We start from the raw sequence: 60,948 nt of genomic DNA, 5'->3' as shown, positions 1-60,948 counted from the left end.
TAGGTCTGTCACTTATTTTTAGGAGCAAGTCATCTAGCCAGAACCAGAAGGGCCTTAGACAGCATCAACCAATCCCATCATGCAGTTGGGGAAACTGAGACCCAGAGAGGGAAAGCAATATGTTCAAGACTACACAGGGAGTAAATGTATTTTCTGCTCTCAAACCAGCTGAGGAATCCCAATGTTTTTCTAGGGAAAGGGGCTGAATTCAAAAATTCTAGAGCAGTCGATTCGTTGCTGTTTAAGCACTAAGCCTGCATAGAGTAAATATTCCTGGAGGTCTCACTTCAGATCTTGCTGACATTTTAAGTCCTTGATATCCCATCTACCAGAATGCAGGCAGGAGGAAACAGGGAACACCGAGGGAAGTTCCATCAATTCTTTGGTGCTTTTTAAAGCCCCTCCTCTGGCTGGGCTGAGGATACGGTGCTTGCCTCTTCCAGCACTTTGGAGTTGAAAGAAGAGGGGGCTGCCTCACAGGTTCACAAGCACCTCGCTCCCATTTCTCAGCCCAGACTTGCTTATGTCACTGTCGCCCAGCGGGGGAAGCGGAGGGGAAGTCTTGCCCGCCCCTGAAATGCCAGGCGCCTTGCGATTGGCTACAAAGACTCCGGCCCGGCCGCGGATTGGTCATCGCTGAGGGCTTGAAAGGTGGATGAGAGCAGACGACACCTCAGACGGACCGTGGCCCGGGATCAGACAGTGTCTGCGGCGAGCCGAGACGCGCCCCCAGCCCATCATGGCCCGGCTCTTCCGGGCATCCTGCCTTCTCTCCCTGCTCCTGGCCGGCTTCGTTCCGCCGAGCCAGGGACAGGAGAAGTCGAAGGTGAGTGAGCCTCGGGGTGGGGGGCCAGGGGAAAGAACACAGCCCGCAGGTGTCACCATCTCTCGGTGAGGGCTTCCCTCAAGAAGGGTGACACCTAGGTGCGAGAGACGCCCTTAACTCCCGTTGCCTCCCTCTTTGGCGTACTCAGACTGTCGTCAGACTCTTCGCAGTTTTATCTGCTGGAGATCAGGGTGCCCCGGGTGGGCGGAATGAATGAGGGAGGAAGGTTTGTCTCTCCAGAGTTCACACTTTCTTCCCCACCGCTACCTCCGGGCCGCCTTGCTTCATCCAAACCACCGTATGTTTCTGAGACCCTTCCCTTCCAGTGGACCCTGAAGAGGGTGGGGGGGCCCAGAAAATGGCCTGGAGACTCGGAGTCTGGGTGGCTGCAGAGTTCCCAGGGAGAACGGCAGGCAACGTGTGGTGCCCAAATAGCCCAAGCCCGGGTAGGATTCTGGGATACTGGTAAAAGAGGCTGACAGAACGAGCTCTGGGCTCGCAGCAAGAACGCCCAGGGCACTGACTAGACCTCTCATCCTTTGTGGACCTCTGTTTCTCCATCCACTGGAGGTGAGAGCACAGGGCACAAAGAGGCTGATGACTTCAGAGGGGATGCTTGGAGAAGCTGAAAAATCCACACACCGTTCTCTGAAGGGTTTCCTGTTTGGGGCAGCCTCAGTACCCACCAGCCACAGCCCCTATTGGCCTGCTGGCTCCATAGGAGAGGCAGAATTCTCTTGAGCTTGGGTCTACCCTCAGTAGAGCGTGTGGTCCTTAGCTAGAGTGGGGGTGCTGAGGTCAGGAGCAGGGGTGACCCAGCATGTTTAGACCTCTCCTCTTCCCCAGGGTGGGGAGTCAGGAGCCAGGCATAGACCCAAAGAGAGAGATTTCTGTTTCCAGCCTCCCAATACATACACACACCAACACACACACACACACACACCCCTCACCTGCATAAAATCAAGAAGCTTTGAGCTTCTGTGTTTCTCAAATCTTCCATTCTAAGATCTTATGACTCCACAATTCTATTTCCTTAATCCTATCTATTGTTCAGGAAGCCCATTAAAAATGCAAGGTTACTTCTGCTTGTTTCTATCCCCAGTCCTGTTCTCAGCCTAAATTCTAATCGGTCTGCCTCTCCTGGGAGTCAGCCTAGAGACTGAATGGTTATGGGGCCACTTCCTCCTAGCCTCTGGCTTTGTATCCAGTCTTGTTCATAATCTCCAATTCAGAAGGTATTTTCCAGGGCAGGGATGGGTCTGAGTTTTGATATTAGGGTGTGGAACTGAAGTGAGGGCAAACCATGGGTAGGGCAGTATCATGGAGTCAGTCCTATAACCTCAGTTTGGGGAGAAGCAGAGATGGGAAGATGGAGCCCTGTTTCAAGAAGGTGGAGCTAAGAACATGGATCCCATGAATAGCTCATCATAGCCATGTGTTCTCTGTAGAACTCTGGGGAGGAATAGATGGATTCAGAGAAAACAGGATGGGTATGGTCTAGAAAAGCCTTAGGGTGGGGTGTGATCATATCAGATGCAACCAGCTAGGACTTGCTAGCCCATGACAGTCTGGTCCTGCCCCATCTTTCCTCCTAGGTCTTGAGAGGGTTGAAATGTCATAGCGTCTGGTTCTAGGACTCAATCACTACTTATCTTACCCCCAGCTCCAGGGCCAAGGCAGGAGGCCAGGGGCAAGTGGAGAAAAGGATGGACAAAGGGCGACAGCCCCAGAGGGATATTTGCCTCCACCCAATTCAAAGGGAGGGGCTGGGGAACAAAGCCTTTCCTCGCTGTCCCCTCTCCAGTCCATCTTAAGGCTGTCCAGGATCCCTGTCCTTCCCTTACAAAAGGACTTCACAGAGGCTAGAGAGAATAACAGCTGCTGACGTGCATGGGCTCCTAGTAACTGCTGGTTTCTAGGTGACTAAATCAGGCAGATAAAATGAAGGAACCACTGGCTGACAGTCAGAGCTGAACAGCCCTCTAGACAGCCCTGAATCTGACCCCATCTCATAATCAAGGAGCCAGAGCCCCAGAGAAGGGACAGGACTAGTCACATGTAGTCGCATGGGAGGCCCGGCCAGGCCTAGAACTCAGGTCTCCTGCCCCCAGTCCAGCTCTCCCCTCATACCTTCACACTGTTGGGAGTGGTAAGAGGAGTGAGGAGACAGACACAGGACCAGCAGTGCAAGCCAGCCGGGGTCCTGGCAGGGACTCGCCTCCCACTCTCAAGCCATCTGAACTCTCCTGTCTTATGCAATTGTGGGAGAACTGAGGTAACCTCCCCACCCCCATCTCCTCTGACCTCCTGGTTAAGGTGCAGGGTTCTGGGACTCCAGGGACCCACTAGAGGAGGGGCGGGGCCTATAAGGAGGTGGGGCGCATGCTCAGTACTGAGAGCAGGCTGTGGCTCTTTCCCCTACCATGGTCACTCTCTGACCCCTCTCGGTCTGCACCCACAGCATCAGCATTGCAGCCCCAGTAGAAAACAGGAGGCTTTGTCACAGGTCCCTTTTCCTGGACATACTCTGCCCAGTGCATCAGCTTCCTCATACCGGCTGGGGAACATCCAAGTCTTCTTCACAGTAACACAGCAGCGTCAGGGCCCTTTACCCTACCCCTTGATGGGAGAATGGGGGCTGGGTTTCTTTCCAAGAGGCTTTCAAGATGGTTTTAATCTACTAGCAAATTCCCACAGCCATTTTGGGAGACAGGTGGTTTTTCCCTCGCCCGTCAACAGATGAAATCTCAGATTGAAAGTGACTTGCTCAGGGACACACAGCCAGCAAGATTCAAATCTAATGACAGGAGAGTCCCCTTGCCCCACCCCACCCTGAAAATGAGCTTAGAAGCTGAACCTCCCACTGTTTTCAAGCTTCCCTTATTTAGACACCCTCTTGGCTTTTTTTTTTTTCCTCCCTATTTCACAGTTTGTTTTTGGGCCAGGGCGGAGTGGAGAGGCAGGCAGGAGGCCTGCCCTTCTGGCTGCTAGACCCCTGTGACCAGTTAGGGTGTGTTTGTTGTGTCCTGGCTGTTTGTATTTGGAGCTAGAGCTGACCCCAGCTGGGGCCCAAGAGGCCCAGGGGCTGGAGGAATGTCTGAGGCCTGCCTCTGGCACCCACCAGAAGTCACGGGGCATGGAATATTAGACTCACGTGAAGCAGGGAATTCATACCCGAGCCAAGAAGAATGCTTGCAGCAGTCAGGGAATGGCCATGTGGAAGGAGTCCAGCTCCGCCAGCTCAGCAGGCCTACGGAGTCTCCAAGACAGAGTGGCTTTCTTACGCCTGCCCAGGGCTACACCCTACCAGCCCAGACGGCTGTCTTCACTCGGTTGGGCCCAGGTGCACCTCACCTTAACAGCAAGTCTTCCAGGACTGGCCAGAACAGAGTGCGTGAATTTGCTTCTCTTAACTCCAACCACCTGCCTCTGGTCTATAATGCTAGCTTGCATTCAGTTTGTTTATTGTCTTCCTGCCTCTCCTCAGATGTCCAGGCCAGGACTGCCAGCCCATCTGCTAATTGTGGTAGTGATGCAATGATGCTCTCTCAAGAGTAAACCCAGATTTTTGTAGTCTGCATCAAAAAATGGTAGAGATGAGATGAGGCTAGAGTGGGGGGTGGGGTGGGTGTAAATTCAGCATCCCACTTGCTGGCAGTAATCCATTCCCTCTTCTCCCACCGAGAGAGATGCTGTCAAGCCATCGTGGTTCAGAACAGCTGGTCCAGTTCAAGGTTCTCACTTTATAAATGAGGAAACTGAGGCCCAGAGAAGAGAAAGGGCAAGTCCAAGACCACACAGGGAGTTAGAGGCAGAGCTGGTTCCCCAACTCACAGCCCATTGTACACTGACTCTGGAGGTGGACTGTGGAGCAGCAACTGGTCAAAGAGGAAGGCCTTAAGGTCACTGTCACACTGCTCAACGCAGGGAACATTGGATCTATGCCAGGCACTGGGCTTTATCCTGACCATCCCATTTAATCCTCCCAGCAGGCCTGGCTCCATTCCTGGACCCCTCCTACTTCCCTATTTTTTGAACAACAGCCTCAGCTTTCCAGTTCTCCAGATTGGAAACGCCTGAATCACCATTTTCCACACTGTTGTTTCCTCATTTCTGTTCAGCTCTTCCTTCATGACGGTCTACTTCTGGCTCTCATCACTACTTGCCTGCGTTATTCTAACAGCTTCCCAGTCTCCACCATCCCATCCAATAACACCGGCATGGGGGTAGTCTCCCTCACAGCCTGCCTGGTGGCTGTCTAAACTGACAAGTGATGCAGAAATAATGACCATAGTTATTTCTCCAAGTTTCCATAGCACTCTCCAGCTTATTAAATGCTTTTAACATTATTATCTTATACAATGAATTAGGAGACTTCAGTTCTAGTCCAGTTTGAATTCTTGGGCAAGTCAAGACCACGTGGGCAAATGTGTTCCGCCACTCCCTGGTATCTTGAAAATGGTGGTGTCCGAGTTCCCTTCAGGGTCTAACCGCTCCCTGGTACTGGTCTTGTCTTGCAGACGGACTGCCATGCTGGTGTGGGTGGCACCATCTATGAGTACGGGGCCCTCACCATCGATGGGGAGGAATACATCCCCTTTAAGCAGTATGCTGGCAAATACATCCTCTTCGTCAACGTGGCCAGCTACTGAGGCCTGACAGGCCAGTACGTTGGTAAGAGCCACTCCTTCTTCCCTTGCTGTGTTTGGGGCTGTTTCTGCCAGTTGGGCACATTCCAATCACGGGAGCTTTTCTGGTGCAAGGAGAATGGGGGTGATGGTCATCATGAGATTTCAAACCCTGTACCTGAATCCTACTGTGTTCCGTGGTTCTGTGAAAATAATTATATAACCTGAGGTCTGATCCCCTACAAACATGTTCTAGAAGATTCTCAGTTATCCTTCATCCCTGGGTATCTCAATTGCCCTAAAAGAAAAAGGATGGAGGAGGTTAGGTTTGTGCCTGGAACTTCCTTTCATTGGAGTAAGAAACAGTAGCTTCCTCTTGCTGAGAAATTCTCCCCTATCCTCAGCCCATCTGCCTCAGTGCTTCTCTTGGCCCCTGGCCTGAGTCCCCAGAGTTTGTGTGTTAGTGACAGAACCAGGTTTCATGATCCCCGGGATTCCCTACTTCTTTCTCCTTAGCTGGGTCAGAGTCAAAAGCCAGGGGACAGGCAAGCCAAAGGCATCTGACAGCACCCACCAGAAAATGCTTTGGGGGTGTGGGAAGGAGGCAAGGGCAATCTAACATAGAATGTTCTGCCTGACAGTCATGGGCAAATTCCTGGAAGTGGAATGACAGTGAACTGGACGGCCCAGTGGGTAGTGAGTGCTCTGTCTTGAATGTTTCCATGACGTAGCCCTTGGAATAGAGCAGAGTGCGTTTGGACAAGAGGTGGACTGAGCGTAGATGCTGCACAAGAGGCCCGGAGGCACTGAGAGGAGTGAGAGCTGGGCCAGCATCTCCCCTGGGCCCCTAAATACCCAAAGTATAGGAGGGGTGTAAGGGCTCCATCTCACCCCAGGGAAGTCATCTGCCTTCTGCCCAGGGATGGATGATTCTCACTCCAGGAAACTCAGTCCTGAGAGTCCTGAAGGAGCCCACAGCCTACAGGCCCAGGTGGTGGGTTTAGGCAGTGGGTGACTGATTACTAATTTGAGGAAGCACATTGCTCTCTTCTCCCCCAAACCTCCAACCCATCCAGGTTGGACTCCATAGGACAGGGCTTGAATGCCAGCAATGCCACACTCAATGGATTATCTTGGGCAAGTCCCTTCCCGTCAGGCCTCAGTGATTTCAGCTATACAATGGGATGGGTAGGTGGATGGTACATGGGAGGTGGGACTCCTCACCAGGCTATCCCCGTCTCTGTTCTCTCCCTGTTCCAGAACTGAATGCACTGCAGGAAGAGCTTGAACCATTTGGTCTGGTCATTCTGGGCTTCCCCTGCAACCAATTTGGAAAACAAGAACCAGGAGAGAACTCGGAGATCCTAGCCACCCTCAAGTGAGTGCTGATTCAGTGTCCTGAGAAAGCTCCTCTAGCAAGCCCCTCCCACCCTGTGCCCCAGCCCAGGCTCCAGGCATCTTTTATGCTGGCCTCTACTCATGGTGGGTATTTATCATCCACCAAGAACTACTCTCTCCTTCCAGGAACTCTGTTTAGTGGAACAAGCGGAAGGGGTACCAGGAGAAAGACAGGGTCAGGGATGATGGCTGTCAGCCACGTTGGGGGAAGGGGAGGACAGGTTGAGGGCAGGGGTTAATGAGAAGTTACCAAATTGGAGGAAGACTGTAGACCCACATTATACCTGTGCCCATTTAATAGTCACAGGTTCCCACTGCCCATTATAGCATAAAATCTAGATTCCCAACCCCTCTTCCCCAGTTCTTTCCCCTCTTATGTCTGAGCCCATGTCCCTGGGACCCACACAAAAACATTCCTCTTAGGTATGTTCGACCAGGTGGGGGCTTCATCCCCAATTTCCAATTGTTTGAGAAAGGCGATGTGAACGGGGAGAAAGAGCAGAAGTTCTACACGTTCCTGAAGGTGAGTACACAGCCAAGCCACATTCCTGAAGGTGAGTTCACAGTCAAGCTCCGCAGAGCCTCTCTCCCTGGGTGATGCTGGCTCCGGACGGACGGGGCTGCAGCTGCTCCTGGCCCCAGGAGCCTGTGCCACCCTCCTTTGTTCCTGGGCTCTTGGGGAGTTTCCTGCATCTGATTATTATTCTAACTAGAGGGCTTTGTAGGCCCTAGGGGCTCATCAACTCATTTTACAGATAGGCCCCAGAAGGGACAAGTTAGGGTCTCACAATCTGCTAGAACCAAAGCTGGTGCTGGGATTCAGTTTTCTAACTCCCAACCTGGTGCTCTTTTCTCAATGCCAGGCTATTCTCCTTCCCCTGAGAAGTCCTGGGAAGGAGGAGGGATAAGCGGGTGGGAAGGGCCCCAGGCAGAGTTGACACTTCTCTTGTCTCTGCTCCAGAACTCCTGTCCTCCTACTTCGGAGCTCCTAGGCTCACCTGGCCGCCTTTTCTGGGAACCCATGAAGGTCCATGACATCCGGTGGAACTTTGAGAAATTCCTGGTGGGGCCAGACGGCATCCCCATCATGCGCTGGTACCACCGCACCACGGTCAACTCTGTCAAGATGGATATCCTGACCTACATGCGGCGGCGGGCAGTCATGGAGGTCAAGGGGAAGTAACTGAGGCCCATCCCACCCCCCACCCCCCATGTCCACCACACGGGCTAGGGAGGACTCTGTTCAGGAAGGAACCCATTTCTCCAACTACGCCATACTCCCGTGCTAGACCCTTTACTGTTACACAAGGCCCCAGCCTGAGATGAACGTTTGTGTCTGTACTGTTCTGCACATGGGCGTTTGCACACATGCCTACAGGAGTGTGTACACACGAGTACAGGGCCACATGTGTCAACCTGCACAAGTGTATAGGTGGCAACAGCTGTGTGCCATGCAGAATGCCAGAGAGGAACTTCCCTTTCCTTCCAGTTCTCTGTTCCAGTGATAACCATTCACTTTCAGCTGAGTCCAAACTGAAAAGCCAGCTCTAGATTCAATTGTTCTGCTTTAACCAGGACCTCACCCTACCAGGCTGGCATCTCTCACTGCCTCCAAACACCACCCAGAAGTGCCCAGAAGTTTCTGGGTCCTCCGCACTGCCTGACCCCCTCCTTCTCCACCACACAGACTCCCTCCTTCCTGAGGGCCCTCCCCCGCCCCCCACCCCCCTCAGCGTCCCGAGAGTCGCCAAGGCAGCCGTGAGAGCAGAGGGCCACGTTCTCTGTGTCAGGGGGTGGCATCGCCATGAAGGAGGGGCCCGAAGCCCTTGTGGGCGGACCTCCCTTGAGCCTGTCTGAGGGGCCAGCCTTTAGTGCATTCAGGCTGAGGCCCCCGGCCAGGGATGCCACCCCACTCCCTCGGGGAGTGTGTCCTCTCCCCTCACCCTGACCCGCTGGCATTAGACTCACCCCTGTCTGCCTAGTAAAGACCTTTCTGCAGCAGCTGAGCCGACTGTTGTGCTTCTTCCATGGGGCTGCCCCAGCACGGGGGCAGGAAAGCTGGAGGTGGGAGGAAGGAATGAACGGAGGGCTTTGGGTCCTTGCTTTTTGGTTTCTACCTAGGCCCACTCTGCTTCCTCACTCAGCATTTGAAGTCTATAAAACCAGCTCACATCTGCTGTCACCCCACAGTTCTCTCTAAGGCAGCTAGCACTGAGATGAGGTGTTCCATTTGACAGATGAGGAAACTAAGGCTCACAGAAGGGCCAGGCCTTGCCCAATGTCTCCTGACAAGTGAGGGGCAGGACTGGAATGTGAACTCAGGTAGCCTGACCCCCAGCCCCTGGATGCTCCACCCTCATAGAAGCTCTGAGCAGGATCCCAGGGGATACCTGCCAAGAGTAACGGTGGTGCTCTTGTGGGGGTGGGGGGGGGGGGTGCGTCGGGAGGAAGAGGGCAGAGGGAAGGGGGGCCAGGAAAGCAGCACTCTGGTTGACAAGGAGGAGCACATTAGCCAGGGCATAAAAGAAATCCGGTCACAAAATGCTGATCTCCAACTAGGATTTATGTCCAAGATTCGTGCAAACAGCTGTCCAGGGATCAAGAACCACCCCAGTCCAGGCCTCCACACCACGAGCCTCCAGCTGAGGGCCTGGCGGCTCCAGGCTGGAGCCCCTCGGCCGACGGGGGTCTCAACTGCACCACCTGGAGATTGACATCTGCCAGCAGTGTCCGCAGAAGACGGCAGGTCCAGGCCAGATGACACCTCTCTCCACTCGGGGGCACAGTAGTGGGCTTTTCCCAGTCACTCCAAAGGAGAGGCCCAGATGGACACCTTCTGGATGGAGCCTCTCTAGTCTGCAGACCGTCCAGGTTGGGGCCAGGGCTCAAGCCGGCCATCCATCTCAGCCTCCCGAGTGGCTGCAGCTCTGGCCACACAGAGCCTGTGGCCTCTAGCTTTCCAGTAATCTGAAGTCGGCTGGCTCTGTGAGACGAAGGTGGAGCCAAGGGACTGGTTTCACTGAGGTCCTTCACGGTCATTTTTGGTGGACTCTAAATAAACAAATTTAGGACTTAAAGATGAGGTAGTACAGTAGGTTTCAAAGTCCTGTGGAAACAGATACTGTAAGAGTGGGGGAAAAAACCAGGGTTGTTGGGTGTTAATGAGTGCCAGACCCTGGTCAAAGCACCTTAGGTACATTCGTCATTCAATCCTTGCCCAGACCTAGGAAGCAGGCAGATTATTACCCCTTTATGGGGGAAGGAAGTGGGGCACAGGGGAGTTTTTAAAAACTTGTTCAAGGTCCCAGGTCTAGGAAGTGTTGGCACCCAGTCAGTCTGGTTCCAGATCCCAGAAATGGAGTAGCTCTGGGCGAAGGGACAGTCCTGCCCATTTGACCACCCTCTGCCCTCATCAAAGCGGGCTCCTACAGCTCCACAGCACCCCCAGGGCTCCAGGGGGAAAGACGCGAAGTGACTGACCAGCCCAATGCCTCCTCCTCCCAGCCACGAGAGCCTCCAAACCACACCCTCCCTGAGTTGCCCTGCAGCCCCTGCCCACGCTATTGCAGAGGGGCCCTCGACCACCGGGCATGGCAGGCTCCATTTCTGCACAGCTGCGGCCTTTAGAAAACTCCTCTTTCTGCTGAGATGGACTTGGCTTCCCCATGGCTCCCACTAGTTGCGATTCTGTTCCCAGAAGCCCCCACAGGCAAGGCCCCATAAAAGCCTCGCAGAAAGTGAGTGAGAGACTAAGGGCCCAGAGTCCTTTCGCAACCAGCAAACAGGCCATTTTAAAATGTCCAAGGCCTGCAGGCTATCCTTAGGATAAAGACCAGCCCTCCTGCTGGGGCCTACAAGGCCCTTGAGGTGGGACCTACCAACCTCCCTCACCTCACCTTGCCTGCCTCCCTTCTCCATCTTGTTCCTGGCTCCAGCCAAGCCAGACTTCTGATGATCCTCAAGTCAGCCACAGTTCTTCACTCCCTCCCACCAAGGGCTTTGCACTTGTCTTGGCCTCCCTGGCATCTTACACAGAGCATAGCATTTAGAACATTAAACTATAATCAATGGAAGGAATGGTTTCAACTCCTTCATGGTACAGTCACCACCCCTTTCTTCTCAACACTATTTGAGAAACCTGGGCCTCTTCTCCACTGAGATCAGAAGGTAGCAAGACTGCTCCCAAATTGGGATGATCCTGGCAGATTAAAAAGTTATCTTTTTATAAACCAAGGCCCATTACCAGGGGCCACACTCACCTGGTTCCGTAGGCCTGGCCGTAGGTAAGTCCATCACTTGGGAGCTCTGATTACGTACCCCTCCACAGGGCAGCCGCCAGGTGTATTCTGGCTGCAACAAAATTGGTGCTTAGTAATCAATAACCATAGTAGCAGCTACTGTGCCAGAACAGTACTAAGTTCATATTAATCAACTGTAACTGAATCCTTACAACAACCCAGGTTACCAACCCCATTTTACAGGTTGGCAAACTGAGGCTCAGAGGGGTGGAGTAACTTGTCAAAGGTCATCCAGCTTGGCAAGTGGTCAAGCTTTGATTTGAATCCAAGGCTCACAGTCCCACAGTACACTCCAGGGTTTAAAGATGCATGTAAGGAATGGTCATGGGGGAGAAAAAGGGGGAGAAGCAGATGGGATGGGGGGCAGCTGGCACTGACCAGGTTGAGAGGGGGATGCCTGAGGGGCTGTGACAGGTGCACTGAAGAGAATGAGAAAGGGGTCAGAAACTCTGGAGACAGAATGATAAGAAGAAAAAAAGCAAAAACTTTTTTTAAAAAAAGGAAGAAAAGAGAAAAGGTAAAGAAACTGAGAAGGAAAAGAGAAGAAAAAGCAAAGGGAGAGAATGCATGGTGAAGACCTTATACCTGGTAACACGTGGAGGTCATGAAAAAGGTCAAACTCCTGGCTTGGCTGGCAGGAGAGAGCCCTCCTGCCGGCCCTGCTCCCTTACCCGGCCTTTTCTGTCCCATACCAGGGCCCTTGAGCCACCCTGAGCTGGAAGTCCTGCCCGGGGGATGGCAGGCTGCACAGCAGTCTGTTCCCAAGGGGCCGAGGATGCAGCCTCTGACCCTCGCACTTGACCTTGCCCTTGGCCTGTGTCTGGCCGGCCTGTGTGTGCGTCCTGGAGTGAGGGAGGGGGCACGGACTCACCAGACGGAAGAGGCGTGAGTTGGGAAGTGGGGGCGGGTGCTCCATGGCCGTGGGGGGTGGTGGGTAGCGGATCTGGGACCAGTCCTCAAAGCCGGGGTGCGGCCCAATGGGGGGCATGGGCGGGTAGGCGTAGGGGCAGGCCCCGCAGAGGTGCTCTGGGTGGGGCTCCAGGTGGTAGCGGTCTGCCGAGGTCTGCAAGAAAGGTGGCATCTGGCTCTGGTCTGTGACAGGCTGCATGGGCCACCCCGGTGACATTCATCCCATCTCCCATTCTCCACTTAGGGTCTCGGTTCTCTGAAGACTGGCATGTGGCCAGGGAAGGTTGCACATGGGCCCAGAATATCAACTATGATGACAGCTGGTATGTCCTGAGCACTTGTTCTTTACCATGTACTGTTCTTAATGTTCTAGCTGCATTTTTTGTTTTGCTTGTAAAGCACTTAGCACCACAGCTTAAATAAAGGGACAGAGGACCTGACATGTAGTCGAGCTCATAATTCGTTCTGTCACTTGCCGGGTGTGTGTGTGCTCAGTCACTCAATTGTGTCCGACTTTTTGTGACCCCGTGGACTGTGGCTCTCCAGGCTCCTGTGTCCATGAAATTTTCCAGGCAAGAATACTGGATCAGGTTGCCATTTCTTTCCCCAGGGGATCTTCCCAACCCAGGGATCGAACCCGAGTCTCTTGTGTCTCCTGCATTGGCAGACAGATTCTTCCCCACTGTGCCATCTGGGGCCTCATTAGTTAGCTGGACACCTGAGCAACCAACGCCTCCCCAGTCAGACTGCGGCTCCCCGAAGGAGGTAAAATGCAGTGAGTACTGCCTCCACCCTCAAGCCTCCTCACCTTTGCTTTCCTCTTCTGCTGTCTCAGGGCATCTTTCGCCTTTTCCTCATCTTTGAAGGCTTTTAGCTGAGAGAAAGAGGGAGGGAGAGAAGTCTGTCAGCAGAGGCGCTTCCTGGCCAGGCCTGGATCCGGGCCTAAGCACCCCCAGGGTGGACTGGCCCTGCCTGGCCCAGCAGCGGGAAAGGGCCCTGGGGGGCAGAGCACGGCCCAGGCTGGGCACTGCGGGTGAGGCCTGCTCACCACGGGTGGTCTGAACACAGGTCAGGACGGCTGCGTGAGCCTCACTGCAGCTGTGCTTCAGCATTCACGCCTTTCAGCTTCAGTGTGGGAAAGAGTAGATGGCTTAGAGCTAATTCCTGCTTTTGCTCTTTAAAGGCGTCAAAACTGATTGTGGAAAATCAGGGTTACAAGTGGAGAAGGGAAAGGACTTTCTGAGGGCCATAGAAATGTGTCAGCAGAGCTGGAAGGAGAATTGGTGAGCCTCCTGCCAACCAGTGTCACCAGAGCCCTCCAACCCATGCCCCCTCCCCATGGGCACAGCCAGCTGCCCCCTCCTGGGTCCCGCTCTTCTCACCTGGGCGTGGGACAGGGTGACCTGGGCTTGCAGTTTCTCCACCTGCTTCTTCAGCTCTTCCTTCTCCTCATTCATGCGCTCCCGGTCACTACGCTCCCTCTGGAAGTCCTCCTCAAAGATCTTCACCTAGAGGGGAGGTGGAGGGGAAGGGAGAAGGGGGTGAGGGAGGAGGAACAGTTCTGAGTGGGGGCTCAGACCTACTCAGACCCAGAATCCTGGGCCTCTGATAGGAGTCAGACATCAGAGGTGGTTTTACCCTGTCTTGAAAATGCCTATGGGGAGAGGAATAGGTGTACCTCTGGCCCCAACCCCAACTGCAGACAGAGTAGTTCTGGGTCCCTCGATCTTATATTTTGGGCTTCAACCTAGGGCTCTATTTGAAAAAAGGATCCATGGCTAAAAAACACAAAACTGGTCAACAGCCATCAAAACAGTCCCATCCTTCCATTCTGCCAAGACCCACAGAGAGGTGGAGACCACAGAAACATCTGAGTGGAGGACTGGAGTTCAGGACTCCTGGTGCCAAGAGCAGGGGGCCTACAGAACCCTCCTGAGGCTCTGGGGTGGGGACCGGTGCCCTGGCAGGGAAGGGGCAGGCGGGGCCCTGTCTCTGCAGTTTCACATCCTCACTGCAGATCAGTGAGAAGCTGACCAGGCTCGGGACGATTTAGAAGGACCCGAAGCATGGCAGCAAATAGCACAGAAGCACGTGCGAGAACCAAAGCCTTCTCAACTTTCCTCACTCCTCTGTGTCCCTCAACGAGAAGGTCTGCATTTTATGTGTTTAAGCACCTTTCTAGTATTTAATTTCCCTTAAATAAAGGGACAGAGGACTCCCGCACAAAGCCGTGATCAGGCAGAAGTATCTAGCTAGAGTTTAACAACACAGTTTTGCCTTTACTGTATTTGTTGCTTATAGTTACTTTCTAATTATGACAAATAATAAATGGCTTTCCCATTTGCAGGAGAAATCTAAAGTTCCCTTTTAAATATATTTATTGAATTTATTAAAACATTTGCTTTCATGACACACACGCGACTATACATAAACAGATAACTAATAAGGTTCTATTGTACAGCACAGGGAACTCTGCCCAATACTCCATAATGACCCATATGGGAAAAGACCTAAAAAAGAGTGGATATATGTATACGTATAACTGATTCACTTTTCTGTACAACAGAAATTAACAGAACATAGTAAATCAAATATACTCCAATAACAGTTCATTTTTAAAATATACATTAAAAAATTTTTTGCTTTGAAAATATTAGGGAAATAATAGCAGAGCTGGGGCATAGAAATGCTTAAATCATGACAATGGTAGAGGAATGACCTAGATAGGGATACACTGCTGGCAAGGATAAACCTATACAAGTCAGGAGTCCTGGCCGATGGCCAGTGGACTGCAGATTACAGCTTGCATGACTCAAGGTCCGTCCTAGGCCCTCAGGGATGCTCCAACTCCCACTGGGCACCACCTACCTAACCTGTTCCCCTCAAACTCACCTGCTGTTTCAGCAATTCGTTCTGCGTGAGCAGCTCCTGTTTCCTTAGCAGGCCTCCAGCTCCTTCTGGGCTCCCGAACGCTGTTGGAGAGGACGGGGAGGCCTGAATGCTCAGTGCTTCCTCCAGGGCCTGGAATCAGGAAGAGAGGAGATGGGCCCGTCAGCAGAAGCCCCGGGAAGTCAGGTCCCATTGAAAGGGTCAGGCACCACTGAAAGACCCTGATCATGATAAGGATAATAATAATAAGCACCACTATTTAATAAATGTCATCTTATAGATGAACACTATACACACATCATTTTACTGAATCCTGTCCATAGTCCTATGAAGAAAAATTGTGACCTTCACCCTCATTTCACGGATGTGAAAACTGAGGTTCAGACACCTGAAGGGATTTGTCCAAAGTCAGACAGCTAGTAAGTGTCAAAGCAGGTATTCAAAGCCAGTATGTGCTCTTAACCAGCAGCCTAAACTGTGGTCTTTATGTAGAAGGGAGAAATCTCCCTTTCCCTGAGGATAAGTGGCTCAATTCTTAGCACCCAGATGTAGAAAGAACACGAAGTCCTTTGGAGGAAGAAGCTCAATCTCCTGGACCTGCCCAGAGATTCTCCAGCTTCCGTAACCTATTCCCACCAAGCTAACCCCTCCATCCCCAGGTCTTCTGTAGTTAGATTAGCCTGGATTTTAATTTTTATGTAATTAATATTTTACCTTTCCAACCCTGAAAATGGACTGGAACATCACCAAATAACATTGAGTTTTTTTTGTAAAAGCCCTGTTTTACTACCTTCACAGAATACTTTTCCTTGCATAAATAGTGTGCTCACATTCTCTTGAAAGTTATTCATTAACTGGTTTTCTCCTTCCACGCTGTTAACATGTTGCTTGAGAACTTTGGAACACCTCTCAAGACTGGCCATCCTCATCACAACCTGGACTTTAGTGCCCTGGACAGCAGGGCCTCTGCTGGCCATGTGACAGCACTGCCCACAGTGCCTCCCTGGACCCTGGGGAAACCTTGGCCAACTTGGACTCAGGCCCCTCTTTGTCTCCTTGACTCCCCCCAGCAACAAGAGGAAACTGCAGAGCCAAGAGTAAATTCAAGGGACTTTCCTGGTCCAGCAGCTAAGACTCCAAGCTCCCAATGCAGGGCGCCTGGGTTTGATCCCTAGTCAGGAAACTAGATCCCCTATGCTGCAACTCAGAGTTCTTACGCCACAACTAAAGATCCCACATGCTGCAACTAGGCCGTGGTGCAGACAAAGAAAACTTATGTACATATATTTAAAGCATAAATTCAGACTGCTCGAGGGAAGGCTATGACTGCACCTCCCACTCCATCTGTCCCATTTTTCTGATGAGCAGACTGAGGTCGAGGGACAGGGAGAGCCTTGTGTTAGTCATCCTTACAAGTTTCTGTCCCCAGCTACACCACAGAAACTCGGACAGCAGTGATCCTGCCTGGGTCATCTCTACAACCAGCACCACATATAACATTCTGCCTGGATTTAGAGCCCCAAGTCCCCCAGCTTGGGATAGATCATTCTTTTCCCTGAGAACAAATCCCAAGTCCCCACACTTGGCATCATCAATGCTTACCCAACACCAAAACCAAGCAGAAAGAGTCACTCAAGTAGGGCTGGGGCCCAAGGAATACAAACTCACAACAGAGTCTGCTGTGAGCCGAAAGAGCAGGCAGACAGAACAGGAGGAAAACCTGAGCCTTCGAGAAAGTTTCCTTTCAAAGCCTCTCCATCAGCTCACTCCTTTAACCCCTGCACTAGAAGGTGGGCAGGGCTAGCATGATTCCAGCCAGGGTTCAGATGGCAAAACTGAGACCCGGATAGGTTACAGGGGCTATAACTGGGACTAGAACCATCCCCCAGCCCAACCCACTGCCCCTCACCTTAGCTCAGAGCAGAGGGGTCCCTTTACCTGGGCGCCCCTAGCCCCAGCCCCATCCCCGCCCCGGGCCGCATCTCCCTGGATCCCCCTTCTCAAGGGCAGGAACTCAGGCCAGAGCTCATCCACTCCCTTCAGTGAGTTTTTCCCGAACACATGCTTGGTGCCAGGCGCTGGGGGTATGTGCCCTGGTGAAGACACATACCTCCCAACACTGGATGGGAGGACCGACTGTCAGTAAGTAATCACAAGAAAATGCCAGAAGGGTTTGAAAGAAGCTGCTGTTGCTTTAGCCATAGAACAGGGTAACTCAAAGGAGACTCGGGAAGGCCTTCCTGGGAAGCGGTGTTAGAGCTAAGCCGGGCACTCAGCGTGGGGGGAGCGGGGCAGAGGCAGTAGAAACCCCGGGGCCGCACCCAGGCCTCAGCACCCCTACCCTGACCCAGGAGTCACCCCTCCTGAGCTGAGGGTTGGGGGTACTGGCCATGGGGCAGGCTCTGCAGCAGGGCTCAGGGAAGCCCTGCCCCTCCCCAGACCTTGGCCACACCCACCTTGTTGAGCCGCTGGATTTCCTTTTCCTGGTACTCCCGCTGCCGGGTGAGGGGGCTCAGCTGGTCCTGCAGGTACTTGACCTTCTGGCGCAGCTCCTTGGCCTCTGCGGTCAGGTGCTCCCTGTCGGTCTGCAGGGGCCACGGGGCTGGTGAGCAGGGAGCCTCTGCAGGAGGCCCGGACCCCCTGACCGCCTGCCTCGTCCCCGGGTGACCGCACCTCCCCTGCTAGCTCTCACTCCGCAGCCGCACGATGCTCATGCACAAGGCCCCGTCCAAGGCACCCGTGTGAGAGTAGTAATGTCCACACGGTCCTGTCCTCAAGGACGGGGCGGCTCAACTAAGTGGAAGGCCCCAGGTTCCATCACCACCTCCTCCAACAGCTAGGTGAGCCCTCGGGCATTGTCACAGCCTTCTCTGGTCTAAGCTCATCTATCTGCCATGGATAAGGGGTTCCTAACAGGAGTCACAGATGGGCTTCAGGAGATCTGTGAGCCCCCACACCGAGTGCAAAATTTTGACTGCAATTTATAGAGAGAAAAGTCACAATTTCTACCAATCTCACACAGGGGTCTTTTACAACACACAGAAAGTGATGTCACTGAAAGTCTCCAAAGGACCTCTCAGCTCTTACAGTCTCTAGGTACAGTGGAGAAAAGACCCTCAAAGAGATAAACACAGCATGAGGCGGAAAGGAGTCCTCCACAGAGAAACAAAGTCCTATGAGGTTAAAGTAAGAACACTCCTGCCGAAAAGAAACTGGGGAAAGCTTCAAGGTGGAAGCCCCACTTCCATACGTACTATGGAACAATCCAGGTTCTTTACTGCTAATAGTCACAGCTGGAAAGGCCCTCAGAGAGCATCAAGTCCTAGCCCCTTTACAGGACTATCCAGAGGTGACTTATCCAAGACCACACAGTGAGCTAGAGCTAGACAAGAATCCAGGTCTCCTAATTCTCGTGTCCTCTGTCCCCTTGCAAGCCAAAGGGAGGGTTTAAAATAGAAGAGGGCAGTATGGTACAAGGGCCAGGCATACCCACACGAAACTATTTCTGTGTGTTTATGTGTGCTAAGAGGCCTGGAGAGATACACCCAAATGGAAACAGTGATGACCACTGGGGAGGGCCTGGAACTGGGGGATGGGGTGGTAAGGAGAGATGGTCTGGGGAAACTCCCGACTGTAACTGTTGTGTGAACATGTCAATATTCTACAAACTAGCTGGTGAGATGCTTTCAGCTGGAGATGACAGACAGCAGCCTTGGCTGGATCTTGTGGGAGTTGTTACAGGCTCCCACGTAAGAGGCCCTGGTCTGCACGGCCTCTATGGCTCCGTGTTCCTATCCACGGGGCCACGCTTTGTTCTGAAATTCCACCTTTCCCCCAGCTGACCGGAAAGAGCATCAGGAATTTAGCCCACCCACTGACGGGAGCCAGGGCCAGGCTGACTGCCCCAGCTGTGACTGTGCTCTCACAAGAAAAGACAGGCAGTGTCCCCCGTAATACACATCCCCAGGGACGGGGCGGTCACCAGGGCAGGCTGACTGCTCGGAGAAGGCCCCTGCTGACGGGAGCGAACTCTGAAATGCAAACCATGTTGGAAATGGCCATTTCTAAGTCAGGCAAAAGCAGCCTCTGCCTAGTTCTCACGAAGGTGAACACATGGTGACACAAAATCTCCAGAGAGCCTGGGGGTCAAATGGCCTTTCCTCTTGACGCTGCCCCAGGATCAGGGCCTTGGCTGGTGTCAGTCACACACACGACAGGTCAGAAGCTCCTTCTTCAGGGACCTGTTCCTGCTCCCCCGCCACACCCCCCGAATGAATCTGACCTCCCTTCATGTTCTCTCCCTGTAACCTCCTGTGTTGTACTTAACACACATCTGCTCATTTACTTCTGTCATTAGATGTTCTATGTCTCTTCCCCCAGGGGCCGGGGTGGCCGTTCACTGCTGACCCCGTGTACCCAGCGCTGTGCCTAGTGCATCACTGTTGAACAGTGACCGGACGAAGGACTAAAGGAAGCTCTGTCTAATGCTGGAGCCCCTCCCTGACAACAGCCATCACCACTGTGCAGGTTCCACAGCACCCGCCCCCGTCAAGTGTACTAGAGCTGGCCTGGGGAATCTTTTCACATTTTGTGCTTCCCTGTACAGCTCCCTAGACCATGAGACTTTCAATTAACAAAAAGCTCTCCATGTGAAAAAAGAAAAAAATGAAAAACATGCCTAATCCAACCTCGATTTTCAGGTGGGAAACTGAGGCAGAAGGCAGGAAAGCGCTTTTGCCTCAGGCCACACAGGCCTTGAGTCCCGGAGTCAGAGAGGGAACCGGGTCTCCCGACCCCCACCCCCAGCTCCCAGCTGATGGGGAGGAGAGAGCAGGCCTCCAGAGCTGAGTCTGCGAGACCCAAAGTCACACTTGCCTCCTCCATTTCTATCTTGGACTTGGCCAGGAGCAGCTTGCGGTCAAAGTCGCGCTGCTTCTGCTCCCGCTCAGCCTCCAGGTCAGTCACCTGCTTCTGCAGGTCCGCCAGCTTCTGTCGCAGCTCCGTGATCTGGGTTCAGAGGCAGAGAGAGGGATCGACTGAGGGCTGGGGCGGACACCCACAGTTCAAGGCTGCGGCGAGGGAAGCAGCATGCACAGCGCTGAGGATGCCCTGAGAGCCCCGCAGAGAAGCAGGGGTGAGGCCTGGAGTTCCCATCACCCTCACAATACCTTCTGCTCGTACTGCTGCTTCATGGACCGGAAATGCTGGTCCCATTGCTTGTTCACTTCCAGCAGCTGCAGGGGAGAGACTGGGGTTAGCAGGAGATAAGCAGAGGAGGACCAAAGACAGCCAACGCCACCACCACCAGCTTTGCAGGCACATCGTGCAGCACGTGTGGGTGGTGGGTCCACACGCTGCCTTGATCCCGTGCTTCTCACAACCTTTCCTCCAGTGAGTCACGTTTATCAACCGCCACATTTTACCCTCACCAGGAAAGCAAGACTAACACCAAGACACAGAAACAGTACATAATTCTGGTAAAGAATTATGGGACCCACACCCATGCAGAAGGGCAATTCAGGACTATGTATTAACTTCAAGTTCTCTTTAACCAAATAATTCCACTCTGAAAGATGGTAACCAAAAGAAGCACTTGCACAAGTGTGTAAAAAATATGTGGAATAGTGATCATCTCAACAATGTTTATACTGCAAAAAGACCGAGGCAAACTTGAGCACTGGAAATAGGTTAAGAAAATGACAGAATTAAACAGAAAACGGAGCACTGCACAGCTACTCAGAAAGTTGGGCGCCTGATACATTGCCTCTGCTCTGAGATGACACTAATTACTTGCCATAATTTTGATGTATCGACAATTCTTCAGTGAAGGAAAACAATCCAACATCGTTAAATTAATAAAACAATGGAAAGGGCATCCTTTCCAATTCCAACAACATTAAAATATGATAAAAAGTACTCAGAATTAAAGAATCACAGAGTATGCTTTTATATACAAATATAATAAATACCCTCAAATATACAGCTAATTTTAAGAAAGGAAAAAAGCGATCTGCAATGTGGTATTTTGATATCATTTTTACAAATGTCATACATTAGTAAGTACACAGACAAAATTCAGGAATATGCAAAGAACTGTTATCAACTGTGGTCATTTCCAGGAGGTGAGATGCTACATCTTTTTATAATGAATATTTTTTGTAGTATCTTTGTAATAAAAAAAAATCTTATAGCAATACAGAAAGAAAACCTACATGAATATGCACCTAAACAAAAGACCAATGGAGCCTAACTTTCAAATGTGCTGGAGGACCAGGGAGGGCAGAGAGCTCAGGGATTGAGACAAAGGCCTGAGCTGTGAGGAGAGGAGGGGCTTGGTCAATGGAGAAGATTAGGTTCCCACCTCTGGTCCAGAAACATCAGGGGAGGAATATGCATGAGACACAAGGGAAGAGCCTCAATTTCTGGAGACTCTCGGCTAATTGGAGCAGTGCTACAAGCACGTATGGGGTCTCTCCTTCTGTGACAGACCCTTCCTGAACCAGCTTCATGGTGACAGCTGAACCCCAGGCTCCCCTTTCCCGATGCTGCATTTGCCTCCTATCACAACCTTTCACCACCATTCAGGGTTCGCCACGGGAGACTTTCTAAACTCCCCCCCTCAACAATTATAGGCCATGCCCCGAATGCCATGTCCTCAGAGTGACTCCTATGGGCAGGGGGACTGATCAGGAGACAAGAGCCCAGGGCAAGGCAGCATGTCTTATCCTTGGGCAGGTGGTTCAGTGGTCACCATGACAACTCATCACAGAGACCAGTCAGAGCCCGGGGCCAGGAAGGGCCTTTGCCCTGCTGGTCCCGGAAGCGGGAGAGGATCTTCCCCGGCACCCCCACCGCCTCCAGCCACCTACCTCTGCGCGCTGCTGTTCCAGCAGCCTCACCTTCTTCTCAGCCACACCCAGGGCTCCCACCTCTGGGGTTTTACCTGTCGTCACACCAGCCTGAGGAGGAACACAGAGGGGCCTTCAGCAGGGCCTCAGGCAGCACTCTCTCACCCACTCAGTGCTCCTCCAAGGCCACTCACCCCCGAGACCCAGCCCCCGGTCTCCTGCCTCTCTGCCCTCTCACCCACCAGTCCCAGCCATAACTGAGCCCCTTAGGGCATCCACACAGGCCGTTATTCCCCTTCCCTGATCCTCAGTGGCTCCGAGGCCCTTCTTACCCCTGCCCGCTCCCCACAGACACTTCTTTCCCTGTTCAGGCTCTATCTCTATGGCACTGCCGACTGCCCTCCCCTCCTCCACACATCAGCCAAAAGTCCTCTGAAGACAAGAGTTACCTACTTTTAAAAATATTTTATAAAGTGTTTATTTTTAAAATGTTTTATTAAAAGATATACAAATAAAGACATGTGTGCACGTGTGATCAGTACATGTATTTCCTTGCCCTGGCCTCTGAGAGGGCCTAAAGCAGTGTCACTCAGGTAACAATAAGCACAGATCTTGGTCTCTAAATAGCATTCTCCAACAAAAAGAAACAGGGCTCCTTGGAGAAGTGGTTAATTTCATGTCTGGGGCAGGGAAAATATAAGGTGAGTATGGAGCAACTTGTGATGCTATAGAAAGTAAGGAAGTGTTCAATCATCATCATAAGAAAGGCATGTCAAATGGGCATAGGAGACAACTTGAAAGAACTTCCTATGACCAAAGCAGGAAGAATTTGAACAAGAAAATAAATCACGATGGTGTTGGGTTATAAGCCAAAGGATAAAATATCCTTGAGTCCATATTAATAGAAACAGATGAATAAAAAAATAAATGGGGGAGAAGGGACAAGAAGAATTCCAATTAGTAAACAGAGAAAGAATGAGGGAAATCCAAAATCACCATTAGAAGGCTGTAGTGATAATCACGGCAGTCAAGATCTGCCAGTGTTTACTAAAATAAGTATAAAGAGAAACAGCGCATCTGCAGTCTCAAGCACATCCTCGAAAATAAACACTTATTAATTACAAAAGAAAAATTAGTCCCTTTATTATGAAGAAACCTGACAGACAGACCCTTAGCCAAATGATCAAGATTGGGTGTAAATGGACATACTGACATCACGTACCCTTGACGTGTTACAAGATGTCACTCCTGTGGTCTTCTTGTCTAAATCCACAACATCAGTCTAATTATAAGAAAACACCAGAGGAACCCAAATTGAGGGACATTCTACAAAACAGCTGAAAGCCTTAAGCTCATGAAAGACAAGAACCACTGGAGCTGTCACAGGCAGAGACTAAAGAGACGGTACAACTAGATGCAATGTGGGATCCTGAATTTAATCCTGGTACAGAAAAAGGGCATGAATGAGAAACAGGTGAAATCTGAACCAAGTCTGTAGTTTACTTAATAGTATCGTGGCTATGGTCATTTCCTGGTGTTGATCATTGAACCATGGTTACGTAAGATGTCAAGGCAATCAGGAGATAGGCACTCTCTGCACTATTCTGCTACTCTTCTACACATCCACAGTTATACTAAAACAAAAAGTTTAAAAATTTTTTTAAAATATGAAGCTTTGTGGTGAAACAGCAGAAGGATGTCATCAATTCAGAAATTGAACACCAAAAAAAGGAAAGGAAAGAAACTGATCACCAGTTCTACCTCTAAGGACCTGAATGATGCAGGCCAAGGTCCACACCCTCAGTACAAGACTAAACAGGACAGGCCCCAACCTGACATCATGCAGGCCTGACAGCATTTGTCCTGGAGTCACTGCCCACATTCTTTCCATTCCTTGCCTTCCCACTCCCCCACACCACACATACACACACTCCCCTGTGACTTGGCCAGGTCGGGCTGAATGAACTTGTGAGGCTCAAGCGCCCCTGCAAGCTAAGGTCTGTAAGTATACCACAGAACCCAGAAGTAAGGGGAGAAGGCTAGAGGAGTCCGCCAGGGATGCCAACTCCTTTAAGAAAAGTGAGAGATGGGCCTGCCCCTAGAAGCCTGATGCCTCCTGCAGGGGAGCTGTGCTTAACATTACTGGGGAAGGAGGAAGAGGGGGTGCTCCTGGAGGTGCACCCTTAAGCTCCACAGAGAAGAGTGAGTGACTGTGAATAAAAGTCGCTCAGTCATGTCTGACTCTTTGAGACCCCATGGACTGGACTCCAGGCCAGAATACTGTGTGGGTCCCCTTCTCCAGGGGATCTTCCCAACCCAGGGATCAAACCCAGGTCCCCGGCATTGCAGGTGGATTCTTTACTAGCTGAGTCACCAGGGAAGCCCCTGTCCACAGAGAAGAGAAACCAAGTCTGTCATTAAAAGTGACAATCAATGTTCAGTTTACCACTTGCCAAGTGCTAAACCTACTTCGCAGGCATCACATCACTGAACTGTCCAATCACCCTCTGAGGTAGGAGTTATTATCTCCATCTCACAGAGGAGGAAACTGAGGTCAGAAAGTTCATGTAACCTGTCCAAGGTGGCAGCGCTGACAAGAGGTGGGTTGAGCCTGCATTTAACCCACTTGTAACTGCAAGGCACAGGCTTCACCATCACCTGCAATGCAAGCCTCTTATGGGACCTTCCTCCCGGGCAAGGCAGTAAGAGCATCTGGCCTTTCCAGACACCAGTGATGTCAAGGGCTTTGGAAAAGTGAAGAGGGCTGCCCATATACCGCCGTGAATCCACAGGAGATCAGGAAAATCCATAAGGCACTTCCACAAGAGGGCAGACAAGGCAGGCCCTGATGCGAGATGTAAACAGAAGAATAGAATGGCTCCATGAGCTGCGAATCAGAAGGCAGATCATGAGCATGTCGTCCTGTCACCCCAGGTCTGCCTGACAACAGCAGGTGGATACAGGAATCTGGACAATGTGATGTCACACGGCCTCTCCAAACCTACTGCCATAAACAGCCATGGCAGTCTCATGGAGTAAGAGTCCCCGCCATGCCTCCCTGACATGTAGAGAGGAAGCCAAACCAAATAATGAATTTGCAAATCCTGGGTAAACTCTACCTTGTCACATAGTAATAAGGAATTAAGTTATTAAGATAATTATTGCTATTACACAAGTGTGGGGCTTGTTAAAGACACTAATGGCTGTACAGTCATTAAACCTCATTAAAGAGGAAAAATATGTCAGTAAAAAGCTGGGACTCAGCTCTACAGGAAGACATAGACCAGGCGAGGGGCCAGCCAGCTCCCATGCAGGAACTGGATGCAAGCCAGCACTGGGAGCAGCAGTGAGGAGGAGGCAAGTGGGCCCAGGGCATTTGCAGGCCTTGCTGAGTCCACACCCTCTTCTCTGCATGTCAGAGGCTCCCGGAGCATGACCACAGGAGCTGAACACAGTCCCCTCAGGGGCTCTCTCAAGCTAACATCCTAATTCCACTAGCAGTATTTGAGACATTAAACTGATTCTGGGAGCCACCCTGTAAGAGAGACTGACAAACTGGAACGAGTTAGGGGAGATGCCCAGACAGCACAAATGACTCGCCATCGCCTTTATGAGCAATGATCGAAGGAGCTGCAGCTATTCAGCCTGGAGAAGGTGTGGGGACCCCATAGAGCCATGGTCATAGCCCACAGGCTAAGTGTGTGTTCTAGGGAATGGGACGCTCCCTGTAGCTGGCAGCAGAATATGGGCTGAGAAGTGGAAGCTCCAGGGAGGTGGACTGTCAGAAAAAGCCAAGGAAATGCTGTCTAACAACTGGAACCTTCCAGCAGTGGGACTGGCTCCCTGCCCCGGAGGCTGGGCACTGGCCATCCGGATCTGGGGAAGGAGTTTCTGACCACATACCTGCTGCAGTGTCGCCGCCCCCTTCTTGCCTGCGCCTTCCATCTTTGGTGAGCCTGGCCGCCCAGAGGCACCGTCTTTACTGCTGCTCATCAACAACTTCCTAAGTTCCAGGTTTTCCTCCCTGAGTTGGAGGCAAACAGAAAGGTCATACTGCCAGCCCCGGGTAGAGGAGACAGAGGGTCTCAGACATCTTACTCGTCTGAATTGCAGCTGAGTCCTGGGGAGTAAGGAGAGTCCCTGAGACCTGCCCTCAGGTGGAACCACAAATGACATCCCCACACCACTCTGCACGACCTCTCTGGAATTCTCTGATCTTCACCAACAATCCATCCCCAACTATGGGATGTCTGTATATGTGAGATCTTCAGGATACATCCACACTGCATTAAATAACCATGGATTGGGACGTCCCTGGTGGTCCAGTGGTTAAGATTCCAGGCTTCCACTGGGGGGTGTGGGCTTGATCCCTGGTCAAGGAACTTACGATCCTGCATGCTGCATGGTGCAGCCAAATAAAGAAATAACCCTGGTTCACACTCTCTGAGAAAGTTCCACCCTTTCCAATTATCCTCAGACAACCTGCACGGGTAAGTCTGTTTGGTGCTCATAGGTCCTGGGTGCCTCTCTAGCGCTTCCAAGTGTCCCGTGTTGACTGTGAAAGAGCAGCCTTCAAGGCTCAGAGCCTTCAGTGGGCAATTCACCAGAATTAATCATCTTTCCATTTTTGTTGTATTTATTGCTGGAGGCATCTTCTATTTATTCCAAGTAATGCTGTTTTCCAGTTATCTAGTGCAAGTTTTCTTTATAATAATCTTCAGTAAAAACATGATGCAAATTAAATTCTTAAGTAAATAATAAAGTAGGTGATAAAAAAGATACAAGATAAATGGTGATATGGATTCATGTATGACTGAAATGTGGAAAATATTTCTTCATATTCTGTTTGCCAACTGGGTTCATTATGAAAATAGCCTCAGTTTCCCTCTGCAGGGTGAGGGGTTTGGCACACGTGATCTCAAAGGGCTGAGCTCTGATGGTCAAGACCAGTGTTTCTCTGGGGTGATCCTGGACACGCTTACACTGTAACCACAGAAAACGTGTTTATGGGCCCACTGGAAAATGCAGACACCTAGGTCTCGCCCCAGGCCCACTGAATCAGAATCTCAGCACAGGAGAGAGGGTGGAGAGTGCAAACTTGCAATGCCTTTCCTGACCCTTGGTGATTCTGACAGACAACTAAGTCTGAGACCAGGAGCCAGCCCAGAAGAGCATTCCCTGACGGTTCTGCAGGACAGGATGGTGACCAGCAGAGGGCAGCAAAGTCCAGAACTCCATCTCCAGCAGCCAGCGAGCTGTTGCTAACAGGCAGGTTCCCAAGGAAGGAGTGCACTTCCGTCCAGAACTTCTGAAGCTCTGAAGGCACTTTATACACAAACACTCCACGGTATTAAATGAACCAGAGAGGAAATACTCGAGGAGAAAGACCAAGAGACCTGACATCCAAAGCAGAGCTGGGCACAGGGCCCAGCGCTCTCAACCCAGAAATCAGTGCCACACACCACAGCCCTCCGCTTGCCCACCCGGCTCCTCACGCCTTCTCTGCGGAGCCTGGACTTACCGCAGCCTCTCAGCAGCCTGATCCCGCTGTTCCAGGCCCTTATCCAGCTTGGACTTCAGGGCCTCATTCTCTTTCCGAAGCTGCTCACAGAGCGTCTGCAAGACAGAGAGAGGGAGATGGGGGCAAAATAAGGGAAGGAGTGCACCCCAAATGCAGAATGATGCTGGAGGATGGGGGAGGCGCTATAACCACACCACGTCCCAGCACGATATCCCCATTGCATGGCCTCACCCAATTCCTCTTGGGACAGCAGGAGTCAAGCCAAAGTCCCACTCAGGCTCCTCTCTGCATCAGCTCCCGCAGGAGCCAGCCATGAGGAGGCCTGACCAAGAGTCAGTCACAAGGCCTTCTGGTCCTCCAAGGTCATCCCTCCTCCTCTGTTCCCACAGCCTAAAATGCTCTTCCACACCAGCTGTCCCCTGGCTGACTTCTACTCCTGCTTCCAGTCTTAGCCTAAATGTCAAACCTCCTCCGAGAAGTCCTCCCTGACTCCCACATCTCAGGTAAGCCAGGTCACCTCCATTATCCTTGCCCACAGGTCCCTGCTCTCACCCTCCTGGTACCTGTGACAATTACAGCTCCAGAATCATCAATGTCATTACTTTCTTTGTGTCCACCCACCCCACCCCCTACTAGTCCACAAGCTTCCAGAAGGCTGGGATCCCCTCACCACTCTCTTGTCCCCTGCAGGACCCCCACCTAGCCCAGCATCCAGCACAGCTCAACACTTAATTTCACTGAAGGAATGTACAACCGAATGACTGAAGTGCCAAATGAATGAAGGACCATGAAGACCTGAGTCCTAACAGGCCTAGAGCTTAGGCGATTTGGAGAATGAATGAGGCATCGAAGCGGGGGTGGTCATGAGGTTGTCAGCTGGCAAGTGGGAAGACAGGGTATCTGGTCAAGATGTCACCAATTCCCAGTGTAGCTCAGGATTTCCTCACTTCTGAGGCACAATTCCCTCCCTTACAAAGCAGGGCAACTACTCCTCTCCTGCCTCCCTTACAGGGCTGCTATGAGGACCTACAAGGCCGGGAGAACACAAGGGCCTCATCAGCTGCCAGGCCTTTGATAAGCTTTGAGGATGCATGTCTGAAGTGCTGTGAGGTGGGGGACGTGGAAGATGGGCAGCCAGATTCAGGGCCTCACAGATGGAAGGAAGGGAGTGGCTAACTAGTAACGGAGATGTACCAGGTCAGGACTAAACGACTCAATCTTTCAACAAATATCTAGTGAGCAACTAACCTGTGACCCATACACATTGGGGTGCTCTTCCACTCACTGCCTCAGTGGAGCCTCACGGCTTTCCCAAAGCTACACAGTTCAGCTCACTTTTTAATGCTGGCCAGGGAATTCCCTGGTGGCCCAGTGGTTAGGACTCGGCGCTTCCACTGCCATGGCCCAAGGTTCAATCCCTGGTTGGGGAATTAAAACCCTGCAAGCTGAGGGGTACAGCCAAGCGTAGGCGCTCTCTCTGTCTCTCTTTAGTCCCTAAGTTGTGTCCGACTCTTGCGACCCCATGGACTGTAGCCTGACAGGCTCTTCTGTGCATGGGATTCTCCAGGCAAGAACACTAGAGTGGGCTGCCATTTCTTTCACCAAAACGTAGGCTAGTACAGATAAAAAAATGTGCATAAGATTGCATAGTTCTTAAGAATCACTGCTGGGATTAAACACCATCTGGCAGACCCTAAATGGTGCCTCTTTCTCCTGTGATGAAAGAGCAGAGAAGGGAGGTGGCACTCTGTGAGTCGGGCTGGAGACAGAAACAGTGAGTGATATTCACCGGACCTTTCACCCACTCCCTCCTGTTTCCCAGGCTTGTCGTGATCATATGACCAGTTGTGGCCAATGAAAGCTGAGTGCAAGTGACAAGTGTCACCTCTGGGCTGGCTCATGCACAATTCTCTAGTCTCTTTTTCCCTGTGGCTGCCTCATATTCCAAAGAGCACAAAACAATGGGGGCCTCATTTCTGCCACAAAGCAGAAACAAGCCCCTGCCACACAGAACAGGAGGGGAAATGTTTACAGTATGCAGGGAGATTTCAGAGCTGCTTGTTTCCACAGCAAAATCCAGCCCTCTCTGACACCCTGGAACTCAAGGGTGATCAGACATGAAGGAACAGAAAACCATTATGACTGATTGCAATGTCCAGCAGAGGCCTCATGCCATGCCTGGCCTTAGAAATGCTGAGGGAACCAAGAAACAAATCAATGAAAGAATGACAAGGGACTGGATTAATCTACCTCCACCCACAGGCTGGGAAAATACATAGGATGCCACGGCCCTGGGTGGGGCCTCCAGAGAACAGAACGTCCTGCTTTGGACACTAAGAGAAGGCCAGGACAAGGCCTCGTGTGCTATCCTTTTGGGCAAGAGGCAAATACCCTTGGCACAAAGCAGATGAGAGAGGTCATCACAAAGGTCACTATCTTCCATCAAAGTGGCTAAGAGAGCTCATGTGTGAGACCATTTGTTCATTCATTCATTCATTTACCAAATGCGCATTCCGCACCTATGAAGTGCCAGACACTGGCAGTGGTGGACATGTCAGACAAGGCACCTGCCCCTTTTGTGAGGCCTACATTCTAGCAGGGAGCATAAGGAAAAAAACAAATACAAAGAAACCGCTTAATAAAATTATTACAAACTATGGTAAGAGCCAAGAAGGAAACAAATAGGAACCTGATCGGAAAATAAGGGGTGGGACTTCCTGGAGGCCCAGTGAGTAAGACTCTGTGCTTCCAATGCAGGGGGCATGGGTTCGATAACTGGTCGGGGAACTAAGATCCTGCATGCCGCACAGTGCGGCCAAAAAAAAAATCTGAAAAAGAATATATGTGTGTGTGTGTGTGACAATCACTCTGCTGTATGCCTTGCCTAGGAAGGAAATCTAACTTCATTCTCACAGCACAGGGAGGGTTATGAAGGGGAAGCCTCCTCCACTGGGGAGGCAGGCTGGGATGGTAGTTAAGAGCATGGACTGTGGAATAAGACTTAGAGATTCAAATTCTAGCTGCACCATCTACTAACTGGGGACCTTAGGCCAAAAAAAAAAAAATCACCTCTCGAGGGCTGTGGCCCCCGCTGTGAAATGGGGATAATGATGCTCCTGCCTCAGGGGGCAGGGCAGTAACATGCAAGGGGCCAGCCCCTGTCCCCTCCCTGTCCACACCTGTATGCGAAGAACAAAGACAAGGATGCTGCCAACCTGCTGCATCCACTGCCTCCAGAGTCACCCCAACCATGAAATTTGCATCACCCACCCCACCATTTCCCAATTTCCTTCCTCGTCCCTTCCCACAAGTTCCTTACCCCGCTCACCACCTTGAACAAGAAGCCTGAGACGGGTCCCCAACCACGCCCTTGGAAATGCCTGTGGTCCCCTGGACTCCTCGGAAGAGCTGGAGGAAGCGGAGGGGGAAACCACACGGCCAATCCTGGGCCACCCGCCCCGGGCCCGGCCTCACCTGTAGGATGGAGGTACGCTGCTCGTTCTTGTGCACCTTGGAGGCCAGCCGGTTGAACTCGAGGGCCATGCGGCCCAGGTGCGTGAAGAGCTGGCTGTGGTCGGGCTCCTCGGCGCACACGCTCAGGGTGGTCTCCAGGCGCTGCAGGTGCAGCATCAGGTTGCTGTCCTCCTGGGGCAGGGGGCCCAGCTCCTGGGGGTGGAGGGTGGGGGCGGACCGCTCTTCAGCACAGCCTGAGCAGGTCTCTCCAGCCTTTCTCCCTCTGCTTCCCCATTCCTCATGACTCAGTTTCCCCCTCTGATCCCAGCTCAGCCTGGGGAAATTCTCCAGTTACCCAGGTTCCCTGTCTGGGGCTGACTCACAGTGCAGGCCCCAGGACTCCCGGGCCACTGGCTGTCTCACCAATGGTGGAGCCGCCTTCCTCCCACACTCCAGGCCTCGCCGAGGGCCTCTAGGTCAGTCACATGTTTATGGGGCCTCAGAATCCTCATCTACTGCACGCACACACCCCCTTTCTTCCCTTCTACCCCACAGGGTTCCCCTGCAGGTGAACTGACACATGAAAGCGGCAAGCCCAGGAAAAAAAATCAGTCTATCTACAGCGCTGCTTCTTCCACTCAGCAAGGCTCGGCCCGCAGACATCGAAACTATCTATCATGTCTGCTCCCGTGTCTTCTGGGGGATGGTCCAAGCATTCACCAACTTCTCAAAGGACCCAAGACTCAAAACACACTAAGACGCATAGCTCTAGAACTTCCCTGGTGGTCCAGGGGTCAGGAGTCCGTCTGCCTACAGAGGACTCAGGTTTGGTCCCTGGTCCGGGAAGATCCCACATGTTGCAGGGCAACTAAATCCATGTTCCACAACTACTGAGCCCGTGCTCTAGAACCCACGAGCCACATCTATGGAAGACTGCATGTTAAGAGCCCATGCTCTGCAACGAGAAGCTACAGCAATAAGGAAGTCTGTGTACCACAACAAGCGCTTAGTTCCTGCTAACCACAACTAGAGAAAGCCCGTGTGCAGCAATGAAGACCCAGCACAGCCAAAAATAATTCATTAATCTAAAAAAGAAAGAATCATAGCTCCATATAGCTCAAAGATACCCAGTCTAGTAGAGAATTAAGATAGGAAGCAAACCATGGGCAAGATAGTCCAGTCTCGGAACCTGTCTCTCTCTCTCCTCTGTCTAGAACACAGACAGTGCCTTAGCTATGCCAAACACCACGTCCAAGGATCCACAGGGGTGCCTCACAGCTGACCACCTTAAGCCCCTAGCTCCTCAGCCAGGTACCTGAGTGCCCACCTTCCCCTGCCTGAGCCCCCAGGCCCCATGTCTCCTCAGCCTTCATTCCCCTGGTGTCCCCTCTGTTCATCCTTCCTGGGTCTGCCCTCCTGTGAGAGGCTCTAGCAGGCCCTCCATCACACTGATGCAAGTCACAGGATGTCAGAGCTACATGAAGCCTCAAGGTTCGGGTCTAGAAACCAAAGTGTGGGGAGAAGAAGGCTGCCCAAAGTTGCCCCATGAGTCAGTGGCAGAGCCAAGGCCAGACCCTGGGCTTCCCGATGCTCCATCTGTGGCGACTTCCCTCGTCTGAACTCCGCAGCAGTGGAAATGCCCTGAGGGCCATAGCACAGTGTCCAGTGAATGGCTCCGTAACACTGTCAGCACCTTATTCTAACAGGTGCCTCTTTCCACACAGGGTCTGAGGCAGCCAATGGTGCTCTTTTTAAAGCTGGGGACCTGTGTCATCTCTCTGACCTCTCTGACTGGCCTGCAAGCTCCCAGAGGACAGGGAGGCTGTCTTGTCTTTGCTCGGCACAGAATAAGCTCATGGTGGGGCGAAGGATGATCATCTGATGAGATGAAGTTCAGGGTCATAGAGTGAAATGCTTTCAGAGCAGGCAGCAGGGGGTGGGGAATCGTGCCTCCTTGGCCAGCTTCTCAGAACCCTCAGGGACACAACAGGACCAAGGGTAGACATTCCCAGGGGAGGAAACACAGAACCTTCCCAATACCCAGAGCTGCCCCGTGTCCCCAAAGCCTCTCCAGTGTAAGCTGCGTGGCAGCCTGATGGAGACCTCACCCTGGGGACTGACTCACACAAGAGACAATCAGTGAACTAAAGAGCAACCTTTTTGTATCCTGCCTTGCTAATTCAATATTTTTAATTTTTATATGTTAATGTATTTTTCGGCTTTTAACTTGAAATTTTAACCTTTTAATCAACTGCTCATAGCTTAAAGAGTCAAATTGTTCTCCAAGGTTTGCAATGGGAACCAGTAGTTTCTGCCTCACTTCCCTCCTCTCCCCAGTTCCCACTTCCCAAAGCCTTTCACTTTAAAGAACAACATTCGTGCCCCAAATAAGGCAGTGGAAACCGAGGCATCAGTGAAGGGTTAGATGACCTACTGTCTGTATAACAATAAAAAAAATCTCCAAGGGATGAGGGAAAGAAAAGGAGGAGAGGGTAGGATGTGGAAGATTTCTGAAGAATGTTCCATGCCTTCCTCAATGGTTCTCCAGTAAGTCTGCCATTTTAAGAGAGAGCAGGGTGACATAGTTGGCATAAAAGCAGCAAAGTAAGGTAAAGTGGGGACCAGGTGGACACCTCAGAGCTGGTGGACTGTGTATGTTTTTCTGTGTGTGAGCGCAAGGTTTAACTTCCTACATACATGCCCCAAAGGGGAGTCTGGGAGAACCCAAGAGCCTGCACAGAATGCCAATCATCTGCCTCAAGCTGCTCTGGGTTCTTCTGACCCTTTCTACTCTACCCGGGCTACGAGCCCACAGCCCCAAAGGCTGAGTCATAGTGTGCAGAGGTGCTGGGTGCTTGGCGGAGGCAGCGGGGCTGGCAACGTGCCTGGACTTTCACAATGGTCGGTGCTCGTGTGGCCCACGGGGAAGTCACCAGTCACGGATTTGCATATGTGAGCGAGAAACACCGCCCCCCGCCCCCCGGCGCTGGCCCCTCGAACCTATCCCAAGTGACTCCGAGGCGCCCAGGGGATGTGAGCGCGTCCTGTGCCTCTCACCCGGGGCCAGGTGACTGAAACAGAGAGGAGATGGGGGGTGTGCCCAGGGACCTGCCGTCCACTCACCATCGTATTTCTGGTGTGGCCGCTGCTCTCCGGTGAAGAAGGCCCCTCGGCGGGGACCAGTTCAAATTCAGAGGAGGTGTTCTGTGCAGAAAAAAGGAGTCAGGGAACACCTGGGAGAAAACCCCTCGCCCCTCCTCTATGGACCCTATAGCTGAGAGTGTGGAGGGGGCACAGAAGGGAGGGACCAAAAATCCCTTCTCACATCCAAGTCCTCTGGGCGGCCCCTCCGTGTGGGAGGTGCCAGCCCAGGCTGAGCTCACAAACCATGAAGCAGGAATAAATCCCAGCAAGTCTGCCGGCAGCCCACTGTGTGACTCGAGGTCACATTCTCCGTGGCCAGTTTCCACATCTGTAAATCATGGATACTGGGCTAGCTAACCTTCAAAGTACTTAGCATTTTAGGATCTTATCTTTTTTTAATGGCCTTGCACTTATAAAGTACTTTCATGAGGACTTCCCTGGTGGTCCAGTGGTCAGGACTCTATGCAGGGTGCACAGGTTCTTGGGGAACTAATATCCCACATGCTGTGCAGCAGAGCCAAAAAAAGAATAAAAATAAAATGTTTTCATGAACTCCATTTTTTCTTCAAGCAACCCGCGGGAGTAGTCAGAAGGTTACATCCCCACTGGACAGAGGAGGAAACTGAGGGCCTCTCACTAATAAATGCAAAAGTAGGACTGCATTTCAAGGACCACAAATCCAACATCCCTGTGATGGCACCTGAGCCATGTCCCAGACCTAGGAGTCTCCGACTGGTTATCTGGGAAAAACAGGCAGCAGTGAGTGTGGCCACGGCCATGGCGGTCCTGTGCCCACCTTGCCAACCCAGTCCCAGAGATCCCAGGGGAGTGGACTGATCTGGGGTAAGTCTCAATGAGAAACTGGCAAACTTAGAGAGACTTTTTTAGGACACACACAAATCTAGGGTGAACCAGGACTCCAGACTTTGCCATGTCTCCCAGCCACTCCAAGTAGCAGATACTGGTTGTACAACCAACAGACGGGTCGCTGGCCCCGCTGGACCAACAACTGGCTCTGGGACTGCTGCTAAACCTTGTTGAACAAAGGTTAATTCAGCCTTCCCTTGTCCCAGGAAAGAGCAGGGATCGAGGGATCTCTTGTGCTCAGCTTCTGCTGAGCCCCCCAGCCTCCAACTTTCTAGGCCTTGGCACTGCCCCAGAAAGTTTCCCTCTCCCCTCTACTCCTCCTCAGCTGTCCTACATGACCTCGAAAAACATTCTTCTCTCTCTGAATCTCATCTGTGGGATGGAGACTCTAAATGATACGACTACCCTGAGTCCCTTCCAGTCCTAGGATACCAAGTCGACCTTCTCAAGGCAAATCTGCAGAAGACAGTTTTGAAGCCCCTGCTGAGAAGGTGAGCTGCCTGTCATGTCCTCCTACTTTCCGAGCACTGTGCAGTCGATACGTGCTTAACATTACACAACCAGGCAGATGGGAGGAACTCCTTGTGCATATCAGGGTTTTCCTGGTGAGAATGAACTCTGACCTTCATATGAAAATGAGGAAACCGAGGCCCCAGAGAGACTGAGATTAACTTGCCAATATCACCCGGCAAGTCAGAAACCAGGTTTCCTGACCCCAAACATTTCTCTTCCTATTCTGCCAACGGGACCTTGAGATCTAGGCAACTTTTTGTCATGACTCCAAATGCAACTTACACTGGATGGAGGTTTGGGGACTGGCTCTGGCTTGTTGCTTGGGTGTGCCGGGTCAGCAGGGGTTGCTGGGACAGCTGTGTCCTTTCCTGGAGAATTGACAAAACGTGTGTGAGAAGCAGAGAAAGAGGAAAAGCCCAGATGCCACCCTCTTAAGAATGGCCTTGGCCCGGAGAATTCTCAAGAGTTCCTTCCACGAGTCTGGGGAGATGTGAGGTGGTCCCAGGATGACGGCTCTGGAACAACAGGGCAGAAACTGGGCAGAGACCATCTTCCCTGCTCTCACTGGGAAAATCCCAAGGTGATCATTGCTCCTTGCTACTTTGGACCTACCTCAATAATGACACGGATGACAATTTACAATTAACAAAGTGTTTTTATATTTACTATCTTGGCCAATTCTCAAGACAGCTTTGTATCCCCATTTTAAAGATAAGAAAACAACCACAGAAAGGTCACCCACTGACCCGGCTGGCAACTGCAGAACTGAGCTCTCCCTCCATGAATTCCTGGGGCTATTGTCCCAGGGAGCCCCCTGAGGGTAGCTGCACGGTTCCTTCCTGAGGTGAGCCCGGCATCCATTCAGGACTCAGAAAATACTATTGAAGATAGTAGAATTATATGTAACCTTGTTTTGTATTTTCCTAGTCTGTAAATGTGTTATCATACTTTCATAATTAAAAAAAAAAAAGAAAATACTATTGAATGGACAAGTGGAAGCTGGCAATGCCCACTGCCTGCAGCACAGCAGACTCTGAGATCATCACTCTCCTCCACGCGTCCATTCAGTAAATGTCACCAGAAGCCTAATGGAAGCTTGGCACACTGGCCTGGGCTGAGGCTGCAGGTTACCTAACCTGCAGGAACCATCTGAGTCCTTTTCTTCCCTAGTTTCAGACCTTGCCCTGGATGTGGAGACATGCCAGAGGAATGCATATGATCACACACAGGACTTTAACCCTAAGTCACATTCGGCACTTTCCCTTAATAGGCAGTATATGGACCTGACATCTGAAAGGCGCTGCTGCAGGCCGAGAGGCAAGCCCAGTTCTGCCATGGGCCTCAGCCTCCCCACCTGTAAAGTGGAAGTGGGGCAGGGTAGACCAGAGAGCTTCTGACTCAGATGCCAACTCTAGCAACCCAAAGGTGTTGCCTGGAGCGCAATGCCTGGCACATAGCAACTGCTCATCAAATATGTATTGAGTAAGTTATATTGATAAAGATCCTGAGCCCACATCCTGGAAGGAGTGGATTGTCGCAATCCATTTCTAATGTCTGTCAGGGTCTCAGGACTGCTGAGTCACCAGCCATTTCTGGACAAGATTATTTTGAGGTCCTTTCCAAATCTGACCTTCTGGGGGATGCTGTAGCCAGAACATGATTGGGAGGACAGTCTGCAGCCTAAGGATAGACAAAGGAGAGGTGGGTTTCTGACTCAGAAGGGACTCCTTGGTTAAGGGCCTAGAGAGTGAGGGTATGGGCAGAGGACCGTCCGGGCTCCCCTTATACCTGCAAGCTCGGCCAGGTCACTGAAGGAGGCCAGAGAGGGAGATGGCGGTGGGAGTGGCTCACTGTCCTTGACCAGCTCCTCTGCCTTCTGTCGCAGCCTGGATGCTTCCATTTGGGACTCTTCCAAAAGTTCCCCTGGGGAGACAACGGGGGAAGGAGGAGCAAAATTACTCAGTTAAGCATGCTGGCTCTCCACCCTGACCCCTATGCCTATTCTGCCTGGGTTTGGTGCTCCAGGTCCTGGACTTCGCTCCCTGCATCACCTCGGGGGCTCCATGGGACACAAATCATTCCAGCCCACGGCCAGAAACAGCCTGATAAGGAAGAGGCCTTGAAACCAGACGGAAAGGAGCAGAGGGGAATCGGGAACAAACTTCTGGCCTCCAGCACCTTCTTCCTGCCCCATTCCTGCCACACCTGACTGAGGATTCCACAAAACCAGGGGCTCTTTCAGGCCCACCATCATGGTCCCAAGGGGGGGCTACCCACAGCCTACAGCCTGTAGTCAGGGGCTCCCTGAAGAGAGGAGACCTTCCATAACATCAATCACCCACCACCCCTCTGGGCCTTGTTTGCCTTCTTGTATAAGTAGAGACAGGGAAACACCATCCTTTCTTCGCCAATCTGCCATTCCAAGGAGAGATCTGCCAAGCAGGGAGAAAGCATTTGGGAAATTGAGAGCTATACTCAACTCCCAAAGCCCAAGGCCAGACAATGAGGCAGCGAGGTGAAGGAAGAGCTTTAGGAATCTGGAGGAAAGGGTCCCCTCCGCATGGGGAGATCAGTGAACACCTCGCGTGGAGGAAGAGTCAGCATCTGAGCTGGGTGCTGACAGACGGGGACCAGTCAGCCATGTGGAGGGAAGCGGGCTGGTCCTGGGCAGTGGCGACAGCTTGGGTGAGAGCCAGGAATCAAGGGGTCTCCTCCTGCCCTGCTTCAGGCCAAGCTGGACTCCCTGCTCTAACACTTGGGGGCTGGACCCTGGTTGCCCTGGTGATGCCAGTTCTCCCCATTTTTGGTGCTTCTGGTAGATGGCCTATTCATGGCTACTCCCCAGGTCTGCCAACCGGGCCTGCCGGCTCCCTCTCCACCACCCCACACCTCCTTCTCAGTCCCTCATGGTGTTCTGAGTCTGGTCACCAGGGTTCCAGGGTGCTGGGGACGCAGGGCTGGGAAGACTGCCACCTTGCTAGAGGAGTGCACAGAGACGCAGCTGTGAGGCAGGAGCCGACGCTGGGCCAGGAGGGAGAGAGGGGACCTGGGCAGAAGTGTGTGCCAGTCAGCACTGCAGGCTGAGGGCGGAGCTCTGGAGGGAGAGGGCAGGGTCTGCTTTACCTAACATCTTTATCCCTTGCATTTTTTCCTTCAGTCGGGAATTCTCCTCCACTAGGCGCTCAAAAGCTGCGGACGCCTCTCCCAGAGGCACGCCGCCCCCAGGGTCGTAGATCCGGTATGGTCCTCTCCCTTCCATGAGGCTGGCTCAGCCCCTGCCGTGGTACCCGCCTGGCTGGAAGGACAACAGCAGTATGTCAGGGGGCTGGCCGAGCCACTGAAGCATCCTAGACAATCAATGCCCTGGAAGGCAGTCCCCAGAACCCAGACGAGGACACAGCACCACAGGCTGGTCTGCCCATGGCACAGCAGGGCAGGATAGTCGCTTCCTTTGATCTGGGTACTCTGTCTCTATTCAGGTGACCTAAGAACACCACCAGCGTCTTTTGGCAGCCTCACTGCACCCCCAGTTCACTTGGGAACAGCAGTCAACTGTGAGGTGCAATGTGGAGGATAAGAAAAAGCATTGGCCTGGGAGTCAAAACACGTGAGCTTCAAGTCCTACTGATGGGGTCCAGAAGAAGCGGGACCCTGAATCACTGCATCCCCAGCGCCCAGCAGGGTATCAGCTCTGATGGGAATGTCCAGTAAACACTTATCGAATGAATAAACAGTCTAGCTATTAACTCACTGTGGGATCGTGGGCAGTCCCTTCCCCTCTCTGTGGAGGGGAAATGAAAGTCTTACACTAAATCAGTGATCTTTAAAGTGAAATGTTGTGCCCAAAGGGATAAGCAAGTCATCCAATCCGAAGTTCCATTTATATGTACACTAGCTTTTCTAAAAGAAAGAAGAAAAAAAAGAAACCCCCCTGACTAATATTTAATATACAAATTGACACTGTCACCCTCCTCCTTCCAGTTCTAATGAACAGATGGATTTTCCATCAGAGTACCATCTGCTTGTGCAGCAAGTGCTCTGCCCTACTCTGTTCGATTTCACTGGCTTTATTTCATCTGAAACCTCTCTGCAAAGTGATTTCAGGAATCCGACTTCTGTGACAGTAGAGAAGCTTCTTTCTTGCATTCATTCACTCAACAATTATTGATTGAGCATCTGTTCTGTGCTGGATGCTAGTCTAGGTGCTAGGTAATTATCAGCAAACAAAATAGACAAAAAAAAAAATCCTTTTGGAGCTTACATGGTAGTGGTGGAAGAAGACAGACAATGAGAGAGATGAGCACAGTATTGGGGGTAATGGAAATATCTACAGACAGAAATTAAGCAGGAAGTATGAGGTAGGGCCTTAATTTTAAATGAAGGTGTCAGGAAAGGGCTCACAGGGAATGAGTGCTCGCCTTCAGGGCTCACCTGAAGGAGGTGAGGGAACTAGCCATGCAGATATCTGGGGGAATATTATTTCAGGCAGAGAGAATGGTAAGTGCAAAGGCCCTGAGGCTGAAAAACTGATTCAGCCTCCAGCCTTACAAAGAGCTTACCAACCACAGAAGAGCTCCAAAGGTTTCCACCACCAGGGGCTCCAGAAGGACCTGGAGCCCCAATACCCCCCTCCCAAGATCACCACCCCAAAGGCCAAAATGATCCTCAAAAGATCCTTTGAGCACCCACAAGTGCTTTACTAAAAGAAAAGAGTACAAAAAAAAAAGACTAATAATAACAGCTCATTCATTAACCTACTTGCCAGGCACTGCATTAAATCCTTCAGCTGCATTATCTCAGCTAAACTGTACAATGGCCCCAAAATATATAGTATTATCCTCACTTTATAATGGAGGCTCAGTAAGGTTAGAAAACTCAGCCAGGATTACACAGCCAGCAAGTGAGGCAAGATGCAGATCCAGGTCCACCTAAGAAAGCTGAGTTGACCACCTGCTATTCTCACACAGCTCCCTCCAAGACTCAGGCCAGAGGGGCAACAGGCAAGTTCAAGCCTGTTTGCAAGATAACATGGAGCTACCTATCCAGCCACTCTGGGCTGTTTCCCTTGCCCTATACTATAGCACAAGAGATAACAAGGATTTAGGCCACAGGGTCCCCATTACCCTGGGATGCCATGAGCCAGAAAGAAAAACAAAGTTCTGGTGAGTGGGACCCCCGTCCCCCAAAGACTGACAGACAAGAGAAACTCACACTTGTGAGCCACCGACACCCCACGGAGCCCCAGAGGCACAGGACAGCTGACCACACACCCAACACAGAAGTCACCAGCTCACGGGGGACTTATTTTTAACTCAAAAGATCAACATTACACAGCAGAGCAAAGAAAGCTCTGAAGTGCTCACTGAATTAATTAGAAGACAGTGTGGGTGAGGCTCCTGGCACAGTGACTGGCATGTAGCAAGAAGCTCCAAATGTTGGTAGATGTTGCGGGGGGGTTCCTACCTCTGTGCTCCCCTTTCTCCTGTGAGCCTCTCCAGCAAGCCCTTACGCCCAGAATGGAATACGTATGACTGGGGTAAGTCTTTATGTATCTGACTGAAAATCTCCTGGAGGCAGGAGCATGCTCTCCTCATCTGTGGTGCCAGGGCAGGCCTGGCACTTGGAAAGTGAGAGGTGACTGACAGCTGAATGGAGTTCACAGATGGGGAGCTCGCGACCTGCAAGGAACCCTAAGCACCTCTGGTGATAAGTGACAGCAGGTGTCTGGGTTCCTGCTCACCACTCCACACTCACCCTACATGGAACTCACAGTTGACAATATGTGATAATTTGGGAATATTTTTGCTCCACACTTGGCTTGCCCAATAGATTCAAAGCTTCAGGAGAGCAGCCACCAAGTCCATCTGGTCTACCAAGGTATCGTCAGCGTGGTCCAGAACAGAGCCCCAGTAAATCTCTAATCAGAGCAGAGAGACGGAAAGGACCAGAGGAGCCCTTGATCCCACACTTGCCTCCTGAGAAGCCATGTGCAAACATCCTGAGAGCCTAACTGTGATCACTGACCAGAGACACCGGGACAGCCATACACTTTTGGATCAAGCCCTGGCACAGCCAAGCTCCCTCAGAGATGCCCAGATGTAACACCAAGCAACAGAGCAGGAGGCAGGACCCAGGAATTGAAATCCCACCTTCACATTCTCCAAACCATGCATGCTCTCCCTCAGCACTGGGAAGCCTCCAGGGAAGGGGGCTCAGGGGAAGCAGCTGAGGGGCAGGCAGGCTATTCTCTCGACTCCAGCCTGGGTGGGCAGAGCTGGGGGCAGGGGGAGAGTACAAGCTGCAGGAAGAGGGAGCCCAGAGCAAATAGCCTACTGTGAGAAAGTCTTCTCTGGAGACCAGAAGAGCTACCCAAAGGACAGCTTGGACTTCTGGAGGCAAGAAACACAAAGAGGGGAACAGGGAATTTCCACATCCCACTGACCTCATGCCCAGATGGTCAGCAGCAGTTTCAGGATGACTTCCGGGCAGATGGGAATTCTCCTCCTGGTCTGTGTGGTTCTGAGATCTTTCCTAGAGAGGGGACTTAGTCCCAGGATGACAGAGCTGGATAGGAATTTCCAAGGACAACGAGGCCAAGTCCATTACCAGGCGCCCCAAGGCTCCTGGAATGAGGGCCTGCGTCATCATCCTGTCTCCCACGCTGACGGGACATTTCCCTCCATCACAGACAGAGGGATGGGTGTAGACAGGGGAAAGGAGGTGCTGACCCCACCCCCCATGCCTCGCTTGGGGCAGTACTGGAGCTCAGCGCCTAGGCATCCCGGGACATGAGCTCATCTGACCCTCACTCAGAGTGTGAGGGCAGCAGTCAGGCTCCGGAGCATGAAGACCAAGGTCACACACAACGTCAGGATGGAGCTGGAAGGGCCCTGCTCTCTCTCCAGTCTGCCTCTGCCCCATCTCCATTTCTGCTCCTGCACTCACTCACTGCACTGCAGATCTCCCTCTCCCGGTTCTTGCCAAGTCAGCATGGACTCTGTGTCCGCCTGGGCCTGGGTCTAGCAGCTACAGATCAGGTGACCCACCAGCAGGAGACACCAACCCACCGTGCAAAAACAAAAACAGCTGGGGGTAAAGACATAGGCAGCTCAGACCTTCTTCCAAAACAAGATCCTGGTTCAAGGCTGGGGGGTGGGGTCCCCACAGCCCACCCCGAAAAACCTGGGGGTGCCCACTGGAACCAGAATGGCCTGGTTTGGGGGCAGAAAAGGGCCCAGACAGATGGCTGGTCAAGCAGTGACCACAGAGTGTAGAGATGGAGATGATGCTATTGAAACTGAAGGAGTCAGAAGAGGAGAAGGAGACAGCAGCTGAGGGGATGGAGGTGGGGTGAGGAGGGAGGGGTGAGTGGGGGTCGGAGGGTGGGGATGGGGAAGATGGGAAGGAGTCGGGGTGGGGGTTGGGGAGGAGAGGTGGTGGGGCACGGGCCCAAATGAAGTTTTCATTCCAGCTTCTGCGCTGAGACACTTCAGTCCATCAGAGGCTGTCTTTCAATTAGCTGTGTGCTGGTGCCAGGAGTAGGGGCTCCCAGGGTCCCCAAATGATATGAATTTGTTTAGTAACATTTGCAAAATCACTATGATTTCTCAAGCATGTTTTTCCACTAGATTGTCAAGAGAGCCATGGGAAGGAGGCAGCACTGACATCTGTCCCACAGGTGAGGAAACTAAGGCCCACTTGGCAGCTTAGCCTGATCTAATGCCACCGGGCACTGGCTGCATCCTGAGGCCAGCCAGACCCTGCGGCTCTGGAGGAAGTGAAGTTCTTGCTAGCCCAGGGAGGACAGCCTGAGTAGATCTCTGGCACTGGGAACTGGGAGGACACAGCAGCCAGCAGCGACCTCCCCAGGGAACGGCAGGGGCTGCAGGGATGCTGGTGGGTGGGGGTGACAGTGTGGCGAAGGGAAGGGTCTCCAGAAAGAAGGCAAGGACAGAAAGTCAGAAGTCCTGGCATCTACTCTACTGCACACTCTGACGGCCACAGGCAAGCTGTCCATTCTGTGCACCTCAACTCCCTCATAGGCACAGAGGGAGGAGCCTGGACTAGACAGAAACTGAGTGATATCTTCATGCTGGCCTAAGGATCCATGGAGACCCAAACTCTGGGAGTCAGCCACAAGGCAAGAAAGAGGAGGGGACCCAGCACACACGCACCAGATAGTACAGCCCCAGATCAGGAAAAAAGGGTCCCAACAGGGCAGGATCAGAGACGAAAGCAGATGGGGCACGCGGGGTGCAACAAAGAACGGGGAGCCCAAGTGCACGATGAGACCCTTAGCCAGAACCCTTCTCACATGCTGCCCCAGGGCCTTGCCCTGGTCCCCGCTTTGCCCACCCCTACAGGCTGGGTGACACTGACCAGCCCCTCACCTTTTCTGAGACTCATCTGCAAAACAGAAAAAGTAACAGAATCCACGGACGTCAGATTAAAGAAACTAAATGAAACAATATGTGTACAATTGGAAGGGAGTTCTTACCTATTTCCTGATTATTTGACTTATTTAATAAAGAAATGTATTCATTTTATAATAAGATTTCCTAAATGATAATAATTATAATAACTCATAAAGTACCTGGCACTTAGTAGGTTCTTACTAAAAGGCTGAGGCAGCCCCTAACTGCCCAGCTGATGGGTTGTGGCATCTACTTAGTTCTTGTGAATTGCAAATAACTGTAAGCAGGAACACTGGGACAATACCACAGCTGGTGAAACTGAAGCTAAGAGAAGCCCTTGGACCAAGGCCACGTTCACAAAAGATCAGGAATCATCTGAGCCTCAATTTCCTCAATGGTAAATGGGAATATCCTGCAAGTCCCCAGGGCTGACGGGAAGTGAGGCATTATGAAACATCTTGCAAACTAAAACAAAAATCTTCCCACTTCCACACTTCATGATGACCTCCAGACCACTCCACCCATTTCACAATCAGGGAAACTGTGGCTCCAGGTCCATCCGTCAAAGAGCGGGCTGAGTCCTCTTGATGACTGTCAGCAGAGACACGGCACCTACTTTAGATGGTGTGTACCCAAGAAGCCCACCCCGGCATCTCACTAGTGAGAAGCCAAGGATTTAATCAGTCTTTCCAAACAATTCAGTAAGAAAGAGGCTGCAGGCACGGAGTGTAATATGAGGAATGGGCGGGGCTCAGGAATCATGGGATCTAGTGGAGGTTGTTGTTGTAGTTGCTAAGTCATGTCTGACTCTTTGTGAACCCATGGACTATAGCCCGCCAGGCTACTCTGTCCATGGGATTTCCCAGGCAAGAATACTGGAGTGGGTTGTCATTTCCTCTTCCAAGGGATCTTCCCGACCCAGGGATCAAACCCACGTCTCCTGCATTGGCAGGCAGATTCTTTACCACTGACCCACCAGGGAAACCCTCTAGTCTAGATACACCATGGCAAACATCTTCCATCACCTGGCCTCAGTTTTCTAAAAGGAGCAGTCGTTGACAATAGCAATAATACAATATAAGGCGGCAGACTAGACAATTTTTAAGACCTCTTCTAGTTCTAACATTTCAGAACTTGTAATATATTGCCATCCGTTTCTAAAATCTTCTGATCTTGAAAAGGCTACTCTCCCCAGCTCAGAAGCTTCCCAGGAAGTTCTGTGGTAAAGAATCCACCTGTCAATGCAGGAGATGCAGGAGACAGGGATTCGAATCCCTGGGTCAGGACGATCCCTGGAGTAGGAAACGGCAACCCATTTCAGTATTCTTGCCTGGAAAATCCCATGGACAGAGGAGCCTGATGGGTTACAGCCCATGGGGTTGCAAAGAGTAGGGCATGACTGAGCACGCACACACATGCCCCCTAGCTCCCATCCCTCCCAACGCCCAAGTGGATGTCCTGCTTCACAGACCCTCCTGCAGTGCTCTCAGGGGTGTGTCGCCTTCCCAGGAGCAGTTGGAAACCCCCGGATGATATCTGCAGCCCTTCCCCGGGTCCTGCCCTCCCCCCTGGTCTGCATCCAGGCTCCAGGCCAGCCTGAGTGCCATGTCTCTCAAGCACAGCTGGCATCTCCCATGTCCTTCCTCCCCCCTCCCATCCACTGACTCACCCACAGAGACAGCCCCACTGCCCCTACTTAGCCTCCAAGATCCAAGGTCTACACTACCAGCCTAGGCACAGTGGGGAGGACCGGGCCATTAGCTGGCTGAAAATTCTGCCTAAGAGGACCAAGGAGCATCTAACTAAAGCTGGGATAGGCCCTGACAGCTCTGTGCTCCCATATGCCAGGCACTGCGCTGCATCATTATGCACAGTATTCCCTCATTTTCTTCTTACCACACAGAGATGAAAATTCTTATTCCTATTTTCCAGCAAGGAAACCAATCCTCTTGACTGGATGGCATCATCTCTATTTTTCAGATGAGGAGGCAGACTCAGACAAGTTAAGTCATCTGCCTGAGGAAACACAGCTGGTTAGTGGCAGAACAAAGAATCCAGCCTCATTCTATCAGACTCCAACACCAGTGCCCTTTCCACTGGCCGGCACTGATGGAGAGGCACAGGCTGAAGCTCAGGGGGAGGCACCAGTCCTGCTGCCCCACGACCCGGAACATGCCCCGGCTCCCGGCCGCTGCCTCTACGTGTCACTAACTCTGCGTGAGATCAGGTGTCTGCAATTGACTGCCAGCAGTCACCAGGGCTTAGAGTCTCAGGTTGAAAGGAAGCTCAGGGGAGATTCAGACCCACGCTCATCCAGTCCCCAGGAGAGCCAGGGGTCTCTGGTTGACCATCTTTAGTGACCCAGACCAACTTTCCCCCCAAGGAGCACCCCCGGGCAGCCAGCACTAACTGCAGTGAAGCTGCTCCCAGTTCTGCTTTCCACTGCCCCTGCTGTGCCCTCTGGGGTCCCTGAGAATAAGGAACAAGATGCCCCTCTTCTCCATCTCAGCCCTGAGCAGATTTGGAACCTGCAGCACATTAGAAGCAGACCAGCCCTTGTTCCCTGCACTGTTCTTCGCAGGGCCAGGCTTCCGGACCCCTCCCCACCCAGCTCCCTCCACTCCCACCCTATCTGTAGCTGACCTTGAAAATGCACAACACTCCAGATGTGGCTTGCCTGACCAAACAGAGGAACTTTCATCTCCACTCTTTTAGGTATTATGTTTCTACTGATGTAGCTGTGTAGACATTTGCTTTTCTTATACCTGGGTCACCCACAGTAAAGAATGTCCGTTCACAATTATGTCAACAATCAGGCTTGGTAAAGCAACTATACTTCAATAAAAATTAATTTAAAAGAAATCAAGTTCGTATGGCTGAGATGAAAGTTATCTTGTAAAAAAGTATGCTTGAGGAAGTTTCAATTATTTAAAGAGCCAGAGGTAACTCATTCAGTGACCACCTATTTAAGAAGCTAGAAATCTCTGTATCACTGTACACAGAGACTGGACAAAGATGTACGCTGACAAAAGGTTTGTAATAGCAAAAATGTCCTGAATGTTCGTCAAGAGGGGACTAGTTTAATAAACTGTGGTGCATTCATTCAATGGAATAGTACATAGACATCAAAAAGAATGGGCAGACTGCTTTGCAATGACAAAAAGATGCCCATAAAATACTGTTAAGGCAAAAAGCAAAGTATTGATGTATAATATTATTTATCCTGTTACATGCATTTATACACACACAACTATATGTGTGAGTGTGTATGTGTGTGTGTATGTGTGTTAGTGTTAGTTGCTCAGTCATGTCCGACTCTTTGCAAACCCATGGACTATAGCCCGCCAGGCTCCTCTGTCTATGGGATTTCCCAGGCAAGAATAATGGAGTGGGTAGCTACTCTGGGGGATCTTCCCCACCCAGGGATCAAAATCAGGTCTCCTGCATTGCAGCCAGAGAGTTTCACCATTTGAGCCACCAAGGGAAGCCCTGTATGTGTGCATAAACATATACATATACTATAAAATCTTACATATGCACAAGAAAAGGTCTGGAAAGATACACACCAAACCGCTGCTAGTAGTCAGCTCTAGAGAAGGACTTGGGCTAGGGGATTGGAATCAAAGGAAACTTTTATTTTAAAGCTTAGATTTTTTTAACTCTTTACAAGGGTAATCTAGCCTGTTCTGTTTTTAAAATTGATTTTAAAAAACAGGCAGAAGAGAAGAAAGAGAAAAAAAGACAACTTTCATTTTCTACTTTATACCTTTAGCTTCCCTTGAGTTTTTGGAGTTTTTTTCCTCCAATGAGCACATGTTATTTTGTAACTCATTTAAAGGGAGAGTTGACTTTGTTTTTAAGTTGCTTGACAAAGTCAGAACAATAAGGAAGGGCTATTGTTCCAGCACCAAATGAGGCTGGTCGGCCGAGGGCAGGGATGAGAGCCTCCTTATTATGAATCTCCTTCCTATGTACAGACAGGCTATAGGGACTAGTTCACAACTCAGGAGGGACTTCATCACCTGAACCAAAGAACTTACTCATTAGTAAAATCAATATTTCTATGGTCTTTCTCAGTTCTAACAGTCTGTGATGTACATTGTTTCATGATAAATAATTTACATATATGCAGGAAATTCCTGTCCTCTAATTTCATTCTGGTAAATATTTGACCAAAGTGAAATTAATAGAGAAAAAAAATGTAGATGACTAGTTATCATATAAAGACTTAATAAAGCAGCTAATAGAATGTTTAAAAAAAAATCAAGAGGTAAAGTCCAGGGTTGAGTTTTCTAGTCAAGGAATTTGGCAGATGGAGAGTTGGCAACTGTAGATTGTTTCAACGTGGAACCTTCCAGAAAGGATCTAGCTTCAGGAAGGTCAAGGCTGAGTCTGAAGCGACAAAGGTGGGAAGAAAAGCAAGACTCTGGTGTGGGAGCAAAGGTGAGGCTTTCTGTCCACTGCCCGTGGGCCCTCACATGGGGCCTTACTACACCTGCTTTGCTGGAGAGGAAGCTGAGTCCAGACAGGTGCAGAGCTGGTCCAGTTCCCAAGGACCAAGCAGAATGCCCCCCACTTGATCATCAGTCCCCAGCCTGGACTCACCACTGCCAACAGCCCCCTAAGAAGGGCTGAGAAGGCAGCCCAGCAACTCCAGCCTGCTAGCCTTTGCCTCCTCACAGCTCCTGGGATCCACTGGTGCACCTACTCCGTGCCTAGAAGCCTGGCTTCCCCACCCACCCACCCCCCAACCCAGTAGCTGGCACAGCTAACCCAGGAGGAGCCCCTCGCCTACCAGCTATAGGGCCAAAGAACACTAGGCCAACCCTGGGCCTAAAGGGAAGGGAGACTCAACTGTCCCCCTGTGTACTTGTGCCTAAAATGCCCAAAGCTGCGACCAACAAAGGCTTTCTCCAGCCCTTCTCCATGGGGGAAGATGACAACTTTTGAGAATTCCCCTCATACCAAATATGGTGAAAAGAGGGTTTCTGTGAAACCAGGGTTCAGATCGTGGTTCTGCTCCCTCACCAAGTGACCCTGAGCAGACCTCACTTTCCTGGTTTCCTCTCCCCAAGGAAATGCTATGAGGACCAACTAGAAACCACAGAACTCCCTGTAGACCTTGAAGCGCTAACCCAACAGGAGCCATAATGGCTAGGAAGAGAACAGCTTCCAGGGACTACCAACCAGATAAAAGCCATAGACGTCCTGTTTTAACAGTGAAGACTGGAAATAAGCTAATGAAGAAGAAAATGAATAAAGACATCGGGGCCGTTCCACACCAGCAAATGTTAATACTATGCTGTTTAGTCACTAAGTCATGTCTGACTCTTTGTGACCCCATGGACTCTAGTCTTCCAGGCTCCTCTGTCCATGAGACTTTTCAGGCAAGAATGCTGGAGTGGGTTGCCATTTCCTTCTCCTGGGTATCTTCCCGACCCAGGGATCAAACCCACATCTCCTGTTTGACAGGCAGATTCTTTACCACTGAGCCACTAGGGAAGCCTCTATTAATACTATACAGCTGTGAAAAACAAATAGGCCAGAACCAGAGATCCAAACAGGGATGAAATTCTCAAACATAACAAGCAAAACAAGCAGGCTACAGAAGAACACAGTTCGAAACATTTAAGTAACATCTTAAAACATATAAAACAATATTACATATTGTTTAGGGATATATATAATATCCATAAAACTGTAGAGAAATACAAGAGAATAAACTCTAAATTTAGAACCCTTGTTACTTCTGGAAGAGTGGGGAAGGAGATGATCAGGGAGAAATTTCAACTGAACAGAAAATAGGTTATTTCTTAAGCTGAATGGTGGCTCTCCCAAGTGTCTGCATGTTACCCTCTGTGTCTAAAGATTCCTTTGCATTGTCTAAAAGTCAAAGCTGCCATCCTTAGACTCCTGTTCCTCTTCCCAGAGATTGGGATCGGGGTGCGGGGGGTGCTGCATCCCAGAGGCAGAAGTGGGGCTGTGGCAAGACCAGGGTTCCTCAGACCACAGAGATGAAGCTGACCAGTATCATGGTCTGCCAGCCAGCTGAGAGTGGTGTAAGCCTCCTCCACTGTGGGTGGAGACCAAACCAAGGGCCCCTGACTCATGGGACACCCCCACGCCCGCCCTAAAAATACCAGCTCTGACTGCTGAGTAGGACGCCTTGGTGACATGACTCCCGTAGCATCCCCAGCCCTCCCCGACTGCCCCCACCGCCCACACACACCCCTGCCTGGGCCACCGGCCTGTCCACCAGCAGGTGCTCAAGGACAGAAGGAACAGCCCCAGGGTGAGGTCCCTGGGGAGACAAGAGCTCAGCGCTGCCTGGGGATGGCCCCTGGACAAAGAGCCACCGCTCCTCAGCCCAGTCATCCGTTCCTATCAGAAGAGTGGCTGACTGTCCTGAGCTGGTCACAGGGCGGGTGCAGATAAAAACTTCCTGCCAGCGGCCAGGCCGTGGTGGCTGTACCTTCCTTCTGGCAACGCTTCATGGAGCTGCTGACACTCTCCAAAGAGGAGTAGGATAAAGGAGGGGCAGGCAGAGGGGCAGCAGCAAGAAGCCAGGAGGTGGGGGCAGAGAAAGGCCTGGCCCAGCAGAACTCAGAAACCGCCGGGGCCAGAGAAGGCACCCCAGTCGCTGGGCTACAGTTTTCTGGAAGAGACGGCCTTGAGACATCTGTCAGTGCAATTCCCTCATTCTCCAGCTGGGACACCAGAGCCGGCCAAGGGAGGGAGACTCGCCCAAGGCTGCAGGGGACAGTGGAGACAGAGAGGCGAGGAAACCTGGATCCTCTGTTGGCCAGCTGTCCACTCTTTTTACCATACCTCCTATTGTCCTCCCTCTCCTTCCTTCCTCCCTCCCTCCAAGGGGTCAAGTGAGCCATGAGCAGAGGGGAAAAAAGGGGGCAAGAGAGGAGGTAGGCCCACCGCAGCGAGCCACCTGTAACAGCACTGGAAGGGGCCGCCCACAGAGCACTCCCTGACGCTGTGGTGGGGACCAGGGGAGGCTGGCTCATCACCTGTGGGGTGCTGGGTGCTGTTGAGGAAATTTGGGCCAGATGTCCTCTGCAGCCCTCCCACGTATATACTTCCACTGTTCCAAAGAGGGATGGAAGGATGTCTGAGATACCACAAAGGACGATTCATCCAGAGAGGACACAGCATGGTCCAGAGGTGGCAGAGGATGAAGGGCAAGTTATGCTGAAGCCTGGAACATCTGACCTTCCTCATCACCTCCTCCTGAAATCCCTTCAACATCCTCAAGATCGGTATTGTTAGTAAGACTGATGTTCAGCAGCTGGCAGCGACGGATCACTTACACTGTGCCAGCCCCATGCCAGCCCTGCTGAGTGCTTGACAGGCACTGTCTCATTCACGTGCACCCCTCTGGAGGCAGCACTTACATCACAGAATCTTACAGATGAGGAAGCAGGCGCAGCGCCCGTCCAGGTGTGCTAACTCTAAATCAGGCACGCCACATCGCGGGTTCTCAAAGAGCAGCTGCTCTGGCAGCCCCAGCATCGCTGCCACCAGCTGGCTGAGCCGCTCTGGGGATGCGGCCCTGCAGTCTGTCTAACAAGCCACCCAGGGGATTCTGATGCACGCTCAGGTTTACCAACCAACTGCTCTGATCACTCCCCAGTGCTGCCGACGGAGTGGGGAAAAACTGACACTTCTCTGCCTGGGAGTCAAGACTTTAGGGTTTTTCCTAGCCCAGCTGGTCAGCTCCCCCAACCCAGGAGAGCCTTACCCCAAATCCTCTGCCCAGTTTCCTAACTTCCAGAAGGAGCTCTGTACCTCATCATCTTGGTTGGGCCTGGCCTTGAGGTCATTGCCCTACAGAAGCCCCCTGACCACCTTGCACCCCCCAAATTGCATCACACCCCACTCAGACTCAGTGCCAGGCAACTGCTGGGACACTATGCCTTCCAGCTAGCACTCAGGGCACATTTCTGCCCAGTCCACAACATGTTCCTGGAGGACAGAGAACCACAAGCATCATGCCACTCCACACAGCACCACGCCAGAGGACTGTCAGGACTTGTTTGCTGACTATCTGGAGGAAAAAATAATGTCTTGGGAAGCAACTTCTGGCTCTCACCCCAACTCTGACACTAATTCTCTGGGACAAGGGCCTTCCCATCTCTAGGTCTCAATTTTCTTATCTGTGAAATGCACCATTATTCTTGTTTCTTCTACTCTACTCATCCTTTGAACAAACCCAGCAGTCTTATCCCAGACACTCTTATCTAGTGACAGGAATGCACATGTGAAGACTAAAGAGGTCGTTGCTCCCACCCTTCCACTCCAGGAAAAGAGAAAGACAACAAACAAGCAAACACTAAAAATTACTGTTTCCCAGACACATACAGTATCTCTACACACGCGTTCTCATTTGCAAATAAGCAATGCAATAAGTCATTTCAAGGCATGATGAGTGTATTAAATATATATATAATAGTAATATGACAGAAAGTGAAAAAATGAGTTACTTTGCATAGAAAGGTCAGGGAAGGCCCCTCTGAGAAGGTGACATTTGAGCTGAGACTTGATAGATAAGGAAGAACCAGCGTGGAAAGAGCTGGGGAAAGGTGTTCCAGGCAGAAGCAACAATATCCACAAAGGCCTCAAGCAAGAATAAACTTGCCATGTTGAACAGGGGGAAAAGCAGGCTGCTGTGGTTAAATCACAGTGAGTGTGAGAGTAAAACAGTACTCAGGAGAACCCAGAGAGGGAGGCCAATAGCCAACCTCTTACAATTCTGAGGTGTTCAAATCAGGTCGGCCAACCCAACCCAGGACATCCGGGGCCCAAGTCACAGGCAGGACTGGGGGGTAAGGGTATGAGTCAGACCCCATGGCTTCCTGGGGCCCCAAAGGCCCTGGTGTGGGAATAGGGGCAGGCAGCAACCCTCAGCAGGAGTGCCATGCCATGCCCACGGATGCCCATGGGTGGGGAAAACAGATTCACCTAAGTATGTAGAACACAGGACACTCAGGCCTGCTGCCTCCAGAGGGACATGATCAGGTGCTTCCATGAAGTGCCAGGCTCTGATCACATTATTTTTCCAGGACACAGCCAGGATAGTGGAAAGGAAATAGTGCTCAGGGTTCAAGGCTTACTAGTCTTGGGCAAGTCTTAACCTTCTGGGGACTCCGTTTCCTCACCTGAAAATTGAGGCTACTAATCGTGACTCTCTCCTAGGGTTGTTGAAAGTTTAAAAGAGATACTAAACATAAAGCACTGTGACCGGCACACAGTAAGTGCTGACAAATGTAAGCTGTTACCATTACCCTTATTGGTTTTTCACTACTTCAGTTCTCTCTGCTGTAAAACAAGGATGTTAATACATCATAGGATTGCTATGAGCCTGAGCTAATAAATATTCCAGCCTCCTAATGCAGTATCCATTGTCAGGAAAGAAAAAAAAAAAGACAGTCCTCTTTCCGGATCTCTCATCAGGTGCTGAATTCCCCTCTACCATACCACATTGTTTGGAAAATGAGTAAGAGCTGATTAAATTACATTTTGACATACTGTGAAATAAAAATGATGCATTAGGAATCCACAGATTTCTCTGCACTGTCATTCTGCAAGGGGGTGGGGATAAACATTGCTGATTCTTCTGCATCACACACAAAAGTCCCCCCCCAACCAAAACAGTCTCACCCATCGCACAAAATTCCCACCCACAAAATTCCCATACAATTAATGAATGTACAATACAGTCACTTTCATGTACACACAACCTTGCACTCTCCTGCAGATAAATATTCTACAGTGGAAAACACACACGTGTAGAAACTCCACACCCAAAATCGCTCCCCCAAACTCACTACAAATGCACCCAAATGTTGCCTCCAACAGAGGGCAAAATATTTTCAACAGAAACAGTAAGTACAGAACGAAGTCTGGAATTAAACGCTAGAGTTCAAATCCTAACTGTGCAACTCTCTAACTATATGACTCCAAATGCCTCAGTTTCCTAAACTGTAAAATACGGATAATAATAATCACATTCGTTTTGAGGGTGACCGTGACAAATGAGTTTAATACATGTGACGAGTTAAGATCAGCACTTGGAAAGCGCCCAATAAGCTATTTCCCTCTTCATTACAGTGTGCACACTGCTTCCAAAACTGGTCTCCCATACTGTAAACAGATCCACGCCCGCACACACACACACCCACCCCGCCGGTCTGCACGCCTTGCACATCCCCTGCACGCTGGTCCCAGACGCGCTCGCCCACTCAGTGCGCACGCGCGCCCACCACCCTCCGCGCGGATCAGGGATTCCCCACTCAGCCGGACCTCGCCACCCTCGGAGGCGCTGCGTGCCTCGAGGCTAGCCCTTGAGCCAAAATGCCAGGCCACCAGGCCGGGCCTGACCTCCCCGCGCCACGCCCGGTCACTGCCGAGACTCTGAACGGCCCAGTCTCGGGTTCCCTTCCGTTCCATCCCCGCTCCGCCCAGCCGGCTTACCTGAGGGTGGGGGCCCTGGGAGACAGCGCCCCGTTCTCCGCGTCCAGTCCCGAGTCCAGGGACAGGGTAGAGGCCCGCGCCAGGCTCTGGCCTCACAGCACTCAGCAGGATCCCAGCTCCGGGCTGGGGGACCTGGCCAGGGACTAGGAAGTGCTGGGGGCCGGGCCGCCCCACCCCTGGGAAAGTCCCCAGCGATTGACAGGCCGCTTGCCCAATCACGCGGCGCCGTCTGGGCTGGCCCGCAGCCGCCGGGGTGGGACCCAGCGAAGTAAACAGCAGCCGCCGGAGGTCAGGGGGCCGGAGAGAGTCTGCAGATTGGCCGCCAGAGTCCCGTCCCGCAGGCCGGCCCCTAGGTAGCCTCCGGGCCACCCCCGAGGCACTCCCAGCTGCGGAAACTCCGGGCGCCAGAAAGGGGCCACCCCGAAAGCCGGAATTTCAGAGCAGAGACGAGCCGCAGAGATCACCCACCCCTTCCTTGGGCCGAGGGGCACGCGGACTGGAGCTCGGGGAGGGAATTTGCCAAAAAGCAGTAAGCATTTGTAGCTGAGCCAAAGCTAGAGCTCAGGGTCCCAGAGTTCGGTCCTAAGACTTCTTACAGAGCTCATGGAAATTCTGAGCTGAAAGTACCCTTAAAGAATCTTATTGTCACAGCTGACGTTTTTTGTGCCCTTATTGCTTCAGACTTGGTAAGCTTCATTTAATTTGCTCAGCCACCCTAGTGAGATGGTTTTCTATCCCCACCCCCCCACTTTTATTTTAAGCCATAAATTAAAATACAAGGGACAGGGAGACCTCAGTAAGTGGCTGAACCAAAATTCAAACCCAAGTGGGCAAATCCGGAGCCCATCTCCTACCGTCTACCTTTACCTGGGTCAGATCATGCAAACAGGCTGTGGGAGTCCCAGACCTGGCAGGAGCAGTAACATGGTGAAGGTTGGGAACACTTGTTTTTTTAAGCCCATCATTTTATTTAAAAGAGGGTAAATTTTAATTTCATAAAGTGGAAGGGCCTGGACTTCCCTAGCAGTCCAATGGTTAAGACTCAGAGCTTCCATTGCAGGGGGCACAGATTCCATCCCTGGTAGGGGAATTGAGATCTCAAACACCGATTGGCCAAAAAAAAAAAATTTTTTTTAAGTAAAATTAAATTTAAAAAAAAAAGTGGAAAGGCCTTGTAATAAAGAATAGCTTGTATAAAGAACAGCTTTATAATAGGAATACAGAACAGCTCTTTAAATTGAGGTAATATGGCTTTATGAAAAACTTATTCTAAAAGATTCATTTCACTGGAACTATGGAAAATTTAGTGATTGACAGGCCCTCATCCTCAGAAAGGATCTGGGGACCTATTCCATATAGGCCCTCATTTTACAGGAAAGCTCTGTAAATTAACTGTGACTGTATGTGAAAACACACACATACACCCCTACCCAAGTATTTTCAGGCTTTATGACATCCTATGATGCTTTTAGTTACTTCAAAGGGGTTAATATTAATTCTAGTTCATCTTAATTGCGAAAATAAATTGAAGAGAGGGAGGGGGAGAGGGATGTGAACCCCAAACAAAGCACCATTGAGTGAAACCAATTCAGAAGGGTACCAGGAGATTACAATCTTGGACTGATTCATACTGCAGCTCTCAGGCATCCCCTCACCCATTAGGGTCCCCCAGTCTAGTTTTTGTTCTGCTCTTGTCTGTAATTCCCAATTTGCCTTTTCCTAGAATGCCCAACCCAAGTCTTCTCGTGAACCCTGAAATTTACTTTAAAAAATGAGAGTCTCCAATTATTTGCGTCTTGTTTCCAAACTACTTCAGCTGTTTTTCTAAATGTCTGACCTTAGAGAACTAGGTGAATTGTTTCATTCCGCAAAGTGCAGAATGACTCCTAGAGGTGGGCTTGTTAGACAGTGGTCTAGAATGGCATAAAAAGGTCACATAGTCATCTTTTTGCCCGATTCCCTACTTTCGGATTATTTTTATTAACATTTACAATGTGTGAGAAGAGTCATCTCTTCCAAGTGATGACTCCACTCACTGCTTTCGCCCTTTCCAGTCTGTTTGACTTTCAAACATTCCACCATGCTAAAGGCCATAGGAATATTGATCACAATCCCCTATTTGGCAGATCAGTAAACTGAGTCTTCAGTGTAATAAAAGCAGGGGTCCCGAACCTTCAGAATCTAATGCCTAATGATCTGAGGTGGAGCTGATGTAATAATAATAGAAACAAATGTAACACTCTTGAATCATCCCAAAACCATCCCTTCCACCCCAGTCCATGGAAAAACAGTTTTCCACGAATCCCGTTCTTGGTGCCAAAGAGGTTGAGGACTGATGTAGTAAGGATTTACTTAAGGCCACACACATTGAGTAATAGAACCAGGGTTGGAACCCAGGACCTTGGCTCCAAGTCATATTTACTCTTTCCACTGCATTATGTGTCCTAATTTTTCTTACTTTCTTACAGAAACTCAACATTCATGATGATCACAGGCTATGGACCTAACTAGTGGGCTTCTAACCACTCAAACACTGATTTCCTGGGTCACCTCTCTAAGCCTCTGTTCCTCTCTAAAAAGTGGAGATATGATTACCTACCCTTAGGTGATCATGATAAATGAGATCATGTAAGTCAAGCCCAGAGCTTGGCACACAGTAGGCATTCAAGAAAAGATAGTGGCTAAACCACTATAAAAGATGTGAATCACATGCATTGAGTAGAACTTTAGTGTTAAACCCAGGAATGCAGCCTCCCTAGGTTCCATCCCACTATCCACAAACTCTATGGGACCCTCAACTCTGGGGGCTCGGCAGGGTGGGATACAGGCCCCCTAGATTGGCACCCTCTGCTCCTTCCAGACCTGAAAGGAACTTGCCAAACTGGGAAGCTGAGTCTGACACTGAGAACTGAGTGACTCAGGCCACTGGGAACCTCTTGCTCTTCCAGAGTGAGGACAGGCACCTATGCAAATCCCCACCTGGGAGGAGAATCAAAAGACCTGTGTGTGGTTTCATTTTGTTTTGTTTTAAGGCATGCAGTTACCCAGTCTCCTTTCTACTGCCAGCCCCCTTCTACCACCTCCACCAAGGCTGCTCCAAAGTCACACCTAAATCCATGTTTGAGAGAAATAAAATACATACCAAAAACTCTCAACCTGTAAGTGGTTAAGCTCGAAATCAAGTGCCTAAAGAGGAGTGAAGTCTGCGTATTAAAGACATAAGGAGGTAACATCAATGGAATATTTGCTGTGTGCTAGGTCTGCACTTTCACATAATGTATCTCCCAACCAGCCTCTGAGGTCAGAACCATTATAGCCCCCACTTCACAGATGAAACTGGGGCTCTGAGGTGTTAGGTGGCTTCCACTGCCACAAGTCACTAGAACATGAAGATCCTGGCTCTTAAACTCTTGAACACTCTTGAGCATTAGGCTGTAGAGTTTTGCCAGCTTGCAGGGCACAGAACTCAACATGCCAGTCCTTAAAGGGTCCTGAGAAAGGGCCCTTTTCTATAGGGATGAAACCACTGAGGGCCAGCATGGACCAGGGACTTGTCAGAAGTCCTACAGCAAGTTTGGAATAGTACTTAAGTCTCCTACTGCCAGAGTGATGCTATTTCCACACCTCAGTGATGGCAACAGAGCTTCTAAAGCAAACAGCACCTTCCTCACTCCTGCAGGTTAATTAGTGAGTCAGAGCCTTGGATAGGAGTGATGAGCAACCAATGAGCTAAGAAAAGATCATTCCTGGGTCCGGGTACCTCCTTAGATCCAGTCCCACGTCTCCATAGCCTGGGGGCAATCTCAGGAATGGAAAACCCTGTGATAGATTCTAGGTGCTTTTTGGTGTTGGGTGTGTGCGTATGAGAGGGAGATTTCAGTGATAAGTGAGAAATGCATGTCAAGCGCATGGTGTCAGCTGTAGTCGTACAAGGTGATCATATTTGGGAGTAAAGACTAAATCAGTGAGCAGAGTCTATAGTCCCTGCTTCCCACCCTCAGCCTGAAAAGGTGTTTTTAATTCTATTTATTTCCCAAATAACCACACAAGAGGATGGATACGACGGTACTAAGAAAGCCATAACTTTTCACATACATTCAGCACTTTAAGATGAGTTAACCCATTTCATAGTCACAGTTTGCCCCACTTTCAAGAGGCATGTCACGCAAGGGTGAGAAGGTGGGTGCTGGAGTCAGACAGACCTGGCACTTACACCTCATGAGGACTCTCCCCCAGGGTCCTCATCAATAACAGGAGGGTTAGAACAGTGCACAGAGTAGAAAGAATGGAACATCATGGAGCCTGACATCAGGGAGAGGTGACAATGATAATCATGACCCAGTCCACAGGGCGGGCAGGGATCGTTCATCTCCTTCCAGTGAGGACCTCAGAGCCCAGAGCTGTGGAGCAACTTGCGTAGACCTCACGAAATTTTCTCGGAAACATCAGGCCTTAGAAGGCATTTCTCCTGACTGTTCCTCCAGTGTCTTTCCTATTTTTCTTTTTTATTTTTCATTCCAGCTGTTTCCACTGCATCCCTGGGCCTGCCTTTTACTCTAGGTTTTCTGGGGCACTGCTGGAGGAGAGGCAAGGGCAAAGTGACACGGGGAATTCCCAGCCATGGCCTGTAGCAGACGTGGCCAACCCAGGCCCCTCCTACAGTTCCTAGGAGCCCCAGGCCTCCCTTCCTCCAGCCCCTCTCCCTCTGGCCTCCCATATCTGCAGCTCAGAATGTCAAGTGGATCTGGGTTTGGAGCCAGGTTTGCCCCTTGTCATCCTCCTGGAAGTGGGAAAAGGTCAGCCAGGCTCCTCCCAGCCCCTGAAGGAAGCAGACTTGAGGGACCCAGAGCATTTCCTAATCCTGGGACGCCCTGACAGGGCCCTGAGAACAATTCTCCTTCAGCCTCACCCCAAGGCCTCTGCTATGCACCCTCTTCTGGGCCACTCCCACTTCTCCCTTCATGCTTCTCTAGCCCAGAAGCCACTGTGACGGTGACTTGGCCTCCGCTCCTTGCCCCTCCTAGCCAGGGACTTCCCTGGGCTGGCCTCTGATCGGCTCTGGAAAATCTGGACTGTCTGTGATCAAAGAGGAGGCCGCGTCACCACTGTCTGCCAGCCGTCACCCACTCCTAGCGCCTTGGGCTCTCTCTGTTAGGAGCTCAACCATCGAAGGGCCAGCTGCCCTGGAGGAGAGCCTGTGGGGAGCCCTCTGCAGGCCCTTTTGCCCCCTGTTAAGGAGGGCAGCAGCCTGCCACCGTGTTCCCAAGGGAGGCAGCGCAGACTCCCACCTGGTCTCTTCCTGTCTAGCTTTAGATCACTGAAGTGCCTCACACACGCCCACATACCCTCAAAAACTCACTGACACACAATCACATAATGACCCAGACACTCAGAGACACACTCACACTAATACATAAACATGCTCACACGCGCTGCCTCACACGGTCATCCACATAAGCATCTTGGGGAGATCTGACACGCGCTCATGAACATAGATACACATCCTCACCCCTGCTCGAGCATGCTTGCGCACACACACACACACACACACACACAGACACCTGCCTTCACACTTACGAACCTGCTCCCTTCTCTTGGGAAAAGGATAAGACAAAAACAGATCTTTCTTTTCCTTCCCTTTGGGAAAACTGCTGGCGACCAGAGAGAAAACGATGGGCTGAGGAGGCAAGGAGAGGAGGGCAGGAAGAGGAAATAAGAAATGGAGGGAGAGCAGCAAGAAGAGAATGAGGGCAGACTGGGGGTAGAGGTGCAGAGCCCAGGCCCTGGGGGGTGGGCGAGGGAGCTGGGCCAGGGCAGCCACAGACACTGGCTGGCAGGAAAATTGGGGGCCAGGTGGCTTGTGGCCCAGAGCCAGAGGGTCTGTGGCCCCACCGTCTTGTGCGGTGAGCCTTGGCCCGTCCTGGCTTACCACCCTGGGCAGCTCACTCACCTGGGGAAGGGCAGGAGAAGACGACGGGGTCTATGCAGCAGGGGATGCCGCCTGAGAAGGCGCCTCGGCTCACTGTGCTTCTGCAGGAAGAAGAGCTGGGCCGGGCTGACTTTTAGGCAGGAGGGGAATTCCCCAAGATGGAGGCGCAGGCAGCCCCACAAACTCAGCCGAGGCCCCATCCCGCCCCCTGGCAGAGCGCAGGGCCCTCCTCTGTCAATTCCCCACCTGTCACTTCCCAGACTGGCTGTCACTCGCTGTGAATTCCAGGGTGGGGAGGGGGCTCCGGGGGAGCGCCAGAAGGCTGGTGATTCTGTGGCTGGGCCAGGAACAGACACGGGGGCAGAGGCCACCTGGCCGGCCCACCCTGCCCCACCCTTGGGTTCTCCCAAGGACCTCGGTCTCTTCCTTTGCCTAAAACGGGGGATTCCAGTGCCCAGGGTCCTGAGGAAATCACCAGACACCCAGCCCACATCCTCCTACCCACCCCCGACCTCCCATCATCCCATCTGTTTCCACTTAGATTCTATGGCTTCTCCACAGGGAAGGGAAAAGCCCACTCCTTCCCTCTGGGCCGGATCTCACTGGGATGCTAAGTGGGGCCTTAGAGATCTACCCACCAATGAGCAGCCCAGCTCTGCACTCAATCTTGAGACTCACTTCCCCATCCTGAGCCTCAGTGATTCCCCTGCTGTAAAACAGGATAATGAGTCCTGCTTTGCCAGCCTCCTGTGATGGTAATTAAAATGAGAGTTTACAGACATTCTTTGTAATGTCTTTACAAACACCACCCTTATGGCAGAAAGCG

The 60,948-nt window shown here is 51.3% G+C and overlaps 2 protein-coding genes across 4 annotated transcripts; one reads left to right on the top strand and one right to left on the bottom strand.

Annotated features, from left to right (window-relative positions):
• The first annotated feature begins 668 nt into the window (after positions 1-668).
• On the top strand, positions 669-8,853 carry GPX3 (glutathione peroxidase 3). Its single transcript, XM_043464939.1, has 5 exons — positions 669-826; positions 5,347-5,500; positions 6,715-6,832; positions 7,276-7,375; positions 7,814-8,853. The coding sequence occupies exons 1-5, from the start codon at positions 740-742 to the stop codon at positions 8,033-8,035; spliced, it is 681 nt and encodes a 226-aa protein (XP_043320874.1). The 5' UTR covers positions 669-739; the 3' UTR covers positions 8,036-8,853.
• A 544-nt stretch (positions 8,854-9,397) lies between these two features.
• Positions 9,398-54,369, bottom strand: TNIP1 (TNFAIP3 interacting protein 1). Of its 3 annotated transcripts, none has more exons than XM_043464936.1 (18): positions 54,194-54,369; positions 38,418-38,589; positions 37,083-37,217; positions 35,577-35,662; positions 33,894-33,974; positions 30,792-30,983; positions 27,318-27,412; positions 25,700-25,820; positions 21,818-21,907; positions 20,117-20,182; positions 19,824-19,955; positions 17,405-17,533; positions 14,952-15,080; positions 13,442-13,567; positions 12,868-12,933; positions 12,022-12,213; positions 11,112-11,198; positions 9,398-9,903 (listed from the first exon to the last, which is right to left on the bottom strand). In XM_043464936.1, the coding sequence occupies exons 2-17, from the start codon at positions 38,551-38,553 to the stop codon at positions 11,145-11,147; spliced, it is 1,830 nt and encodes a 609-aa protein (XP_043320871.1). In that variant the 5' UTR covers positions 38,554-38,589; positions 54,194-54,369; the 3' UTR covers positions 9,398-9,903; positions 11,112-11,144. The 3 variants fall into 3 exon arrangements, with proteins under 3 accessions (XP_043320871.1, XP_043320870.1, XP_043320872.1); XM_043464935.1 differs by having other exon boundaries at positions 11,112-11,202; positions 54,194-54,368; XM_043464937.1 differs by lacking the exon at positions 38,418-38,589 and having other exon boundaries at positions 11,112-11,202; positions 54,194-54,368.
• Between the last annotated feature and the right edge of the window lie 6,579 nt (positions 54,370-60,948).

This window comes from Cervus canadensis, chromosome 4 (genome assembly GCF_019320065.1).
Source record: "Cervus canadensis isolate Bull #8, Minnesota chromosome 4, ASM1932006v1, whole genome shotgun sequence".
NCBI classification, from domain to species: domain Eukaryota; kingdom Metazoa; phylum Chordata; class Mammalia; order Artiodactyla; family Cervidae; genus Cervus; species Cervus canadensis.
This window is presented reverse-complemented; position numbering and strand designations above follow the sequence as displayed.

Excerpts from the sequence above, each read along its gene's own strand:
- TNIP1 (XM_043464935.1), bottom strand. The coding sequence starts at position 38,553 with ATGGAAGGGAGAGGACCATACCGGATCTACGACCCTGGGGGCGGCGTG. Across the intron at positions 27,413-30,791 it reads AGCGTACCTCCATCCTACAG|ACGCTCTGTGAGCAGCTTCG; the intron begins GTGAGGCCGGGC and ends TCTGTCTTGCAG. Across the intron at positions 13,568-14,951 it reads ACGAATTGCTGAAACAGCAG|GTGAAGATCTTTGAGGAGGA; the intron begins GTGAGTTTGAGG and ends CCTCCCCTCTAG.